The following is a 72,089-nucleotide window of genomic DNA, read 5'->3' as shown; positions in this document are numbered from 1 at the left end:
ATTTACGTTCACAGAGGGAGATAATTTTGGAATTGTAAAGTTGTCATGGAACACGCAACAAGTAAAAGCGAACATGAATATATTGTACGAAATCTGTTCTACGGAATTCTGTGCCATTCTACTTGAAACGCATTGGCCAGTTGTGGGAGTGGTGTCTGTGGTGTGTCCTGACGTCGACGTATACGTCGATCGAGTTTATCCCAGAGGTGTTCAATTGGGTTGAGATGTGGAGATCCCGACGGTCAGGGCAAGCCGTTCATGTTGGCATTATGGAGGTCTACCGTGACACGAGCTGTGTTCGGTGGGGCGTTGTCCTGTTGAAACAGCTCCGTCTGGCGATTGGAATGCGAGGTTAAAGAATTTGATTCATGTAGCGATTTGCTGTCAAATTTCCATTAACCACTACCAAGTCAGACTTCGTGGGTGCAGGATATAGTCCCCCACCACCATGACACTACCGCCACCGATATTGTCGAATTCACGTACACAATGGGGGGCAAAACGCTCATTCCGACGACGAAAAACATGTTGTCTCACCGGTAAAGACGAAATCGTGATTCATCGCTTGTCCACACTCGTCTCCAGTTTCTCACATTCCAAGGCTGTAAGGTATGGCACCAACCTGGGATACGTCCTGCAGTCACCGTAGACGTAGGTGGAACAGTCGAATGTAGCGATCCTGTGCAGAGGTGGTAACTCTTGGTCAGACGGTTTTTGGACGGTCTGTAGTGGAATTGAACTGTATGTATCGGTCCAAAAGGACCAAATGGTGCTGTGGTGGATGTTAAAGTGGCGTGCAACAGAAGACTGCGATTCCCCTCTTTGAATACGTAGTATGGCGATGTTCCGATCTGCAGCGCTGAGTCTCGGCATTTTTGAACTTGAAAAATGTTGACAATTGAATGACAATTTATGTTTGCCTTTTTATAGCCACTACCAGGAGTTACGAATGCAGTAACTTGCACGTGCATAATGCTTACTGTTTTCCTCCATGACATTTTAGAACAAGTGTGAAAACAATGCAGTTTAAGACATTGCAAATCGACAATGTCTGCGTTTTTACGCACCTTTTGTGGAATATCAGGCCACCAACATTTTCCAATAACATATATCTAATTTATATACCGGATTTTTTGTGTAGTCAGGTTCAATGAACAACATACTACCCGTGCGTTTCTGTTTTTGAAGAGAGTATGTCCAACTTGTAGACGTTTTGTTCTTATGATGACTACCCGAACACAAATAGCATGTGGTTGCCATGCAAATACATTTTAAAAACCCAATAAATGTTATAATCAATAAGTGTAGTGTTACCACAATATAGCTAATAGAATTGAAATAATGTGCCAAAAAAGGCACAAAGTCCAGGACGAAAGTAAGGGACGTTATTCTTTTACGAGACCTTTGATTGAATAGCAGGCGTTCACATTTTAGATGTGATGTTACGTGAGGTAATCTGGGTCAGTTTCACAATACTGTTTGTTTTCTGTGTTTATGTCAAAAGTTAAGTTTACAGAGGTAACACCAACATTATACGTTATACATGGAATATCATGCTATTTGTATTTAGATGATTTAGTTATTTTTTATCTGTCAAGATCCCTAATTACACTAATTTACGTTCACAGAGGGAGATAATTTTGGAATTGTAAAGTTGTCATGGAACACGCAACAAGTAAAAGCGAACATGAATATATTGTAGTCCTTTTCTATCCTTTTAATTAAAGTAGGCCTAATAAACTGATTTGTCTGATATAATTTAAATCTGGCTTAGGAGCGAAATAACTACATTGGAAATGTGTGAAATCTTTAACTGAACGTAGTTCGATGACTTTTGGCTTGTCTGACAGCATTGCTGAGGGTCATTTACTAGTATTTGTCTGGTGACCCTATCCTGTACAATGATTTTAATGTCTGAATGGTTTCAAGTATCTATATTTTGTAACTTAAAACAGGAAATGTACACTTACATAACATTTACTATTACATAATCGGTCCAATGCAAAATTCAACTGTTATTGTGGTGAAAATGTCTATTTTATATTGATCAGTACATTTCATTCAATAAAGGTTTTCTGCGAAAATATATTGAAAAGTGAATTTTGGACAATGTTCAAAATATGCTACTTTTTGACGACATTTTTATCCCACACGAGCATTGAAACTCATGTTGAATTCATTAGGGCGGGAGAACGAAAAAACATTACCAGTCACATTATGACTCGTAAAAATATCTACATGGAATATTTGTTAAGAAACCTAAAATGGTATTAGTTTGTGATATGTGACTATGGTCATAACCGGCACTCACTGCGAGGAAGTAGGCTGCCACGAGTGCCACACACATTTTATGTTGTGGCTTTTTAACAATATGGTCATACCAAGTGATATGATAAAGTGATAAAACAAACAAGACAATATTATATAAATGTGTATCCTAAAACTCTACAGCACAAAAGTCTTCATATCAACATATGCTGAAAACTGTAAAAAGTTTCATAGAGAAGTATGCCATCTTATCGCACACTCATCTCTGTCATAATCAATGCAGAAGTAGGGATGATGGATTTGATAATGAAGTCACTAAACGAAATTTACCCTCAACCATTATTGAGGCACATACTGACAACTTGGTAGAAGGCATGCACAGTTTCCCCTACTATTGGAGATACCTCCAAATGATGACAAACACTAAATGTAGGCACAAAAAAAACTTTATTATGACTTATAAGATTCCTCAAACAGGTTAAATGGGCATCAAGTTGAATTTTTTGGCATTTATAAGATGAATTCATAAATTTCTAAAAGTTCAACTTATTGCCTTGGAAAAATAAAAAAATATAAATTTCCAAAAAAATTAAATAGTAAAAGGCACCAGTGGAGCATGTACCTGATGAGACCTGCAAAGTGTCATGAAAAAATATTTAACGGTTTCTGAGTTGTGCTCCGGAAACGAAACGTTTCGAAAATCTAGGGACTGGTAACAGTACTTTTTACACGTAAAGACAGTTCTTATTACTGTCTTCAACCTAATAATATTGGTTCAACACTCGTTGATATATTATATATCAAAAGACATTTGGGTGAGATTCTCTTCCAATGTCTTCATTTGCACACACACTGATTTTTGTGAACTATATATTGTCAACGCCATTGGATATAAAAGATAAAATAACGGTGATAATTTTGTGAATAAATCACGGAAAATCAGTGATAACACCAGGTGTTTGAGATTAGGTTAAGCATGTTCTCTTCTGGTGTTTACATATGTGTAATGTTGACGTAGGTTCGTCACTAAACATAGTAATATAGTCACTGAATATGTCTTATCGTTGTTTCACCACCTATTTATACATAACGAAACACTTCCAAATTGTAAAAGGCTTTTCTTTCCACAGTTGAGTGTTGTGTTTGTATTATTTGGTGAGAAATAGATCACACATTTCGTAAATTCTTCACCATAAATAGACGTTTGTCCTGCAGAAGAAATAGAGTTTCCGAGGAGCATATGTGTAAAAACACTTTAGTGTGCATGAAACAGTTACTAATCTTTGGGCTACTCTCACCTGTGGCCAGGCTTTGGACTCTGAGAACACAAAGCGTGGTACCGTCTCCATAGAAATTGATCCATCGGTGGTAGGGCCATCCTCACTACTGAGCTTGCATGTTCCGTCATCAAGCTGAAAGTTGTAGGACCTGCACATGCTTCTTAGTAGACATTCTTTTGCACAGCTAGCAAGACCTGTTGTGGTAAAACTTTCAATAACGGCACCCTTTAGTTTCGAATTTTCTGTCACAGGTAGGCGACTTAAAGAAGAGCAGGTCTTCTCGTTGGCGCCAGCAAAGGCGATATATATACACAGAAGATATATTCTGTGAATCCTGGAATTGATAAGATGAAGCATTCTACCTTTGAAGATACACAAGTATTGTGTTCAGTTCGGCGTTTACCGTCAGAATATATACTTGACTGACAAAAGACCAAGAGAAATCCTGTTCCAACTGCATTAAGCGTGATTTTATGTATCCCTAGATGGCACTTGTTTTATTCACGTTAACACAGTTGTTATCGACTCTAAATGTACGCATAGCTGAATGTTAATTTACAGCATTATTGTATTTGCTGTGGTAGCCCGACGGTCGTATTACATGTAACCATGTTACATCTTTATTGCAAGGGACAATGAAGAACAAAGCGCGTGTTTATTTACGACAAAACATTGTTCTCTCTTGACGTCATTTCTGTTTATTCGAACATACGCTCACAACTTGATTATGTAAACTTGACAACGTTATATTTGAGTGAGAAGTGTCTAATGAGTTGATTTAGATTTAGCTGGGCAACGCAGATGAACGCAATGGGCGAGCGAGAGCATTCAATGAGTGACTGAGTTAAACTTTATAGTCACATCGGCAGTATTTCCGCCATATCGTGACTAACAAAAGTTAAACATAATAGATACATGTAAACAATAAAACCCTGTCAACAAAGGACTACAAAATAACTAGAAGATCACAGAATATTATTTAAAACTAGTATACAACCATAAAAAGATTTCACTGTACGTCACATTGGTTTTGGTTGGTTTGTTGTTTCACGCCGCATTCAGCAATATTCCAGCTAAACGCCGCGGTTTGTAAATAATCGAGTCTGGACCAGACAGTCCAGGGATTGATATGAGCATCGATCCACGCAATTGGGATCGATGACATGCATCAACCAAGTCAGCGAGCCTGACCAACCGACCCCGTTAGTCGCCTTTAACGACAAGCAGAGTCAACTTTTACGGCAAGCATGCGTTTCCGAAGACCTATTCTACCCCGGAGTCTTCACGGGTCTCCACGCAATTGGGATCGATGACATGCATCAACCAAGTCAGCGAGCCTGACCATCCGATCCCGTTAGTCGCCTCTTACGACAAGCAGTGTCACCTTTTGAGCAAGCATGGGTTGCTGAAGACCTATTCTACCCCGGATCTTCACGGGTAAAGTCCAGTTTTAACCCTTGCCGAACTAGGCTGCACCTATGGAGTTACATTTGGTTGATGCATGTCAATCACTGTGTTGTCTGGTACAGACTCGACTATTTACAGACTGTCGTCATATCACGCGAAGTTAAACAACAACAAAAAACAAAAATAAATGCATCAACCAAGTCAGTGTAAATGGATGGATATAAACAAGGCTTAAGATACGTCTCTTGGAGACAGAATGCTTATGCTCTTGTATTAATAAGTGTATTGCATCCCGAGACTATACTTCTAACTTTCTTTTTGGGAGAGTGTTCACTTGTATGATCATGTGTGGGGATACATCGTATCCATATTCTCCAGGACCCCATACTTGTCGAGTTTCACAGGATCGTTAAGTGCCTTTGACACTTGTTCAGTTTGATATTCTTTTCGGGAACGTAAACATAATTTATTATTACCACAGCGTTTGGGGGTGTTGCTGTTGACGTGGATGCTTCTTGGGTTGATGATGGAACCTTGTTTGTTTCATGTTGGTGAGTTAGAATTTCAGAACTTGTTTTGACGTGTCTCCTGACATTTGAAACAGCAAGTTAGCGTAGGATGTAGAAGTCAACTGGCATGGAGAAACAACCAACTTCAATTGAACTGTCTTGGGAAGAAACAAAAAGACGACAACCCAGACCAAGACTTTGTTTCAATGTTAAATTTTGGAGGATCTCGGGTTGCTTCGTTAAATTGTACAGACAGTTTCAACATTGGCCTTTCAAAATTTAAAAGTATATTTATATATGTTGTCATCTGACATTGTTTCAATATTAAAACGTAATCTGCTATTCTACTTTTGTAAAAACGTAAATTCAGCAACATTTTTTATGATACATGTTTTGTCGTTGGAATCAATTTATGAAACATGTTAGGTCGTTGGAATCAATTTATGAAACATGTTTGGTCGTTGGTATCAATTTATGAAACATGTTTTGTCGCTGGAATCAATAGCTTTAATAACTCTAGATTCTGGAGACTGAATCAAAGATTTCCTTCATATTAATGTGAAACAACACTGAGAAATTAACTGGGCATGACGCAGGTTTCAGCACGCTGGGGTCCACGGCTTTTTACTCCTGATTAGAAATACTCTAGATGCATCATCTCTCGTGTGAAATTGAATTAGAAGCAGCCCCAGCTGATTTTGTTTAGCGATTTGTAACCATGGATGAATCATTGGTTCCCCATTATCATCCCGACTACAACAGTCAAAGGCGTCCGATGTCCGTGATATTGCTAAAATTGGCTTAAAACCATACTCGCTCACTCTTACAGCGAAAATATTGCCGACTGTGGCGTGCAACATCAAACAGACGCGTCTGTAAGCGTGTTTTAAATATATTCTCGAATTCATGTTTACGTTGTACTATATCTGCATCATATTGTCAAGTGTTTGTGTAAGCCTCTACAACAGCAATTGTTTTATCCTTCTCTCGTGAATAGATCATCTGTTACCTCGTAACAATATGGGGGATGTCAAACATAGCACCAAAACTGCCGCTATTATTTCTTTGTTGTTTAACGCCGCACTCTAATATATTAAATTAAATCGAGCCTGCACCTGAGGCATGCCATCACATCACAATTACGTAAATCGATGAACAAGTAAAAGAGAAAAGTAACCCCCAAGGTACTGACAATTTCCTCTGATCAAGCAAATAGACTTGACAGTGAATCATTCATCAACACAGATGTTGATGTGACTATGCAACCCCCCCCCACCGTAGACTAAATGCGCGGGCCTGACCACCCGATCCCGTTAGTCGCCTCTTTCGACAAGCATAGTCGCCTGTCGCCTTTTACTGCAAACACGGGTTACTGGGGACCTAGTCTAACTCGGACCTTCACGGGTAAATTGCCGCTATTACCACACAGCATACGTCATTTGTAATCTAAAAACACAAACGAGATTGTATACGGGTTTAGTTACTTGTACTTATAAATGTGATGTCTAATATATCGTTTTTCCTTCATCTTAATATATGTATTCTTAATGTATAACTTCTCGTCACGTTTTTTGCTGAAATGTTGCCGATGTGATGTTGAATATTAACTCATTCTAACGTATTTCACAGTGTAGGTTTGATATAGCAACCTGAAAATACAGGGGGACGTTGTTTTCCATATTCGACTCATTTGTAGGGCTAAGATGCTGTAGAACACAATACAGAAATTACTGGAAAAAGCTTTTTTCCTTTGAACAAAAATTATTATGTCACTGTCCTTAAACACGGATTCCTGGGTAGAATAGGTCTTCAGCAACCAATGCTTGCCGTAAAAGGTGACTATGCTTGTCGTAAAAGGCGACTAACGGGATCGGGAGGTCAGTTGATGCATGCCATCGATCCCAATTGCGTTGATATGGCTGGAATATTGCAGCGTTAAACAACAAACCAACCAGCCAATTGCGTTGATATAGCTGGAATATTGCAGCGTTAAACAACAAACCAACCAACCAATTGCGTGGATCGATGCTAATGACATCAATCACTGGATTGTCTGGTCCAGACTCGATTATTTTGTTAATGATTTTAATGTATCATGTCAAGGTAAAAATATGCACACGTATTGAGAGACAGTTGCAACTTTGTCTGAATAAAATCAATGATTGGGCAAAGCAGAACGGATTTAAGTTTTCGGAGTCTAAAACTAATTTCATTCATTTCTGTCGAAAATATAAACCTCATAGGGACCCAGATTTACATTTATCCGGAACTCCAATTAAAGTTGTAAAAACAGCTAAAATTTTAGGAATAATATTTTATCATCACCTTACGTTTTGATCACATATTAAATATTTGAAAGCTAAATGTCTGAAGGCACTAGACTTATTAAGGGTTGATTCTAATTCCAAGTTGGGAGGAGACAAACGACCCTCCTTCACTTATAGATGACTTGTCCGTTCTAAGCTCGATTATGGCTCCAGCATCTATGGTGGAGCTTGTAAAAGAAACCTTAAATTACTCGATCTCATACATCACCAGAGTCCAAGGCTTTGCCTTGGATCTTTCAGAACTTCTCCAATTGACAGTCTGTATGTTGAGGCAGATGAGCCATCAGTTAAATAACGCCGTATTAAACTATCTCTACAGTACATCACAACATTATATTCTAATCAGTCTCACCCTGCATACAACTGTGTATTCAATCCTCTTTATGAGGACCTGTATAGTAAGAAGTCCTCTCTTATTCCGCCTCTCGGAATACGAATAAAACCTTTTATTTCTGCTGCCGATATTAAACTTGAAAATATATTTCCTTTCCGCCTGATTTCCTCTCCTTGGCAATTTTTAAGCCACAGGTGGATCTTAACCTTATCCAAACTAAAGAAATCTGACACTAATCAACTACAATATCAACACGAATATAATCAGTTAAGCACTTATGATGCTGTTGTCTGACACTAATCAATTACAATATCAACACGAATATAATCAGTTAAGCACTTATGATGCTGTTGCCAGCGCCACTGTCATTGGATCCAGAACTTTATCAACTCGATTACCGGATAAATCATCCATTTTTACTGCTGAAGCAAAGGCCTTTTTAACCGTTTTAGAATATATAAATAAACAATCTAAACATAAAGAATTCATTATGTTTTCAGACTCCTGTCTTCTGGCTATTAAAAATACTTCGTGTCAGCCAACGTCAAAATAAATAGACATATGAGAAACCTTATTTGTCCAAACACTGTAAACATACTTTCAGACAAATAAAAAAAGATGAAACTGGGCAAGACTGATCATCAAGGTTGAAATTAAAGTGTCAATTGTTCTGAAAGTGAAACACAACACTAGTCTCTTGAGAAAATGGCATCACAAGTTAGTATCTCGTGTATCCGCCAAGTGCATTGATGACTGCCGTGCACCGTCGAATGAATGAGGCGGTTGGTGAAGGCCATAGGCACTTGAGCCCACACTCTGAGGAACGCCTGATGCAGTTCAGCTGCAGTTGTCGGCCTTGGTAGGACGTCTTTGAATCTCGTCCCACGGGTACCCAATGGGATTTAAATCGGGACTCAGGGCAGGCCACTGCATGGTTCTGATGCCATTCTGCTGGAGGAAGTCTCTTGTTGCTCTCGCAGTGTGGGCACAGGCCTAGGCGTTATCAACCGATGTTGTCGAAGACCACAGGGCCGACCCTCTGTGCAAGACCAATTCCACGCCAAACCATGATGCTCGGACCACCCCACGAGTCTCTCTCGACCCGTGAAGATTCAGGGTTAGAATAGGTCTTCAGCAACTCATACTTGCCGTAAAAGGCGACTAGCAGGATCGGTTGGTCAGGCTCGCTGACTTGGTTGATACATGTCATCGATCCCAATTGCGTGGATCGATGCTCATGATGTCAATCACTGGATTGGCTGGTACAGACTCGATTATTTTACAGACCGCCGTCATATAGCTAGAATATTGCTGAGTGCGGCGTTAAACAACAAACAAACAATCGAGTCTCTCTCAACAATGCAAGCATACGAATAACGTTCCCCACGGCGTCGCCAGTCTCTCTCTCTCTCTCTCTCTGCTGTTGAGATACAGTAACGGCTCTCGTCTGAGAAGAGGACTTTTCTCCACTGCTGGTGGCGCCAATGCTGGTGCGGTACTGCCCACTGAAGACGGTCCCGGCGATGACGTGGTGTCAGAATGGGTCATCGGTGTGGCCTGTGACAGTGAAGGTGTCTGCTCGTCCCCATCTTTGAAGATGCTGTCGCACAATCAGACGATCCTGACGTCGGGTGGTGACCCTTGGTCTTCTACTACGTGGTCGGTCATCGGTAGTGTTGGTGGTCTGGTACTGCTGCTGGAGCCTGTATATGGTCCTTATGTGGACTTGGAATGCCTTGCCTACTTGCCGGGCGGTTTGTCCAGCTTACAATCGTCAAAGGGCTTGGTGTCGCTGATTTCTTGACAATCTTGACATATGGTAGCAATTAAATAACGAATGAATGTTATCCGATCTGGGTGGATTTTATAGAGCAAGAAATGGGGGGAACGCACGTGTATCGGGTTACCATGGCCGTTGCCGTGATGCGTTTGGGCGATTGGTTTAATTGTCATCTGCTCTGTTTTTTTATCATCAAATTTCATTTTTCCGGACAAGGTAATGTTAAATTTTAGAAACTTTGACAAAAATTACCTAGATATTTAAATATCTTTTCATACAATGTTACTTGGGGTGACGTTTCTTTTGCGGTTCAGTATATATTAAAAGGTGAGGATTCCCCATTCTGCATCCCTTGTGATGAACGAATCACGGTCATTGATTTTTCCATCACAGGGGATAAATATTTCAAAGTTTCAGCTTTGAAGGACCTTTTTACACAGGAAAATACTCATTTAATTAGGTTTTTTTTAATGAAATTGAAATAATTTATGAATTTGGATTGTTATGTTTTGTAAATACATAAATTCACTTTTACAATTGGTAGAATTAACCAGTAACTGAGATTGTTAGTGGCTTTATCCTCGGAGAGGGTTAATGTAGTGTAAAATTATTGTCCCCCTGAGAGGGTATCTAAGACCAAGTCTTTCAAAGTATGTATTGCTGCCACGTTTTTAATCGTAGTATATATGTTCATTTAAATTTGGCTAAATTTGTCAATGATCGCCAACAGCTGAGGGGATGATGTAAATCCGGCTTGGGTCCATGCAGGTAGCAAATGTAGTGTAAGTTCCCATGGACCCTGGCATGGTGATCTACCTTCAGATGATGGCGATCTGTAGCCCCTTTATACATTGTAATGTTTCACGACTATTTAGTTATATCTTTTTATGGTTGTATGTTAGTTTTAAATATTAAATCTGTGATATTCTAATAATTTTACTGTCCATCGCTGACAGGTTTTCATTTGGTTTAATTATATGTACAAATAATGTATAACTTCTGTGACGTAAAACATAAACACACTCACTCTTCACCCCGAAAGTAATACATACATAATACAGTTAAAACAATTAACGTCGCATATGGCATTATTTCTGCCATACAGCGACATGCATGATACATCAGTAGAATGATCAAGCACGGAATATTTTCAAAGACGGATTGCGGCGGCGCCGCCGGCCAAAATTGGAATGGTACTAATTAATTCTCATTTGCATGCTGCTGATTTAAAGTCTTAACGATGAATCTGGACGCCCCATACGACAATTATGTACCATGTACCAGTGACCCATGAATATTCCGGGGTAGAATAGGTCTTCAGCAACCCATGCTTGCCGTAAAAGGCGACTATGCTTGTCGTAAGAGGCGACACACGCGATCAGGTGGTCAGGCTCGCTGACTTGTATGTAATTGATCCCAATTGCATGGATCGATGCTCATGATATTAATCACTGGATTGACTGGTCCAGACTTAATTATTTACACAGACTGCCTTCATATAGCTGGAGTGAGTGAGTATGGTTTTACGCCGTTTTTAGCAATATCACGGCGGGGGTCACCAGAAATGGGCTTCACACATTGTACCCATGTCGGGAATCGAACACGGGTCTTCGGCGTGACGAGCGAACGCTTTAACCACTAGGCTACCCGATAGCTGGAATATTACTGCGGCGTTAACAAACAAACAAACATCTGTATATAATGAAATCCTGATAGCAGAAGTATTTCTGCTTCTACATTAATTCCACTCTATTTGTTAAAACAATTTTCCCTTTTTTTGGTTTGTAAAGAAACCAAAACGAACAATCAATATTTCCCTCCGGGGTAGAATTGATCTTCAGCAACCCATGCTTGCCGCTTGAGGCGACTAAATAAAGTTGGTGAGTTAGTTAAAATTTAACGTCGCATCGGCATTATTCCAGCCATATAGCGACGAGAAAAAGTTAATATATTTACAATTTAGTAATTTAGTTTTTTGTGCAAAGTTATATTTAAAAACATCTCATGAAACATATTTGGTCATACTATATGGGATCATAGGGACTTGCAGTGCCTCTGCTTCCTCCATGATGCCACTGGTTGTTGTGCACAATGCTAGCCAATATTAAAAAAAAATACTCAGCAAACTCCTGGACAGAGCCTTCAATAAAGTCAGTTGATAATAGCATCACACCAAATTTAAAACCAAGCATTTAATTATTCACATACAAATTTAAGATTTATTATACAGACCAATTTCTTTCAAATAGTTGATGATGATGATGAGATGCCCGCTTACAAGGGAAAAGAGATCCTTCAGATTTACGCTTTGATAATGTGAATCCCTTGCGATTGCAAAGTCCACACAGTCAAGCAATATATGCTTAAGGATCGGGCGGTCAGGCTCGCTGACTTGGTTTGATGCATGTCGTATCTCAATTGTGTAGCTCGATGCTCCTGATGTCAATCATTGGTTTGTCTGGTCTAGACTGGATTATTTACAGACTGCCGTCATACAGCTGGAATATTGCTGAGTGGCGTTAAACCAAAATATACCGCCAGAGACTCAGATGTCAGTCTTTAGTTCCACCAGCGTGATTGTTTGTCGTACATCACACGACGTTACAGCTACATGAATACAGCCTGCACAAAATAGTCTGGACTAGACAAAGAAGTCATGCATGTGAGCTACATGTATGTCCAGTGCCGTCGGGACACGATGAAACGCATCCCACCATGTCACCCAGCTTCATCCAATTCGACTCATCTTTACATTGCTTGCGACCAATTCTAACCCAGAATCCTCACGGGAGCAACTGCAACGTTGTGTTCCTTTTCCGCTTTGAACATGATGATTACAAGGTGAATACCTACAAAGTCGACAATTATTGATTCTTTGCTACTGTTTCTGTCTACTGCAGTTGTCATGACAGTCATTATTCAAGTTATACATAGCCTGCAAGGCCTATGCCACAATGACTTCAGAACCGATCAAATTGATATTCTGAGAGGATTCTGTGTTCATGTCCGACACAAACAGATTGTTCGCTAAACATGCTGATGACCTGAGACCCGTTACACAAAGTGCAAAGTCGATCGTAACTCTCATACTTTAACAGATTTACGACAATCTCTGGGCAAAGGTCGCTTAGTGTACGGGGCCCTGTAACATATGTTCTGAACACTAACTGAACAGCGTTCTGAGAATATTCCTGAGGAAGAATGGTTCAATTATACTATGCCCATAAGAGCTGACTAAACAGGATCGGGTGATCAGGCCAGTGACGGGCCCGTGAAGATCCGGGGTAAAATAGGTCTTCAGCAACCCATGCTCGTCGTAAAAGGCGACTATGCTTGCCATGAGAGGCGACTATGCTTGCCATGAGAGGCGACCAACGGGATCGGGTGGTCAGACTGCTTGACTTGGTTGATGCATGTCATCGTATCCAAATTAAGTGTTTCGGTGCTCATGATGTCAATCTCTGGATTGTCTGGTCCAGATTCGATTAAGCAAAGTAAAGCAAGGTCAGTGACATGGCTTATTGTGAACATGTTGTGGCTGTTCCCCGATGGCTTTTCGCTACTGATGCTGCCAGTTGCTTACTCATACCTAAGGTGAGGTGAGGTGAAGTGAAATGGGGTTTCGCGTCGAAGATTATTGCACTTATATCGCGACGTGCATGCACGTGTGTGTGTGTGTGTGTGGCTGTCCGGGCTCGATGCCACAGTTTAACATGAATACAGACTCCGAGCCAACCTCCACGAGGCTAATGTCAAGATGGCGCTGTCCGAGGACATTGTGAACAAATACAGATGCATTTGTGCAATTATGTCATAACTATGGCAAGAAGGTTAGCATGTTCAGGCATTATTTCTTGGAAGCATTTATCTGGATTACATTGTCTTATCCGGACCCATTGTGATGAATGGTGCATTCTCAAACCAATTTGCTTGAAATTGCAATTGCGAAATAGCAAGCGGTTTCCATTATCATTCTGTTTGTTTGCTGCTTGTTTGTTTAACGCCTGACTGAGCAATATTCAAACTGCATATATATGACGGACGTTTGTATATAATAATCGGGAGCAGACAATCCGTTGATTGCCATGAAGCGTAACTAGGTTGGTTTGGTTTGGTTTGGTGTGTTGTTTTACACCGCACTCAACAATTTTCCAGCTATATAACGGTGGTCTGTAAGTAATCGAGTCTGGACCAGAAAATCCAGTGATTGACAACATGGGCATCGATCTACGCATCAACAAAGTCAGCGAGCCTGACCACCCGATCCCGTTAGTCGCCTCTTACGTCAAGCATTGTCGCCTTTTACGGCAAGCATGGGTTGCTGAAGATCAATTCTGCCCCTGATCTTCAGGGGCCTCCACGCAACTGAGACACGATGACATGCATCAACCAAGTCAGTGAGCCTGACCACCCGATCCCGTTAGTCGCCTCTTACGACAAGCATAGTCGGCATTTACGTCAATCAAGGGTTCCTGAGGACCTATTCTACCCCGGATCCTTCACACGACAATCCAGTGATTGATTTATACTCACACGCAAAAGAAACGCAAGTGGTTTTAAGCAAATAGTTATCAATATTTTTGGTTGCATTTTGCAAGCCCCTAGGTAAAACGCAACATAATAAACGAATCGCCAACACGCACAATTTCAATGAATATGTGGGTATCATGCACCCATTTCTCGCGAAAATCGAAAATGCACGAACTGTCACGAACTGTAGTGGGTATAAAACTGGCCGATTCTTGGATCTACCACTCCTTGGTCAACAAGCCACGCCAAACTCAAATTCAGAGAAACCAGGCTATAGGACGTTTGGCAGCTGGAGAGTCTGTCCAATATGTTGCCCGTCATTTCAACATTAACATAACCACAATTTACTGTCTCCTGCATCGATACAATGCTACACAGACCACAGATGACCTTTCCTCGGAGCAGTCGTCCTAGGTTCACCACACCTCGACAAGATCGGCAGCTTACCCGTCAACACCTGCGAGATCCGTTCCTATTGAAAGTGCTCGACAGACCATAGGAACTCATAATCGACACATTAGCCGGGACACTGTGATCCGACGTCTCCGTTCCAACAACCTCAGATGTCGCCGACCAGCACGTCGTCCTGTTCTCCAACCACGGCATCGACAAGCACGACTTCAGTGGGCACAGGGTCATCGCAATTGGCGTCATCATGAGTGGAGGCGTGTCATCTTCTCTGATGACAGTCGCTTTTGTGTCTCCCATGCAAACAGAAGAGTCAGAATTTGGCGGCGTCGAGGTGATCGTTTCGCTGACAGAAACGTTGTGGAAAGGGATCCATGGGGTGGATCTAGCGTCATGATATGGGCAGGGATTGGACTTAATGCAAGACTTGGACTTTCTGAATGTTGGTCAAGGTCGGGGACACGGCGTCACTGCTCAGCGGTATATCGACCAAGTGATCAGACCCCACGTTGTTCCATTTTTTGCACAACACATTTTCCAGCAGGACAACGCTCGTCCCCATGTTGCCAGAGCTACCATGGCCTTTCTGCAACAACACAGCATCCGTGTTCTACAGTGGCCAGCGCTCAGCCCTGATCTGAACCCCATCGAACACTTGTGGGATGAGGTTCAAAGGCGTCTGCACAATGTGCGCCCAGTCCCTACAACTGCCGATGAACTACGCACAGCTGCTCTGGATGTGTGCAGGACGATCCCTAGGGCCTTCACAAATCGTGGGATCCACTCAATGTACAGGAGATGTGAGACGCTAATGGTGGTCACACCAGGTATTGACTGACATTTGGGGTATTGACCCGAAATTGTGTAGTGTAAGCCCTTAACATTTAAATAAAACAATTGTCATCTGCCTTTTAATCCATTTAACTGTCTTCAGTCATTTGTTTGTCAATCTTGCCCTATTAGTATTTCTTGTCTTTACTGTTGAAAATAAATAACATGTATACTGCATACTCGACTTGCGTTTCTTTTGCGTGTGAGTATATTATGTGCAACGACCCACGTCGTCGGATACTATGACACGCTATCAAGCACGTCACCGAACCTGAGCATCAAGTCGCCCCATTACAATCTGCATTGGTTGCTGAGGACCTTTATTGATAACTAACCCCCACGAGGCTAATGACTAGATAGCGCTGTCCGTGGACATTGTGAATCGTAACTGACAATGATTCCCAACGTTTAGTGTCCCCGTGACATTTCTAAAACAGGATGATGGTAACAATGACACCAAAACAAATTGGAACTTGGAGGTACGGATTATTCCGTTAAGGTATCCTTGGAGAGAAAATTGCCCACACGCTAAACAATGGTTGTGTTAGCGCGGAATAAATGACCTCAAAGAATTTCCACAAACACGCATTCTCCTCCGATAATGTAATGGAAGGTATGCATCTTTGGTATATACAATTCCCTTTAAGAGGCATTAATTTATGGTCTGGTGATCTTTACTAGTCCAGGTGGCTGCTTTCAGACTAATACGTGGTGACAGATTTGACATACACGTCAAATACGATTTTAGGTTACAGAGGTTACAGAACCATTTCTAACCCGGATTTCCCATGGGCACATTACGTTTGTTTGTTTGTTTGTTTGTTGTTTAACGCCGCACTCAGACATATTTCAGATATATGACAGTCTGTATAAATAATCGAGTCTGGACCAGACAATCCAGTAATTGACATCATGAGCATTGTCGGTGACAACACACTTCAAATCTGGGGGTCTCCCGCGGTCATCCACGGGACGACCAACTCGAACCTTTCCGAAGACCTCCGGAAACCTACGATCACTACATCCCTCCCTGTTTACTAAGCCCCGCTAACCCTGAAGGGGCTGCCTCTCACCTTAGACATATCCTGAAAGATACATTGCCGGGAATACGCCATTTTCCAATGGGTCTACCGGGATCTTCCCCATCTGGGAGGGCAACAAACTGCACGTCAGTTGCTAACTTACTGGGACCGCCATAGCCATGACGGTCAAGGGTTTCGGTGCTCTTCTCCGGCCGGCCTCAACACCCATACACCTGTTGGGCATTGTCCACGCTCTGCTGCAACAGCTCGTGGTACCCGATTCCGGCTATGCCTGCAACCAGGGCTCCTACCCCGCTTGCAAATCATTGCAGGGGTTGATCCGAGGGCATGCGTTCCCTCAATATGGAATGAACGTCTGCCGCATACTTGTCCCCGGTCATCCTATTCATCTACTGGCACTCTGGGCAAAAGTACTCCCCTATCGTCTGTGCACAACCACCAGTGGCTGAAGTGATGAAGTAAATCCTGCAGGGTATCATGCAGGAAGCAGAGGTACTGTAAGTCCCCATGATCCCAAGCGAGGTGGCCTAGATTTGGTTACTAGTGGCCTATAGCACGTGTTTTAAAACTATAAATAAACTGACGTCCAAAAGAAACTTTACCACAGTTTGAAATCACTCTTGCTCTAAAACAACAAAACATACATGCCTGAAGTAAAGTGTATTGAGACGATCAATATATCAACATAATCAACACTGAAAATGACAATCATACCGCGACCGAGAATGACGTCAGAGCCCCGCAAAGTTGGGTGTGGTACAAAACTCGAGCTTTCAGAATCATGGACAATAGGCAGAGTACATAAACAATCGCTCACGTTCAATAACAAGTCATTAGTAGCCGTGTGTGACCACCAAATGCTTCAATACACGCAAAATCTCTTAGACGCACAGAAAAAGTCAGTCGTCTGATAAGGTTACGTGGGATTTGACGCCATTCTTCTTGGAGGGACAAATTCTTCTTGGAGGGCCAAGATCAGTTCTTGCCAGTTGGCTGGAGAGTGTGGTCGGTGTCGAACACGACGATCCATCAAGCCCCAGAGGTGTTCTATGGGGGACATGTCAGGTGAGCGTGCAGGCCACGGCAGGACGTTGACGTTGTTGGCTGCGAGGAAGTTAGTGACAATTCTGGCTCTACGATCATTAGGATGTGTTGATTCCCTCGTCTGCTTAGTGGCAGCAGCCCAACAAAGTCCATGTGTACTCTTTCCATGGGTGCGCCTGCATGGAAACAAACCAACTCTGACCGTGCATGTTTCAGCGGTTTCTTTTTGGCCTCTTGTGAACACTTGTACCAGTAATACTTAACTTGAAGGCCCTCTGTGGTCATGGCCACTCCCATATGCACTGACGTGGGAATATCATGCAGGTACTTTAAGACCTCACTCTGTAGTGTTTTTGGTATCAGTACTTGTACTTGAAGATTCTCAGTTTTAGTGTTCTTCTTCACTAGCACCCCCCAGGAGTCTCGGAAGAACAGTTCATTGTTCAGGTAATACGATTTGGCTGCTGGACTCGCCAGAAAGAGTTCTTGGTCAGAGGGTACTTCCTTTTTGTCTACCCAGTTCGACAATATCTTCAAATTTGCATCTTCGTCTTGCGCCACCTGTATCTGCTCAGTGGAATACCCAAAGGCCTGAGCTTCCGGGAGATCATCTGGGTTTTCCTCTTCTGAGGTTGTGTAACACTATCTCAACCTCTGGGGAACTGGCATCTAGCAATATGGACCTAACACAGGGTTCACCAAGGGAGTTGCAGTGGGTCCTCTTCATCAGTTCCCTTAGCAAGTCGTCCGTGAAACAATGCCCAACCTCTTCTGTGTGTGAAACCAGGCTCTTGGTTGCCCTTGCCACCTTTGATCGTCTTGATAGCGTTCTGGCATAGTCCACCTCCTCATAGAACTGACCCCAATTTTCATGTGCTCTTGTGCAATACTTGCATCCTCCACATGGTAGATCTTCAAGAGCCACCCATCGTTGAAAGCTGTCACACAGTCATTGTCCCATGGGATCCTGTACAACCCGTCCGCATTTTAGTGCTTTGCCCCTTTGCGATGTTCTACAACCATGTCGTACTGTCCAAGTTCCTCCAGTCATCGGGCAATCTGTCCTTATGTCCAGAAGGTAATGGCGGTATTGCCTTGTGAAGCGGATCACCACCAGCAACTCCTTGCATGTTGTACAGTAACGTCGCTGTTCAGGGTTCAGCGCAAAACTGCCATAACTTATGACTCTCTCCTCTCCGTGCTGAACTTGAATAAATTCCGCCCCAACAGCCAGGTCAGAGGCGTCATTGTCATGCAGGAAGGGGTCTGTTTTGTTCGGTAACACGCGCACTCGTGTAGAGAACAGAGCCTGTTCGAGGGTTTCAAAGCTAATCTCCTGATCTGGTCCCCAGTTGAAGGGCTTCTTCCCGGCGATTGAATACAGTGGGGCCACTACCGTGGCATAATCCTTGATAAAGTTTCTGTGGTACTTCGCGAATCCCAGGAAGCTCTCTGTTTCCTTTGTCGTCTTAGGGGCTGGTCATTCTGCGACCACTCCCAGACTAACGTTGTTCACCTCCACTCCATCACGACTGACGGTTCTCCCTAGAAACTCTATTTTCTGCGAAAAGGGTTCGCACTTCTTTGGCTTCAGTTTCAGGCAGTATTCTTGGAATCGTCTCAAAACAGTCCATAGATTCTGGAAGTGCTGAGAGATGGTGATGCCATTTTCCACTGTGTCATCTAAGAATGCTAGGACTATGTCCCAACTCAACCCTCCAAGTAAAAGTGACATCACCCGGGCGTAAGTGGCTGGAGCGTTGCACAATCCGAAACCCATCCTTACATATTCGTAGAGGCCGTATTTCGTGACAAATGCCGTTTTCTTCCTGTCTTGCTCTTTAAACCTGACTTGCCAGTAGGCAGAGTTGGCATTCAATTTCGAAAACCAAGTGCTGTTTACTAAAGTGTCGAGGCACTCGTCGATCAAGGGCAGAGTTAAGACATCTTTCCAATCCCGGCATTAAGCACGCGAAAATCAATGCGCCCGTGCACTCCGCCACATTTCTTGAGCATTAACACTGGCGCCGAGGCCCACTCCAAACTTGAAGCCTGGATGACGCCTCCCTTCAGCATCTTCTTGAGATGTCCTTCCTCCTCTTCTGCGAAACCGAGAGGTGTGCGTCTCAACTGCTGTTTCACCTGCTTTGCATCCCCAGTGTCCATGGAATGTTTGATGGCTGAGAAGTCACCCAGGTCAAGCTCATCCCGGGCGAACACGTCATGGAATTCAATCAGAAGTTTGGCCAACTGGCGCTTGTCATCATCCTTCAAATGAACCTTGAAACGTTCAAATAAGTCTGTCAATGAGGTGGGCCCACTGGCATCCCCGTCTCTTCCAGTGGATCCGCTATCCCTGTGACTGCACTGATACGGACTCTTTGCCATTACACACTCTGATTGCAGTCTCATATTCCGTCACAATAACCTCAGCTTCAGTCGCTACACCCACTTGTTGACCCTGAAAGAATTTAACGTGTCTATCAGAGGTGTTGATGAGGCACACAACTGGCTCTGCTTACCCCTGGTGTGTGGTCCGTGGCATCAGCGCGTGTCCCAGGGCTCCCAGGACAGGCTCCACCATGTATTGTTCTATTTTTCGATACTATTGTCCTGTCACCCGTGTGACAGTCTGGGGCTTCAGCACAACAGCGGAGGTAAGAAAGACACGGCACACATTGCCCTCTCACGGTGTGATGATCATTGGGACATTCACACCCCCCCCCCCCCCCCCCCCCCCCCCCCATGGTGATGTTTTGATACTTGAAATTGATATTAGTGCAATTGTTCATCAGGAAGTCTGTTCCCAAGATTAGCGAGTCTTGGGCTACCTTGACTTCTTACCTATACGTCCTGCCGTGAATTCGCAGCCTGGCAGGCTCTGTTACCCATCCTCTCATCCTCAGGTCTCTCCCTGCATTGTTTACCATTACCTCCTGCACTAAGACTGGTTTGTCCGATAGCCCATCATAGAAAGTATCCGCAATAATGGTTACATCAGCCGCACTCTCCACTATTCCCACTGTGTTCACACCTTGAAAATCCACCTTGATCGTGTAGGAGGCACGCGCCTTGGTCAAGGGCATGGATTGTAATCATTGGAAGCCCTGTCAATCTCAATCTCAAAGTCAATCTCTCTGCCTTTGCTAAGTCTGGGTGAATCTCCTGGCTTCAATTGTACCGTCTCACTGTTTGAGTCTTGACTAGTTCTTGCCAGCTTGTTCTCTTTGTCCGGTGATTCGTGCACCAGAGACGTGGGCTTGTTTGCTGTTCGGGGTGACCATGGAAGTGGTCTTTCTCTGTCAAATGTCCTATGAGGCAGTGTGAGGCATTGTAATGAATTTGCTGGTTCCCACCGGCTTAAGTTACCTGTCTGATATGTCATGACCCAGCGGCGCCAGCTCTATTGTTGTGTATGGTGGCCATGGAGGTCCCTTCGTGTCTGGTCGACCAGCATGAGATGTGGGGGAGGGATTCTGGCCTGTCCGCCCTCCCCCTACATGTTTCAAGTCACGCCCCCCGGCGGCTCTACAAAGGACACCTTTCTCTCCTCGCTGGGGCTCTTGCGGGGACAATCTGCCTTGAAATGCCCCTCAACTCCACAGATAAAGCATCCCTTTGCCGCCCTCTACTGTCTACATTCTCTGCAAGCTTCGTGACCATGGTCTTGATTTCCTCCTTAGAGGTCCTGGTCTCTTTTATAGAGGTCCTGGTCTCCTTCATAAAGGTCCTGGTTTCCTCTGCAAACGTGGTGAGGCTACTGACTTTCTGTTCCAAAGCTTCTGGTCTCCCTGTTCTCTCTGTTCCAGAATTGCCAGAACTACCCGATGACCTGAGACTCAAGGCTTGAACCCCCTTCACCTGTGTTTCTGCTGGTGGTGATGTGTCTCGACGGGCCCTTCCATACACTGCCTGTGAGTTATGCTGGTATTGACGCAAGCTTGCAATGCCGACCTCCGGGGTCTCTGGTTTCATATGAGCGACAAACTGTCCAGCCTCCTTGTTTTCGCATCCTTGGCAGAGACGCATTATCGCCAGACGATCAATGATTTGGTTGGTTGGTTTGTTTGTTGTTTAACGCCGCACTCAGCAATATTCCAGCTATATGACGGCGGTCTGTAAATAATCAAGTCTGGACCAGACAATCCAGTGATTAATATCATGAGCATCGATTCATGCAATTTGGATCAATGACATGCATCAACCAAGTCAGCGAGAGTGACCACCCGATTCCGTTAGTCGCCTATTTCGACAAGCATAGTCACCTTTTCCGGCAAGCATGGGTTGCTGAAGATCTATTCTAGTCCGGATCTTCAAGGGTCTGAAAATACGTAATGTCCCAAATAAAAACTATCTGATGGGGACTCTCTGGTGCACTGGTAATTTCGTACCCTCTGTGAATCCATGAAATAAGGTGTAGGGTGCGAGATGTACTCTGAAGGTGTACAATTCATTGCATGGCAACACACCTTGACTTGAACTCCACTCGGTTGTCGTGGGTGCAGCCAGTATTCTCCGTCAGTGTACATGGAACTAAGCTGCCGTACCTCGGTACAGTTCGAGGCGGCTGAAACGACAAGTGAGTTGTTACTGTTCGCGTTACGTTTTACTTCAGAAAACAATGAAAACCAAATGAACATGACCTTCGATGTCTACTCATGTTATGTATTCATCTTCAGCTAGAGCCCAACCATTGAATATTCTGGAGGGGGTGCTGGGAGTTTCAGACAGAATATTTTGGACAATCTCCGCTTCAAGACATACAATCATTTTCTCGGACACAATTGTTTAAAACCGACAACACATTACGTCTGGTTTGTTTACAGGCCGCCAGCGCATGTTAACAGGATAATTGCCGTGAGGCGTCAGAAACCAAACAGACACTAACTTTCTTATGCAAATTGTGGGAGTGGCGTGTGCTGCAGGTTAAATAAATCAACAATTTAAAGTAAAATATTCTTAAAAGCCTGAAAGCAAGCACAAGAATATCAAATAATATGAACTGTTTATATTTAGGTTAGTTTCTGTTTGCTTCTGTTGTGAGAATGGAGATGTTATCTGGTAACCTGGAAGTTATCATTCTGGATCCAATGATAGTGGCACCAGCAACTGCGCCCCCGTCCTTGGACCCTTCCGCAAATATAGATTTGAAGTGAGTGAGTATGTTTTTTACGCCGCCTTTAGCAATGTTTCAGCAATATCATGGCGGGGGACACCAGTAATGAGCTTCACACATTGTATCCATGTGCTACCCGGGTCTTCTGCGTGACTAACGCTTAAACCACTAGGCTACCCCTTCGCCCTATATAGATTTGTAAGTGTCTTATGTGTTTCTATTCTTGTTGGTAAATTAGTTGGTTTGTTTCTGATTTCTTGAATTGAGTTTAAGTAAACTCCACCTGTGGCTTTATCATTTGCCAAGGAGGCGATGGCAAAAGTTGGATGGGAGCTATATGTGTTTAATATTAGCAGCATTCCTGGATTCCTATTCCAGGTGGTAGAATAAGAAGTTATTTCTTATTGTAAATATCACCTTAAAGAGGCTTAAATATGCTGTCAAAAGCTGGATTTGATTGAATAGCATATAATGTGATGTATAAGGACAATCTTAGATGGTCTATCCGAATCCACAACCAGACTATGAATAGGAAATGTTCTAAAACTACAAGACAAAAGCATCCTGTGATGGATTGTATCCAGTTTTCGCAAATTAATTTTACTTTCTCCACCACAGATGATGGAACCGTAGTTGATCAGTGACCTGTAGAAGTGCAAGAGGGGTGTCTGATCCCCTCCCCATTTTAAAATAGAAACGAATTTCAACGCACAAAGAACCTTCAGGTATTTGGCTTTGAGGTATTTAACATGCGGTAAAAACGTTAAGTTGTTATGAGACAAATAAGTCCCAAAGAAATTGGCCTACTTCACAACTTTCATAGGCGGGTCTTTCAAACCTCCGTTAAGTTAAATTCTGGGTCCTAATGCGTTTTATATTGTGATTGTTTGTTGTTTTAAGCCGCATTAAGCAATATCCCCACACAATTGGGATTGACGACACGAGTGAGTGAGTTAAGGTTTACAATCACATCGGCAATATTTCATGCATATGGTGAATAAATCAAGTTATATATTATTGATACACTGAATTATAAAAGCTGTCGACGAAGGACAGTAAAATAACTAGATTATCACAGATGTAGATTTAAAACTAGCATGTCACCATAAAATGTTCAACTATTCATAACAATACAAAGTAAAAATGGGTTCTAGAACACCAATAACCAAAGGTAGGTACATGGTACATGGGGACTTACGGTACTTCTGCTACCTACATGATACTCCAGCAGGATTTACACCATCCCTGATTGTTTGTAAATGTGAGCCAAAGCATTTAAAAACAACAAGTACTCTACGATAAAAATCCTGGAAAATGAAATATAGTTTGTGAATTAAGTGGGACTTACATACTCTCTCAGGGGCACAATTATTTTATGTTACTTCAACTCCCTTTGAAGGTACAGCCACTAACAATCACAGTCATATAATCATTCTACCAAATTAAAATCACATACTTTTAACAAAAGATGTTATCAAAATTTGTCTATTAGATCAATTTCTTTTTTCTTTTTTTGTTAAAAAAGAATTAAATGGGTACTTACCTGATAAAAAAAAATCCTTGATGGATGAAACCTGGAAACCAAAATCAGTTGTATATATCAAAACAGACAAAAATTACGAGATTGATAAACATTCCAGGTGAAGGAATACATACTGTGGCGTGACATGAATCAGGTGATCGTTTAATTTATGCACATAACTTGACACGCCTACACAGTCAGTAGCCAATCAACGGAGCAGGATCAAAACAATGTTCATTGGACCTGTCAATTAAGACAAGAGGCGAAAAGAACTGCAACAGTCACACTGTAACGAACCAGAAGAAAAATGTCCGGGAGAAGGCGTCTGTTTCAAATTTCATGGTCAGTTACCGCCAGATTCAAATATTACTTCCCTGATTACGGTAAAACACAGTTGGAAAAATACTAGTTAGAAATAAAACCTGAAGACATGAAAGTTGAACCGAGGCGAGCGGGGAAAAAAAGCAGGCGAGCGAGCCTGCACGTTTGCCGTTTCATTCATTCTCGACCTTAGGTTTCAAAAGGCAGTTTGGACAATGAATATGCATGAAAGTCGCTAAATGTCCTTGTATATGACGATACGCGTGAGCAGAAAGGAACTTCCCTCGACTGTAATATTGGGATTCCCCGTCATTCCGCAATAATAAACGTAGTGCGCCGCTGTGGGCGTGGCTTAATGATTTACATTCATTGGGAAATGAATGCAATAACACGTGACCAATTCAGCTAATCAGAATACATGAATTTCCATGAACACAACGAGAATTTAATTATTTAAGGATTGACTGTGTATTTTTCTCGGTTTATTGAGGTATGAATCGAAAAACCGATGTGCAAACTGTATGAATCCGCAAAGCGGATTCTTACAAAAGTTTGCACATCGGCTTTTCGATTCATACCTCAATGAACCGAAAAATATATACAGTCAATGCTTATAATTAAATTTGACAGCGTAAAACATGTTTTATCTACAATAGTTTAACCCAGAACAGTTGCATATATCAAAACAGACAAAAATGACGACATTGATAAACATTCCAGGTGTAGGAATACATACAGTGGATGACATGAATCAGGTGATCGTTAAATTTATGCACTTAACTTGACACGCCTACACAGTCAGAAGCCAATCAACGGAGAGTGGGATTAAAACAATGTTCATTGGACCTGTCAATTAAGGCAAGAGGCGAAAAGAACTGCAACAGTCAGACTGTAACGAACGGGAAGAAATATGTCCGAGAGAAGGCGGCTGTTTCAAATAACATGGTAATTTACTGCGTGATTCAAACATTACTTCCCTGATTACGGTAAAACACAGTTGGAGAAATACTTGTTAGAAACGAAACCCGAAGACATGTAAGTTGAACCGAGGCAAGCGGGAAAAAAAACAGGCGAGAGAGCCTGCACATTTGCTGTTTCATTCATTCTCGGCCTTTGGTTTCAAAGGGCAGTTTGGACAATGAATATGCATGAAAGTCGCTAAATGTCCTTGTATATGACGATACGCGTGAGCAGAAAGGGAATTCCCTCGACTGTAATATTGGGATTCCCCGTCATTCCGCAATAATAAACGTAGTGCGCCGCTGTGGGCGTGGCTTAATTTTTTACATTCACTGGGAAATGAATGCAATAACACGCGACCAATTCAGCTAATCAGAATGCAGGAATTTCCATGAACACAACGAAAATTTAATTATAACTGAATAACGGAGATGAAGCAGTAACATATAGTTACGTGACGTCATAACATTTAAGAGAACTATGACGTCACAATACCAAGGCGCCAATGGACAAATAACTTACGCCTCTACATTAACTTGGGCGCATATTTATGAATGAAATGTTGCTCTTTTTGAATCAATGAAGGTTCATGATCAAAATTTAACTGATAAAAACTTCTTAAAATCTGGATAGATGATTGCAAAAAAGATGAAGAAAATGCATGTGAAAAGTGGCGACAAAAAGATATGGGAACAGTTTCTTCAAACATAAGAAGCAAACAGATCACATCCTTCCTGCATCTGTTAATAAACACGATGTGATGAGGAATCAAGCATCCCAGTGAAAAATGTCAAAGACACAACACAACAAGTCACAGGTTGTTAAATGCGGGAAAACCTTTGCCAATGCAGTTGTAGTTTGGAATTCGGAACCAGTTCACAACAGCAACCCCTTTCACAAGAAGAGATACAAAGGCGCATCAGTAATGGATAGAAAGTTTGGGATAAACTAAAAGATATTAAAACATATGCCCGACAACGGGGTCCCAACGGACCAGGACGTGAGTGTAAAAACAAAATGTTTGGAAATAAGTGTGACATTTGTTTGTTCTTTAACGCCGCACTCAGCAATATTCCAGCTATATGACGACAGTCTGTGTAAATAATCGAGTATGTACCAGACAACCTAGTGATTGATATCATGAGCATCGATCCACGCAATTGGGATCGATGACATGCATATCAACCAAGTCAGCGGGCCTGACCACCCGATCCCGTTAGTTGCCTTTTACGACAAGCATAGTCGCCTTTTACGGCAAGCTTGGATTGCTGAAGACCTAATCTACCCCGGAATATTCAAACCAACCAACCATACATTTTAACCTTATAATTTTCATGGATGTATGTGGTCTTGTTATATGTTTGTTACATTTCTTTTTCAGCAGCACAGGCGGAGACACATGAGGATAAAGAAGCGAGAGTTTGCGATTCTTCAAACGAGGACAATTGAACCAATTTTAATGAATAAGTATCTCCTCAACCAGAATTTTCTATTGCCATAATTTTGGTGCGATGTTCACCTTATTTTGATTTAATGGAGGTAATGGAATACTATTTTCGCCTTTTCTAGATTCAATCCTTCTCTGAATGCGGTACAGTGATTTTGCTGGACAAAAAGTAATGGCAATAGAATTTCTTTTTGATAGGACATCTAATATGTAGGGTGACACAAATGAATATATGTTTTACTTCATTTTGTGGGACGAATTGTCTTATGACGTGTGCAACTTCTGGGTAAAATATAAATCTTTAGATCGCATTTGAATGATTTGGAAATATTTTGATACAGTTGATCATCCCGTGTTAAGTTCTTCTGACTCTACATTGGGGGACTGAAAAGGCTCCTCAGCCATCAGCCCAAGTTCCGATTTTCACTTAAGAAAAAGGTCATTATGATGCTATCATATTATATGATATGGATATTATATGGATATCCAGGAAATAGATCAAGATGCATGCATACACTATTTTGCTTGTTTCAGTCTTGCCCCCAATGCAGAACAATTCAAATGTTTCACATTTTAATGTGGGACTTAGTGAAGGGCTTATAGCCGTCTCTTAATATTTATGCATGACCTCGAGGTCAAAATCCAAAACGAGGCTATAACCCCGCAAGCTGTCAAACTATGATATCATGGCCGCCGAACACTGCTGTGTGCCACAGTACATGTCGGGTGCACGTTATGACAAATCGGTCAGTTTCCACAGAATGCCGATCTGCGGAAACTTTGGATAGTGGCTATTCAACGCGACGAAGGAACGATATTTACGGTAGGTAAACACTTTCATTCAGCTTTTTTCGTTTGAATCTAAGAAAAAATCACTTGCATCTGTCACCTGTCATACAGTCGTGTTGAGCATGATGCATGCCGTTGTCATATAGTCCTCATATAGTCAACATGTAGTAATGAAAGTAAATTACAATCAGAGGCAGGTATAATACTAATGAAGTGAAAACAATGGGCAAATCGGCATGTTACTATTTTCAGCTATTTCTTGTGCAACGAGTAGGAAACATCGCTCGTTCGTGACATTTGAGATACGTGTACGAGTCATTAGCGGTCTGCATCTAACTGTTGCCGTAGTTTTGTTTCTAAGGTGAATAGTGAGTGAGTGAGTGAGTATGGTTTTACGCCGCTTTTAGCAATATTCCAGCAGTATCACGGCGGGGGACACCAGAAATGGGCTTCACACATTGTACCCATGTCGGGAATCGAACCCGGGTCTTCTGCGTGACGAGCGAACGCTTAAACCACTAGGCTACCCGACCGCCCCCTTAGATGAATAGAGATAATTAAACTTTTGTATGCTTTACTGGTGATTAAATCAGCACAGACTTAATTTCTGCTTAAATGGATTAATGGCATATTCCGACCTGGTACTGACATTATTATCATCTGTCTTCAGGTAACAAAGAAAACAACTGTCTGCACTAACCACCTTTTGAATGAGGACTACAAGTACACTCCTGTCAGGAGAACTTTGAAGCAAGGGATAGTGCCATCTGTGTTTCCCTGGAGCTCTGCAAAAAAGCCAGGAATGGCCCACCATCAAGACAACCCCTCCGACCCATAGCAAGAATATAAAAAACCAAAGGTAATAGTTTCTCAATGTCAAGTGATTGAATCAGACACAAATCAGTACATAAAACATGTCAAATGCGTTAATACAATAACCATGTTTGAACATCCAAGTGTAGTAGTGTTTGCGTTGGATTATGGGGGTCAAAACAAGCAGGGTTTTATGTAATTCTCAGTAAGTTATGAAATAAACTAGCAACATCATTAAGCTTATACTAACAGGTCAGTTCATTTTACTTTTGTTATACACGGGCCAGAGATCATAAAATAGAGGGACAGCCCTGTCCATCATTTTATCACAAACCATCAGCGCTATTTTATGGTCTCTGACACTGGCAGACAAGATTTCATAAAACTTTTTGAGAATTGAATACTGTATCGTTACGGTAACCTCAGTTTGACAATGTTCATGTTTCAGTTTTGAGAACGAGAGCCTGTGTTTTTTAACCCTGAGTCTGAGACAGACTGACCTCTGCCTTCCTGACATCTAACAGCTCCAGTTGCGGATCCAGCAGCTTCAGCAGGAGAAAGATAATCTCAGCAGGCAGCTTACTATTGAGAGATTTGGTGTTGAATGTTTCTCCCATAATGATGCCATGATGCAGTACTAGACCTCATTCAGGGGCGGTCGGGTAGCCTAGTGGTTAATGCGTTCGCTTGTCACGCCAAAGACCCGGGTTCGATTCCCGACATGGGTACAATGTGTGAAATTCCCGACATGGGTACAATGTGTGAAGCCCATTTCTGGTGTCCCCCGCCGTGATATTGCTGGAATATTGCTAAAACCGGCGTAAAACTATACTCACTCACTCACTAGACCTCATTCAGAGATTATCACTCTTGTCTCCCCTTGGTACGTGCTATGTCTGTGGCAAAGATGTCTTGGTAACATCTTGTGGGATGGGCCTCACTCCACACAGCTTGTAATGAGCCACAAGATTAAAAAAGGCCCAGTGATGTGTCCACAGGCCAATTGCTCATGAACAGCTAGCAGAGCTGACACTCAAGAGTGTAGAATAATTTGAATATAAAGAGAAATAAACCAAATGATAGCATGTTTTACTTGTCTGCAACACAGCATGCTGTGGTGAGCTGGTTGGTTTGTTGTCCAACGCCGCACTCAGCAATATTCCAGCTAAATGACGGCGGTCTGTAAATAATCGAGTCTGGACCAGACAATCCAGTGATTGATATCATAAGCATCGATCCACGCAATTGGGATCGATGACATGCATCAACCAAGTCAGCGAGCCAGACCACCAGATCCCGTTTGTCGCCTCTTACGACAAGCATAGGCTACTTGTACGGCAAGCATGGGTTGCTGAAGATATATTCTATCCCGGAATCTTCATTGATCTGCTGTGGTGAGAGTACTAAAATGATTAAGTGGTAGTAATTATTTTAAAAATAGACGTAGCCTTGTAGTGTTAATTCCATTGACATCATTAATTGTAATGCTTGGAATTATTTTCAATAGCTGAAAATTCCAATCCAGCCGATATACTGTCTGGTTCTTAAATAGGAATTTGGTCATAAAAACGATTAATAGTCTTTTCACATATTCACCCTAGCTGCTATCTGCCTACGCTTATGTTAAATAACGTTGGGTAAATAAATATTAAGAGAGGTCTATTGTTTTTTTGTCTGCAAATTCTTGAGAAAACTATCTTTTAATGACACTGAAAGATTTGTGAAGAATTTGCACATTTCCCTGAAAGTTTTCTTTGGAAAATGAATAATTTGTAGAACCTATTTTTCTGGGCCCAGAGGTACCCTGCCAAGAGAGAGCATTGCATTGCCTTGCTGTTTATTGAATAGAATTCAATGTGAATTCAGCTTGCAGAATGTATTTCTTGTTACCTGATGTCCTTACTGGTACAACATTTTAGGCCGCCTCGGAGGTATTGAGGTATAATAAAACACTACAGCCAACGCGGTGGAGACCTCAAACGTCTCTTTCAAAGGCAAAGTCTGTTCCATAAACTGGATTGTACTATCTAGACACGATCATTTACAGGCCGCTGTCATTTACTTCAGCATTACCTTTATTGACATGTACATATGAACGTTTAGAGGGTAATTTAGGTACGCATCACTTCCCACCTGCAAGTAAACATTACGTTCGTTTGTCAATCCTTACTGGACGTTTCAACATACGCCCGACGAACGACCGAGCCGACAATATTACAACTACATATGACTGCGGTAAATAGTCTCGACCACACTCCTTCCTCATGCTTAACAGTAGTTTGCCTGATCCACAACCAACTATCTGTAGAATGGGTCTTCAGCAACCCATACTTGCCGTAAAAGGTGACTAGGCTTGTCGTAAATTGCGACTAACGGGATCGGGTGGTCAGGCTCGCTGACTTGGTTTGATGCCCGTCATCGATCCCAATAGCGTGGATCGATGCTCATATTATTCACTGGATTGTCTGGTCTAGGCTCAATTATTTACAGACCGCCGTCATATAGCTGGAATATTGCCGAGTGCGGCGTTAAACAACAAACCAGTCATACAGTTGGGTGGCCATGGGGCAGTAGAGTGGACTTTGTTTATTTGTTGTGTATCGCCCCAATCAGCAATACTTCAGCCATATGACGACGGTCTGTAAATAATCCAGACAATCCAGTGATTGACAACATGAGCATAGATCCATGCAAATGGGATTCGATGGCATCCATCAACCAAGTCAGCGAGCCTGGCCAACCGATCCAAGTATAGTTCCCTTAACGGCAAGCATGGGTTTCTGAAGACCTAGCTATAGTCAACCCCGGATCTTCACGGGTCGGTCAGCCTAGTGGTTAAAGCGTTGGCTCGTCACGCCGAAAACCAGGGTTCGGATCCCTCACATGTGTACCAACTGTCACGCCCATTTTCCGTTGTTCCCCGCCTTGATATTGCTGAAAGTGGCGTACGTAATACTAGACTCCCGCAAGCACGCACGCATACAGCGGTAATATTGCCGACTGTTGTGTGAAACATCAAACAAACCTGCGTCTGTAATTGGTTTATTTAAATATATTTCACGAATTTCGCGAATTCATGTTTACTTTGTACTGTATCTGCAACAGCATTTGTTAAATATTTATCTACGTGTTTCACTCATTTTCCAACACATGAACCATTAGCTACGTCGTAAAAGATGGAAGGCTGTCATTCATGACACCACAATGACATTGTTTGCTTCTTGTTGTTAAACACCCACTCAAATAAATGAAATAATCGAGTCTGCTCCTGGGTCATGCCATCACATCACAATTGCGTAAGTGATGAGCATGACGAATGAGTGGGTGAAAAATGAGAAAAGGGACTCCTAAAGGTAGTGACAATTTTACCCCATCAAGCAAATAATACTCTGACAGTGAATCATTCATCCATAAATGCGAATAAGACAATGTATCCCAGGAACAAATGTCCACGACAGAAATACCTGAACATGCTTTCCTTCTTGCCAAAAAGTATATGACTGCCACTCCCCACAAAGTAGTACCTGTGGCCCAGCAGGACGGGCTCTGATGGAATTAAATCTTGTGACTTGCATTATTGACAGAAGTGCTGCATTCTTACTTGAAAGAGGTAGTAACGTTCTGTATGTAATTGTTTGTTGTTTCACGCCGCACTCATCAATATTCAAGATATATGACGGCGGTCTCTAAATAATCGAGTCTGGAGCAAACAATCCAGTGATGAATATCATGAGCATCCATCAAGTCAGCGAGCCTGACCACCCAATCCCGTTAGTCGTCTTTTACGGCAAGCATGGGTTGCTGAAGACCTATTCCACCCCGGACCTTCAAGGAGTCCGTCTGAGAAATATTTGCATTTTTTCAATGTAACGGTTTTTTGTTCCCATGTCTGTACCTCACTGCATCACCATAGTAACTTGAAATAATTGTTGGATCACTGTTTTTTACTATTTGCTTGAAGCCAAACTTTATTCCTTACAAATCCGTCAATACATCCATTTATTGCAATTCCGTATGGCTTCAATTTGTCAGAGGAATCTACATGCAAAACATGCAATAATTCGGTTAATGTCGTCGCCTTCGAAGATGCTTTCTTTTTCGAGAGGAAAAGCCATCTGGATCTAAAATTTGTTTGTTTGTTGTTTACCGCCGCACTCAGCAATATTCCAGCTCTATATGACGGCGGTCAATAATCGAGTCTGGACCAGACAATCCAGTGATTAATGTGTCTTTTGGGATGTTAAATCCAGCCTGGATGCATTTCAAGTGCATCCATCGATATCTACATGTATGTAGCTTTCCTTCAGTTTCTGACCCGTGAAGATTCCGGGGTAGAATATAGGTCTTCAGGATCCTATGTACTTGCCGTAAAAGGCGACTATACCGGGATCGGGTGGTTAGGTTCGTTGACTTGCTGGATCGGGTGGTTAGGTTCGTTGACTTGCTTGATACATGCTCATGATGTCTAAAATGATGTCAATCACTGGATTGTCTGGTCAAGATTAATTTACAGACCGCCATCATATAGCTGGAATATTGCCGAGTGTTGCGTTTAACCATAAACCAACCAAACACTTCCGTAGATTCCAATTGTGTGGATCGTAATCACTGGATTGTCTGGTCCAGACCGCCTTCATATAGCTGGAATATTGCCGAGGGCGGCATTAAACAACAAACCAACCAACCAATTGCGTAGATCGATGCTCATGACGTCCTCCACTGGATTGTCCCGTCTGGACCCGTTTTTATACAGACCGCCGTCATGCAGCTGGAATATTGCTGAGTGCGGCGTTAAACAACAAAGAAACAACTTATGTTGTTCACCACCTTGTCCCTTCACGCCGAGAGTAATACACACATGACATCACGGGAATGTCCAATCGCGGAATATTTTCAAAAACAGAATGCGGTGGCGCCGGTCAAAATCGGAATGGTTTAATTCATTTATTCATTCTCATTTGCATGCTGCAGCTTATAAGTCTTAACGATGAATCTTGATACCTCAAATGCCCGCATACGACAGTGGCTTTACGTCACTTGACCATCACACGACGGGATAATAGCCGTGTTTTCCAGGAGAGCTGTAACACAAATAATATATCAGGAAACGCATGTCAGGAAAAGATAATGATATATATATAGATATAATTTAGGCAAAAACAAAAGTTGTTAAACGCATTTAGTGATAAAAATCCGTATCCGTTTTAAGTGGCTCTCAGTTTGTTGTTTAACGCCGCACTCCGCAATATGACGGCGGTCTGTAAATAATCGAGTCTGGACCAGACAATCCAGTGATTGATATCACGAGCATCAATCCACGCAATTGGAATCGACGACATGCATCAACCATGTCAGCGAGCCTGACCACCCGATCCCAAAAGTCAGACAAGCATAGTCGCCTCTTAAGGCAAACATGGGTTGCTGAAGACCTATTAATTATACCCCGGATCTTCACGGGTCCTTTCAGAAATGAATGAAATCATGTTAGTAGTATTCCTGCTTCCACATGAATCCACTCGTTTTGTTAAAACATATATATATTTCCCTTAATTTGTTTGCTGAAAAAGAAAATGAACAATCAATATTTCCCTCACTACCTGCATGTCCACTTGGGGTATAATAGGTCTTCAGCAACCAATGCAGTAACTTTAGAGGTTGCATGATTAGAAAACATATTCCGCCAATAATGAAACAAAAAAGAAAATGGACAATCAATATTTCCCTCACTACCTGCATGTCCACTTGGGGTATAATAGGTCTTCAGCAACCAATGCAGTTAAACTTTAGAGGTTGCATGATTAGAAAACATATTCCGCCAAAAATGAAACATAACAATATGAATATTTAGTTTATTTTTTTATGACGAGCTTCAATCCTTCTATCTATCGTGTAGTTGTCCGATTTTCGATCACGAACGTTGATACTACTTAATTTCGTTTATCCGACATACTCGTTAATCCGACATAATCATATGCAACCATCGATGTCGGATTAACGGGACTTGACTGTACGCAAGAGGCGACTAACGGGATCGGGTGGTCATGCTCGCTGACATAGTTAATGCATGTCATCGTATCTCAACTGTGTACATCGATGCTCATGTCATGAATGGATAGTGTGGTCCAGGCTCGACAATTTACAGGCCGCCGTCATATAACTGGAACATTGCTTAATAACAAAAAAACGGCCGAAACTCATGTCAATCTTTGGTTCGAGAAACTCACGTGATTGTTTGTTGTACATCAGGCGACGTTACAACTACAGTTAGTTTTTGTTGTTTAACGCCGCACTCAGCAATATTCCAGCTATATGACGGCGGTCCAGACCAGACAATCCAGTGATTGCCAACATGAGCATCGATCCACGCAATGGGGATCAATGATATGCATCAAGCAAGTCAGCGAGCCTGACCACCCGATCCCGTTAGTCGCCTTTATCGACAAGCATAGTCACCTTTTACGGCAAGCACGTTACAACTACATGACTACAGCCTGCACAAATTAGTCTGGTTGTTTGGTTTGTTGTTAACGCCGCACTCTTTCTTCTGCAAACGTGGTGAGACTACTGACTTTCTGTTCCAAAGCTTCCGGTCTCCCTGTTCCAGAATCGCCAGAACTACCCGATGACCTGGGACTCAAGCCTTGAACCACCTTCACCTGTGTTTCTGCTGGTGGTGATGTGTCCGGGGAGACCTGTCGTATCTCTCGACGGGCCCTTCCAAACACTGCCTGTGAGTTATGCTGGTTTTGACGCAAGCTTGCAATGGCGACCTCCAGGGTCTGGTTTCATATGAGCGTCAAACTGTCCAGCCTCCTTGTTTTCGCATCCTTGGCAGAGACGCATTATCACCTGACGATCGAGGATTTGGTTGGTTGGTTGGTTTGTTGTTTAACGCCGCACTCAGCAATATTCCAGCTATATGACGGCGGTCTGTACAAATCGAGTCTGGTCCAGACAATTCAGAGATTAATATCATGAGCATCGATCCGCTTTCAATTTTGAAATCGATGACATGCATCAACCAAGTCAGCGAACCTGACCACCCGATCCCATTAGTCGCCTTTTACAGCAAGCATGGGTTGCTGAAGACCTATTCTACCCTGGATCTTCACGGGTCTGGACAGGGAAATCACTGATGTGAGCAACGTCCCGTGCAGTCGGGATACAATGACACGCATTCAAGCATGTCACTAAACTAAGCCTCATTCACTTCGTCGCCTTTCATATTGTATGAGACCAATTCTATCCAGAATCCCCCTGGGATGAACTGTGTGGAAGACGTTGTCTTCCTATTCGACTGTGTGCTGATTCACCTTGTAATCATCCTGTTCACTGTCAACAGTTATTGATTCTAATGCTACTCTTTTGTCTACTGCAGTAGTCATGGCAGCCATTTATAAGTTATACATTGCCTGCAAGACCTATGTCACAATGTGAAATTCAGCCCCGTTTCCCAAAACGCTAAGTCGATCGTAACTCTCATACTTCCACAGATTTACAACAATCTCTGGGCAAAAGGTCGCTTTGTGAACGGGGCCCTGTAACATATGTTCTCAACGCTAACTGAACAATGTTCGGCTCCTTTCTGAGAATATTCATGGTGAAGAATGGTTCCTGACCCGTGAAGATCCGGGTAAGAATAGGTCTTCAGCAACCCATATTTGACGTAAATGGCGACTGACGGGATCGGGTGGTCAGGCTCGCTGACTTGGTTGATGCATGTCATCGATCCCAGTCGCGTAGATAGATGCTCATGATGTCAATCACTGGATTGTCTGGTCCGGACTCGATTATTTACAGACCGCCGTCATATAGGTTGAATATTGCTGAGTGCAGCGTTTAACAATAAAACCAACAAACCAACTATATGCCCTTAAGAGCTGACTAAATGGGATCGGATGATCAGGTCAGTGACTGATTGTTTTTAAACGTTAGGTCATTGTGAGATGAAATGGAGTTAAACGTCGCGTCCAAGCTTTTTTACACTTACATCGCGACGTGCATGCACGTGTGTGTGTGTGGCTGCATGTACTAGTCCGGACTGTTGCCGATTTATAGTGCTAGCCCACAGAGATACCATGCCGCAGTTTAACATGAATACTCCGAGCCGACCAGTCTCTGTTTTTTTAGCCCTTTATATACCGAGCGCCAGACAGGATAACAAGCAGTACCATATTTTAAGGTATTTTGGTATAACGCAGCCGGGGATCGAACCCCGGACCTTCCGCTCTCCGGGTGGAGACTCTTCCACTAGACCGCGAAGGCGGTTATTCATACCTAAGGCAAAAAACAAAAAACATTTTTCTTTTGACCCATGAAGATTCCGGGGTAGAATAGCTCTTCAGCAACCCATGCTTGCCGTAAAAGGTGACTATGCTTGTCGTATAAGGCGACTAATGGGATCGGGTGGTCAGGCTCGCTGAGGGCGGCGTTAAACAACCAACCAACCAATCTTTTTAACAGGGTGGTCAGGTCAGTGACGTGGCTGTTCGTTCTTTATGCTTTCAGTCACCGGTTTGTCACGGCTCGTTTGTCTTTTTAGGCTGCTGTGATATAGCTGTTATATTGCTTACTGAAGCAATATACGACGTGACCATTTCCATATATGTCACTTCTAATAATGGCGGGGGGCACGGGTGGCCCAGTCGTCTAAGGCGCCGCGATTCGCTGTGCAGAGTTGCGTCCCTTGGGCACGCCAGAAACCTATGATTGTGGGTTCGAATCCCGGTTCGCCCCGATTATGTTTCTAGGTTTGTCAGCACCATACCCGTGCTCGTGGGTTTCACCGAAGTGGTAAACGTCTGAGACCTGCATCACTTCAGGCTTTCCTCCCACATTAAGCTGACACGCATGGAATACTGTTAAAAGCGGCGTTAAAACCATCTCACAACTCACTCACTCACTCTAATAATGGCGTACTTACGATCTGAGTCAACCACTGAAAGGAGAGCAGGACCACTGATGTCGCATCCACCGCACCATCCCCCACACCGAACCTCGATCAACTGGTCATTTGATGACCTTGTCACATGTTTTTCCTTTCCATAATGACTCCATGTCACCTGAAAGAAGGATTGTGTTCAAGAAAAAAATCAACTAAAAAATATAACAAACTGGTTAAAACGTAATTGCAGTATCCAGTAAAGTTCTGGTTTGGTTTCTTGTTTAACGCCGCACTCAGCAATATTCCAGCAATATGACGGCGGTCAGTAAATAATCGCGTCTGGTCCAGACAATCCAGTGATCGGTGTCATGAGCATCGATACACGAATTTCGGATCGATGACATGCAACAACCAGGTCAGCGAGCCTGACCACCCGTTAGTCGCCTCTTACGGCAAGCATGGGTTGCTGAAGAGCTATTCTACCCCGGATCTTCACGGGTAGTGTCCAATATACAAGAAAACCTGTGTCAACTCAATACAGAGTCATTTGCACGCTTCCGGCTAAAGATGTGTTTCTGTCCGCACGTCAACAATTTCTTCAAACGATTTCTTCTGAACCACTAATTCGAAATTAACGAAATTTGACTGGAATCATCCCAAGGATTCACATTTGTACAAATGGTTGGGCCAAATAGGGGTAATTTGGCTATATTACTTTAAGCGACTTCTTCCCTGGAACTAAGAGATAGATATCAACCATATTTGGATTGTAGCATTGTCTGGTGGTGAGGATTCAAAATTGTACAAATGGTGGGGCGGGGCCAAATAGGGGTAATTTGGCTATATTGCTTTAAACAATTTCTCTGGAACAAAGAGATAGATATAAACCATACTTGGTTGGAAACATTCTCCAATGGTGGGGATTCACAATTGTTCAAAAAGGAGGGGCTGAGGGCCGGGCCAAAATGAGTTTATAATAAAACTTGGACACAGTTAATATCCCCACCGTAACCAAAAGTATAATTGTTGAGTAAGAGAGGAATGCAGATATGCCACCAGGACCAGCCCTTCTGTTTATCTGTCCGGCACTCACAAAGGAGTAAGACCCTTGACCATAACATGCAAACCGACATTATCCCCACCCTATAATAAACAGATGCATTGTCTTGATTTGTTTGTTACGAAAAGAATAATACATTCATGCCAATAGGATTCGCCCTAGGGGGGCCAGCCATGCTCTGGAAACTTAGATCCTGGATCATGTCATGGAAACGGTTAAATCTTCATGTCACGTTTGTATCTTGGTTGGTTGGTTTGTTGTTTAACGCCGCACTCAGCAATATTCCAGCTATATGACGGCGGTCCGTAAATAATCGAGTCTGGACCAGACAATCTAGTGATTAATATCATAAGCGTCGATCCGCGCAATTGAGATCGATGACATTCATTTATCAACCAAGTCAGCGAGCCTGACCACCCGATCCCGTTAGTCGCCTTTTACGACAAGAATATTCACGGGTCACATTTGTATTTAGAGAAGTACACGTTCATGCTGTCATGTTTGCAATCCACAGCATGAACATTTGTATCTGGAGAAGTACACGTTCATGCTGACAGAGTCAAAGTTACGAAATATTTGCAGTTTTATATACATGTTCAATGCAAATGTATATTTTGTCATGATTGCGTATATACCCAGGTGAGCTATATAGGGCCTATGTTTGCAGACCGCCGTCGCATAGCTGGGACATTGTTGAGCGCGGCGTTAAACAAAACAAAAATTCAGAACGTTAACTACCTCTTGTGAGAATGCACCAGTACTGTCAATAACGGAAAGCTACAAAATCTTACAGTCTTGTTCAGAGCTAAACCAGTGCCTCTGAGGTCCATCACAGCTCGTCCTGCTGGGCCACAGGTAGTTCCTGGTGGGGAGTAGCAGTCATAGACTTGACCCACTTTAACATTTAGAAGGTGTGTTTTGTTATAGAAGACACGATCTTCCTTCTCAATCTCCATAATCTGTTAAATAAATGTATTATATTACAGCGAATTCTAAACAAACTGGAAAATATACACAATTAAGTAACCATTAACTTATATTTTGTGCGGTTATGGCATGCCTCTTGGCAAGAAGGAGAAAGCTAGTTCAGGTAGTTTCTGCTGGATACTTTATTATGGATTACAGTGTTTGGTTGTTGTTAAACGCCGCACCCAGCAATATTGCAGCAATTTGACGGCAGTCTGTAAATAATCGAGTCTGGATCAGACAATCCAGTGACTAATATCATGATCATCGATCCACTCAAATTGGATATGATGACAAGATCAACCAAGTTAGCGAGCCTGTCCAACCGATCCCGTCAGTCGCCTCTTACGACAAGCATAGTCGCCTTTTTGAAACAATTATGGGTTGCTGAAGACTTATTCTACCCCAGATATTTACGGATTACCGTGTCTCTCATTCGCATCTATTGTGATGTATGATTTGGTAGGTTGGTTTGTTGTTTAACGCCGCTCTCGGCAATATTCCAGCTATATGAAGGCGGTTTTGTAAATAATCGAGTCTGATCCAACAAACCAACCAAACCAAATCCATTAGTTATTTTCTGGGTCATTTTTGTTTCATTTGCATATAATCCCATATGCCCCCTCAATATCAAACGGTCGGTCCCTAAGACTTGGCGTATGCTATCACAGAGAAGGTAGAGTGCGGCGTTAAACAAAAAAACAAATAATCAAGTAGCAAGCATGGGTTGCTGATGACCTAGTCGGGCCGGATCCTCACTTGTCGACACAGCCATGTATTGAAAGAGAGTGAGAACCCACAGTAAATTAGAACGCGATTGTGCTGAACTTTTCGAGATATTTTAGCCACACGTTTATTGTCAAGACTGCTGCAAATGATTATAGCGTGTCTTACGTCAATGTTCAAAGCAAACTTTGACAACACAAAATATCCTATACCCTTTACTGATGGAATCTCATTGTTCTTAACTTTTCGAGATATTTTAGCCACACGTTTATTGTCAAGACTGCTGCAAATGATTATAGCGTCTTACCTCAATGTTCAAACCAAACTTTGAAAACACAAAATATCCATAACCCTTTACTGATGGGGTCTCTCCGGTGCAGTAGTAATTTTGTACCCTTGGGGAATCCATGAAATAAGGTGTAGGGAGCGAGATGTACTCTGAAGGTGTACTATTCATTGCATGGCAGTACACCTTGACTCGAACTCCACTCAGTTGTCGTGGGTACAGCCAGTATTCTCCGTCAGTGTACGTGGAATTAAGTTGCCGTACCTCTGTACAGTTCGACACGGCTGAAACGACAAGTGAGTTGTTACTGTTTCGCATTACGCGAACTTCAGAAAACAATGAAAACCAAAAGAACATGTCCTCAATCGATGTCAAGTTGTCTGCCGATGTAGTTTATTCAGCTTCAGTTCGGGCCCAAGGGTTTAGTATTCTGGAGGGGTGCTGGGATTTTGGTTTGAGATCGAATAGGAGAGGAGGAGCGAAACATGGGTTTTAGACCCACAACACATTATTTGGATCAGTTTTCTTTACATGTCGCCGTCGGGTGGCAGGAGGACTGGCGTGCGACGTAAGGCAATATTAATGAAACACTTGCTTGTCGTAAGAGGCGACTAACAGAATCGGGTGGTCAGACTCGCTGACTTGGTAGATGTATGTCATTATATCCCAATTGCGTGAATCGATGCTCATGGTATTAATCACTGGATCCTCTGTCCAAACTCTATTATTTACAGACCGCCGTCATATTGCCGAGTGCGACGTCAAACAACAAACAAGCAAACAAACAAACTTGTTAATTAAATGTGGCGTGTGCTATCCGTAGGAGAGGGCATGCTCTGTATTCGCCGACTCCTGGTGTCATCACTGATTTTCAGTGAGTGAGTGAGTTCAAATTTAACGTCGCATCGGCATTATCTCAGCCATATTGCGACGAGACCAAGTTAATATATTTATAATTTAGTCATTTGTGCAAAGTTTTGTTTAAAATCAAGTTGTAAAACATATTTGAGCATACTACATTTAGAAACAATTCATGAAACATATTCGAGCATAACAATATTATATATATAGTTTCGAAATACGGGCTATAGGCCACCAGTACCCAAAGCTAGGCCACCTCGCTGGGGATCATGGGGACTTACAGTACCTATGCTTCTTGCATGATATACCCAGCAGGATTTACGTCATCACTTTAGCCACTGGTGGTTGTGCACAATGCTAGCCAATATTAAAAATTAGTCACCAATGAGAGGGCGTAAAAACACTGGTTGATGATAGTTCCATTTATTATGATAGGATTACGTGTCACACAGGGGGGCAATATTTTTACGGTACTTTAACCTCCTGGACAGAGCCTTCAATAATGTCTGTCAATAGTAGCATAACACCAAAGTTAAAAACAAGCATTTAATTATTCACATACATATTTAAAATTTATCATACAGACCAATTTCTTTCAAGTAATTTATGATGAGATGCTCGCTGACACGGGAAAAGAGATCTTTTAGATTTACTTTGATAATGTGAATCCCTTGCGATTGCAAAGTCCACACAGTCAAGCAATATATGCTTGACGGTGAACCTTTCATCACAAGGGATACACTTAATAGATTCGTCCTGAATTACAGTGATCTATTCATATAATTTTCACCGCCTTATGGAATCTGTTCCGCTGCATAATCGGGACTTGACAATTGGTTATCCTCTGGCATTGTTTGTTTGTTTGTTTGTTGTTTAACGCTGCAATATTCCGTCTATATCTCGTTGTTTTAGAACATCTAGCATGTCCACCTAAGGACAAAACAGGTTTTTTTCCTGCATTTTCGGGAACAGATTATTTTTATCTTGTCATATTGTGATACTTCTTATTCCCAGAGTTTACTATTTGTTTGTTTGTTTGTTGTTTAATGCCGCACTCCGCAATATTCCAACTATATGACGGCGGTCTGTAAAAATAATCGAGTCTGGACAAGACAATCCAGTGATTGACATCATGAGCATGAACACACGCAATTGGGATCGATAGCATGTATCAACCACGAAGTGGAAGGGGGATATAGGAATGGGTGCCGTCCGTCCATCACGTTTCGTTTCCGGAGAACACAAAAACCATGAGATATCTTAACCAAACGTCTATTGATGAACTGTCTTTTGATAGTTTGAGATGTTTAAAAATGTTTCCATGGCAACGACTATGACTTGGATGGAAAATGGCGGTAGTCCTCGTTTCCGGAGCAGATCTTGAAAACCGTACTATATTTCTTTACCAAACTTGGCACATAGATAGGTCCAGTAGTGAATTGGTGCCTTTTGATACTTTTGGATTTAAAAACACACTTTTTTTTAGTTTCCATGGCAACGACTTTGACTTAGATTAAAAATGGCGGTAGTCCTCGTTTCCAGAGCAGATATTGAAAACCGTACACTATTTCTTCATCAAACTTGGCACAAAAATAGGTCTAGTGGCAAACTGGCGCTTTTTTTTTTGATACTTTGAGATTTAATTTTTTTTTTAAAAATCGAGTTGGATTAACGCCGCTTTTAACAGTATTCCAGTTATACCATGGCGTGTTTTTCGAGTTAACCTGGCAACAACTTTGGCTTAGACTGAAAATGGAGGGAGTGCTCGTTTCCAGACCAGATCTTGAAAACCGTACAATATTTCTTCACCAAACTTGGCACATAAATAGGTCTAGTGGTAAACTGGTGCCTTTTGATAGTTTGGGTATTTTTGATGGAATAATTTTTCGAGTTTCCCCGGCAACGACTTTGACTTAGACTGAAAATGGCGGGTGTGCTCGTTTCCGGAGCAGATCTTGAAAACCGTACAATATTTCTTCACCAAACTTGTCACATGACTGGTGCATTTCCATAGTTTGGGATTTTAAACAAATATTTTTTGAGTTTCCATGGCAACGACTTTAACTTAAACTGAAAATGGTGGTAGTGCTCATTTCCGGAGCAGAGCTTGAAAACCGTACAATATTCCGTCATGGTTGAAAGAAATCAGTATCCAGGAACTTTAGCATGGGGCCTCACAATCCACAAGTCTCAAGGTAGCACCTGTGAGCAGATGATTGGGGACATGACAGTTACACAAGGAAGTAAATGTAAAAAGCCCAGCCTGTTTTGTCAACTTACGCATGCATGTCATCGTAGTCCATGTTCCATCCGGGTTACATGTCATATTTCCGCAAGGCACATAGCCAACTTTGCAATTCAGCGTCAATGACTGGTTTAGCGGAGTGAAGTGTCTGACCATTGAAGGAGCGGCATATTCAACAGTTGGTGGGTCCCTGCAGTCTGCAATATATGCATGGCAAAACATAACTTTCTGATATGAAATCTACACCTGAAATTAATTCACTTCTAAACTTTAAAATACATATTTAAAGTAATTTTAATGTATTTATTTGCCTGTATAACAATATCGTGTAATATGTATTACAGCAAACATAATATCTGTATTACATTAACTTGTTTGACAATAATTCGCTTATTCTTAAATTTGGAACCAAACGTTTAACGTAACTGCTGACTTCAAATGTTCTTTATGGAACCTCGAAATCACATCAAATCCGAAATATTCACGTCTTTACTGCAAGTAAAACTTACATAAATAATATATAAGGCCATCGATATTGTTTGTCCCTCTCATATCCAGCTTCTGATCGGGCGGGTGAAAAAAATATCAAAACTTAAAAAAATAACTGCTTTTAACTAACTTTTTTTTACACGACATTAAACACTTAGTGTGTTACTCTAAGAGTGTGGGTTTGAATCCCTCATAGGTCTCGACCCATAGAGCACAAGAATGAAAACTACTATAAAGAAATTGGAATCCAAAATATGGCAATATATTACATTGTGATATATTCTTCACACTGTTCCTGCATGTACGTCAAACTATATTACCAACAGGGCATACACGGGGACCGGGAAAGTATCCTTGTGTAGGGTTTGAACACGTTTTATTATTTGTTGGATTCAAAGGGCTTTGATAATCAATCAACAGACTAAATGTCAAATTTTTCTATTGCATTTGGCACTCAAATGCTGCTCAAACATTTAACATGTGAATGAAACATACAAAATATGAAATTTGAACCATATAATTCTCCCTTTTAAGGTTATTGTAGTATTTTGACGATGTACAGTTCACATGTTAAACCAAATTTGAAATGTGTAAATGAAAGAGAAAACATAAAGAAAAAAATGTTTTTGTTTTTTCTGAAGAATTTACCGAACAATTTTGGTATTTTAAATTCGTCTGCAACTGTTGGGTGTCATTTCTATTTGCAAAAGTTTACACGCTCAAGAATTAACATACCAAATATACATGTCGAAGTTGCAATGTCAAAGTGGTGCTGTTGAGTTATATATTAGTTCCAGCTTAACCGAATAGTCAGAGTTAACAAAACGCCTATGTGACAATGGTATTTCCGTAACTCTTAAAATAGAAACTCAAGGGATACATTATAACTTTGTTACTATCGATTTTGGGAAGCTACTATAATAACTTCTAATTAGAGATTGTCTTCAAACCAGTGATTCCACGTACACTGCATTTTGTTCATTAGTTGAATAAAGTTGACTGACTCTTCTCTAAATAATGGAGTCTGAACCAATTGCTGGGAATTGATTACTCGATATCCCCACGGGCAATATATATTCATGCGTAGATAATACCAAGATTAAATAACTCAGGTTTTCTTTCGTGATAATAAAATAACGCCCTGACAAAACTTTAAAGGGAACCGCCGTATAATTGTACTTACATGCAAGGACACACGCCAAGCCGCCATCCTTTGTTTCAGTACATATAGTGTGTTGTTGGGACAAGAGTGGTTTTCACAGGCATCCGCTATTCTCTGTTTAATATTAAAAAATGGAATATAGATTCAAGTGATTGGTTGTTTGGTTTGATGTTTTCACCGGATTGTCTGGTCCAGACTGGATTATTAACAGACCGCCATCATATAGCTGCAATATTGCTGAGTGCGGCGTAATACAACAAACCAACCAACCAACCAACCAACCAACCACTCACTCACCAAATTGCCTGGATCGATGCTCATGATGTCAATCACTGGAGTGTCTTGTCCAGACTCGATTACTTACAGACCGTAGTCCTATAGCTGGAGTATTTCTGAGTGTGGCGTTAAACAACAAAGAAACAAACAAACTATTTATTTGGCTAATCTCACCTGTGGTAGGGGCACGGGTGGCCGCCCAAGTCGTCTATGGCGCCGTGATTCGCTGTGCAGAGTCGCGTGCCTTGGGCACGCTAGGAACCTATGATTGTGGGTTCGAATCCCGGTTTGCCCCGATTATGATTCTAGATTTGTCAGTCTATACCCGTGCTCGTGGGTTTCACCTCAGTGGAAAACGTCTGGGACCTGCATCACTTCGGGCTTTCCTCCCACCTTAAGCTGACACGCCTTGATATAACTGAAATAATGTGGATTAAAAGCGGCGTCAAACCAAACTCACTCACTCAATCACTCACCTGTGGCCAGGCTTTGGCCTCTGAGAACACAAAGCGTGGTACCGTCTCCATAGAAATTGATCCATCGGTGGTAGGGCCATCCTCACTACTGAGCTCGCATGTTCCGTCATCAAGCTGAAAGTTGTAGGACCTGCACATGCTTCTTAGTAGACATTCTTTTGCACAGCTGGCAAGGCCTGAAGTAGTAATAGTTTCAATAACAGCACCTTTTAGTCTTGAATTTTCCACCACAGGTAATTGACCTAAAGAAGAGCAGGTTTTCTCGTTTGCGCCAACGAAGGCGACATAACTATATAGAAAGAATAACCTTGAAATGATCAGATGAAGCATTCTACTTCTTGAAAATACACATCTAGCTTCTTCAAATTGGTCTACCGTTGAAGAATTGCATCCGCGTTTAACCCCTAGATATTACTTGACTGACTGACAAGCCGAACATTAAGTCCATGCCTACTAAACAGTACCCCTGGGTATTGTATAATTAATGCCTATCCTTAATGGCCGTTCACAAAGTTGTTGCAGACAATAGTTTTTTTCGATTTTTGTATCGACCATTACAACTTAACTGTGCGTTTGAGTCGGGACTAACATGTTTAAAGAACAATGATCTACAACAAATATTTACTGGTTGTCATAGAAGTCAACATTACCTACGGATTAATGTTTCAAATGCCGGCGCAATCAGCAGTAGCCAGAGTGATGGTGTAGATCCTGCTTGCATGGGTACCATGTAGATAGCAGAAGTACCCTTAAGTCTCCATGGTACCTACCTTTGGTTATTGGCGATCTATAGCCCATTTTTACTCTGTATAGTTATGAATAGTTAAAAAAATTATAATGACATGCTAGTTTTAAATCTACATCTGTGATAATCTTGTAATGTTACTGTCTTACGGTTTTATAGTTCAGTTTAGTGAATCAATAATATATAACTTAATTTGTCACGATATTACTGAAATATTGCCGATGTGACTATAAACCCTAACTGACTCACCCCAATTTCAAATGCCGTATATTGAGAAACAGGCCGGGTTTCAGACAGACGCTGGATCGTTTGAGTGTGTTGTTGAACGCCGCACATGTGAGAGTGTTTATGTTTTTACGACCCGTGAAGATTCCGGGGTAGAATAGGTCTTCAGCAACCCATGCTTGCCGTAAAAGGCGACTAACGGGATCGGGTGGTCATGCTCGCTGACTTGGTTGATACATGTCATCGGTCCCAATTGCGTGGATCGATGCAAATGATATTAATCACTGGATTGTCTGGTCCAGACACGATTATTTACAGACCGCCGTCATATAGCTGGAATATTGATGAGTGCGGCGTTAAACAACAAACCAACCTAAGTTTATGGTTTGACGCTGCTTTAAGCAAGAAAACAAGCTTATCACTATCCCCCGCTGGGGTACATCCAAATTGTTTGTTCGTATAGTAGTGAATGATATGGAAGATAGCACTCTGACCCTTTAGATGTTTGGTTTGTTGTCTTACCGCACTCAGCAATATTCCACATATATGACGGCGGTCTGTAAATAATCGAGTCTGGACCAGACTATCCAGTGATTGCCATCATGAGCATCGATCCACGCAATTGGGATCGATGACATGCATCAAGTCAGTAAGCCTGACCACCCGATCCAGTTAGTCGCCTTTTACAACAAGTAGAGTCACCTTTTACGGCAAGCATGGGTTGCTGAAGACCTATTCTACCCCGGAATCTCCACGGGTCCCGCCGTCATATAGCTGAGTGCGGCGTTAAACAACCAACCAACTGTGATAAACAGTCTATATGAAAAATCCCCACTTCTCATACTTGTAAGTATACTTAGAGGTTCCATTAATGCTTCCCAGACCTCAAATTATGTCATAACACAGAACAGTTACCGCAACTGCTTCGCCATAACTACAAAATGGCGACCGAAGTTGAAGGTCGTTTAGCGGTACTTTTCAGTGAGTGAGTGAGTTAAGATTTAACGTCACATCGGCAGTATTTCAGCCATATCGTGACGAGAAGAACATTAATAATACACATAATTATACGAAATAAAAACCTGTCGACGAAGGACAGTAAAATAACTAGATTTATCACAGATGTCTAAAACTAGTAGTTAGCAATAAAAATATAACATCATACGAAACAATACAAGATAAAAATGAGCTATAGATCGCCAGCCACTGAAGAGAGATCACCATGCTAGGGTCCATGGGGACTTACAGTACCTTTGCTACCTGCATGGACCCCAGCCGGATTTACATCATCCCTTCAGCTGTTCGTGATTATTGACAAATTTAGCAAACATTAAAATAACACATATGCTACGATTAAAACCGTGGTATAAATAAATATACTTTGAAAGACGTGGTGTTACATACCCTCTTAGGGGGACAATAACTTTACTCAACTTCAACCCCCTTCGAGAATATAGCGGTACTTTTCATGAAAGAAAGAAAAATCGAAATCATGGCTCTCAGAAGAAAGCAAAACGCACATGATAAACTTTGACACACCCTATTGGGACTGTGTTGCTCATGTTTAACCTCGACACACCCAATTGGGTCTGTGTTGTTCATGTTTTTCTATACTTCATGAGGCATGTCAATTTATTTAAAGTACGTTGGTAACAACGGCATATATGCCGTCAAACAGCTGCAATGTTGCTGAAAGCGGCGTTAAACAACAAACAAACAAACACACATTTAGTGTTACTTAATATGTTCTTGCTGTTTGTTTGTATATTGTTTAACGCCGCACTTTGCAATATTACAGCTATAAGACGGCGGTCTGTAAATAATCGAGTCTGGACCAGACGATCCAGTGATTGATATGCGCATCGATCGCCGCAATTTGGATCCATGACATGCATCAACCAAGTCAACGAGCCTGACCACCAGCCTATCCCGTTCGTCACCTCTTACGACAAGCATATCTTGTAAAATTGAAATTTAATCATATTAACACTTAAATTTGTATTGATATTATAACATTCGAAAGGGTTAGATGAAGCTAAATGTCTTTGTTGTTACTTAATATGTCCTTGGTTGGTTGGTTTGTTGTTTAACGCCGCACTCAGCAATATTCCAGCTATATGACGGCGGATGTCCTTGGTGTTACCACAAGTCAGCAAGTAATAACTTTTAAGATAGTGTTATAAGGTAAATAATAACTCTTAAGATAGTGTTATAAGGTAAAAAACATGTCTTATGCCATTGTAATTACATCTTTTAACTCATATTTCCACTTGACCCGTGAAGATACCAGGTAGAATGGGTATTCAGCAACCCATACTTGCCGTAAAAGGTGACTCTGCTTGTCGTAAAAGGCGACTAACGGGATCGGGTGGTCAGGCTCGCTGAATTGGTTGATACATGTCATCGATCCCAATTGCGTGGATCGATGCTCATGATATCAATCACTGGATTGTCTGGTCCAGACTCGATTATTTACAGACCGCCGTCATATAGCTGGAACATTGCTGAGTGCGGCGTTAAACAACAAACCAACTGCGTGGATCGATGCTTATGATATTAATCACTGGATTGTCTGGTCCAGATCGCCGCCATATTATAGCTGGAATAATGCTGAGTGCGGCGTTAAACAACAAACCAACCAACATGCATTGTAGAGATACAAACGTCTGATAAAGCAGTATTACAGTACATCTATCTACATCTTCAACCCCAACGAAAATGAATACAGTAAATGTAACGTAAAAATATCATGGTTACAAAACTTAATAGAAGTGAAAACAAATCATAATGCGACAATTACGTCATTCAAGTTAATGATTGGTTTATTGAAAGCAAAAATATTACCACCCACAAGTCACTACTGAATATATCACCTGGAATGACAATTTGATTGGTTGGTTTGTTGTTGGTTGGAAAAAACAAAGAGAAACCACATAGCATCGCATCCTGGAAAAAATAACACATTTATTGCCAAATATTAATTTATCTGCATACTTGTTTAACGTGTTAAAATATAGTATCTTCATGATACAATAAGACATGATGAAAATGAACACGTTTACAAATGCATCAATTTTATTATTGAGTCACAGGGTCAGAGGCCACAGAGGTTACCTGCCGGTACTCGTCCCCCATTTGTTCTGTTTGACCAAAGTTGTCATTACGGGCATAACTTTCAAGCCCGAAAAAAGATAAAAATAACAACAACAAAAACTGCTTAGATATTATATGACGATATACCGAAGAAGTACGTAACGAGATGGAAACAAGGTGACAAACATCCCAGTAGATGTATATATCCTTTAGGCACAGGCAGCGTCATAACTACAAACAATTTATAACTTATTTGCTATCATACATATGCATACAGAAACTAATTGAATTTGTTCTATTATTTTTATTTTTATTTTGGAACATTGACTATGTTTGTAAATGGCGACTAACGGGATCGTGTGGTCAGGCTCGCTGACTTGGTTGATGCATGTCATCGATCCCGATTGCGTGGATCGATACCCATGATATTAATCACTGGATTGTCTTGTCCAGACTCGGTTATTTACAGACCGCCGTCATACATCTGGAATATTGCTGAGTGCGGCGTTAAACAACAAACCAACCAACCAACCAACCTTGCTTGTCAAAGTCAAAATTGCCGCCCCGAAGTTCACCTTGACAGGTACCCGTAAAGATTCGGCTTAGAATACGTCTTCAGCAACCCTTGCTTGCCTTAAAAGGCGACTATGCTTGTCGTAAAAGGCGACTAACGGGATCGGGTGTGCAGGCTCCCTGACTTGGTTGATGAACGTCATCGATCCCAATTTGTGTGGATCGATGCTCATGTCAATCACTGGATTGTCTGGTCCACACGCGATTATTTACAGACCGCCGTCATATATAACTGGAATATTGCTGAGTGCGGCATTAAACAACCAACCAACCAACCAACCTGATCCCGTGGGTCCCGCAATGAACATCGTAAAAGGATGAGGTAGTGTCAAAGGGGAGGTCACGACCTCTTCATCATCATCACCACCACCACATGACGCCATCCTGTGTTCTGGCTGACTGACACACGGCAGCAGCGGTGACGGTGGTGGTGGAGGAGAGTAGCTTCCCAGGGGAGAAGTGTTTTCCTGTCGGGGTTGCAGAGGTTTATGGAACCGTCTCATATGTCTCTCCATATTACCATGTCTAGTGAACTGGCCTTTTTTCTGTTATCTATTTTTTATTTTATTTATTCATTACTTTTTCTTTACTTTAACAACGAGCATGTGCACTGACATGACAGACAGACAACGTAGACGACAACAACAACCACATACATAGGAAATACGAAAAGACAAATGAGGAGGGAGTGTATTGCATGTCCCTTCAACAACGCTAAAACTTTTTTTCTCATTCCATCTTCAAGCTCTTCGAGTGAAGATGGGGCCACCATAAGATGTGGTCATCCATCATACTGTCCCAAACAGGTCCCAAACATGTTAGGGACCCACAGATACAGTCTATGGCCTCCCTGAAACAGACATGACACTTTACTTGACCACTGTTGCAGCTTATGTATCTCAGCATATTGTTCTGCCGACAGGCACTACATTAACGTTGTAAGGAAGTGAGTTGAGCTTCTCCATAAGGATCCTGGTCAACGTTGTCGTCGTCGTTGCAAACTATGGGCATACCTGAGGAGAAGACATTAAAATCCTCCGGTGATGCTGGTGACCAAAAAGCATCAAGCAGGGTGGGTTTGTCAAGATCCATGGAAGGGAGGGCTGTCAGCTTGAGCGCTTCATGATCATCACCGTCACTGGTCGTCATCATCACAGACGCATTAGGTGAATAGGTTGGCTCCCGAGGGGTTTGTTCCCACCACTGTTCCAACACGGACTGCGCTGAACCGACATCGGGGGAAGGATGGGTGTCCTGTCAATCCAACAAGAAAAGAACCCTTCAGTATACCCACGATCATTGTCATGCATTCGTGATACTCATCATCATCATCATACAAAGAATAGCATGGTACTTACAGCTGTTCTTGATGAGAGATCTTCAGAGACAATTTCTTCCGTGGTCGTCTTTTTGCAGGTGTTGCAAGTTTCAAAAAGGATGTCCCTTTTGTTTCGCTGTCTGATGCTGCTGTGGTGGTAGCTGGTGCTATGGGGTGTTGGCAGTTGCTATTGTTGTTGATGCTGCTGCTGCTGGGTTGCTTGTTTTTTTTCTTCTGGGTCTTCTTTATCGTCTTCTTCGGTGCTACTTTCTTGGGTTCAGTTAGTTTCCTCATCCTCGAACGTATCATGTCGCACATCACTTCGTCGGCCTTCGCACGTTACTTGGCGTGCATGTCGTCGGCCTTGATCTTCGCACACATCACGTCGTACACTTCACCACACAGTTCAGCAGTCATTTCACCGTTCCAATCTCCACTCCCTTTACCACCCATGTCGCTCTGTGTGTGGCATTCATCAGTTTCGACATGATGTTGTCAGGAGACAGATAACAAGCCATCCGTGCCTTTGCAGCTCACCCCTATTGTGGGAGAAGAAGTAATTGAGTTCTTCTCCGAAACGGCCCTTTTCAGGGCCACCCATCTCTCCCGAAAGAACGCTTTCATCCATGGCTTTGACGACCCTCAAACCCAAACAAAGAACACGCCTCCTCCTCCCTTTTCTTTGACCCCCCCCCCAAAAAAAATAATGTACATCAAGGATTTTACACGCGCTTCTTTCAATTTTGATTTTTCATATTGTACGAGCGCTTCTTGGGGTTCCCCCTCCCCGGAAACGGATGTCCCGTCCTCTTGGAGGTGCGCACGCCTCCCGGAAACGGATGTTCCGCCATCTTGGATTCGCACGCACCACCGTATGTGACGTCATCACGGATGTGCATGGAACCGGAAGTGACGTCATCGCGCATGCGCAGAACCTAAAGTGGTCCTGGAGTATCGTCCCCAACTACTATTCAGGAAACATCTGAACTTCTGCAAATGTAAGATACTGTTCTCGAGACATCAAATTCTCTGTAGAACTAGTGTCCAACATCAGTTCAACAGATTTACCTGCAATATTTACAAGCTATATACAAACCTTTCCCTGACTGCTTGAGAGAAATTATCTCTTCTTTGTCAGCGGAACTGGCTGGATTTGAGTGTTGATTCATGGGATGGCGGCTGTTCCCTTGATCTTTTCCCTCTCTCTGGGTCTTTTCCTCATGTCGGCTCACGACCCTTTGAACAGACAAACTCTAGTTTCCCTGACGATTTCCCTTCTTTTGCTGAGGTTGAGGTACTCTGGGTGGATAACGACAATCTCTGTACATATGTGATGGGTCACCACAGTTGTAACACACCCTCCTTGTTCCTGACTGTGAAGGTCTATTCTCTGCCACTGGCAAAGAATCAAGTTTCTTTAGAAACGTGTTTATTGTCTCCATGAGTCTTGATATATGTTCAACTTGATCATTCTGTCGATCTGGTTTTGCTGCTAAAACTCTGAGTTGTCTGGCTCTCGACTTGTCAGCAGGATGCAATCTTTCACATTCCAGGTAAGTCTCCATTTCAAATGCTGCTTGAATTGCCTCTTCAAAAGTATGAGGACGAGACTGTACAACGCTGAATCGTACCTGTCGATCGTGAATGGACTCAATGAAATGACTGCGTGCCAAGTGATCTTTACAATCTCGGGTCGTAGCAGGATATGCGAGATTAGCTAAGCGATGTGTGGCTTGCCCAAGATCCTGTATCGACTCGCCTTCTTTCTGTTGTCGGTTCCGTATTTCAATCATGTACAATTCGACTTTGTCATTTCCGCCAAAGTGACGTCCTAGCAATCTTGTAATTTCTGGGTATGTCATGGGGCCATGCTGTTCTCCATAAATCTGTAGTGCTCTACCCCGTAAAGTTGCTGCCTCATGTGCCTCATTCCAGTCATTCACATGGCACATGATCCAAAATGAGCCAAATAATTCTACAAAGGCATGCTTCCATCAAATGTATCCGGCGTCAGCAAAATTCCTCTTCTGTTCGGATAAATTTGCTCAAATGATGGAGGATGTTCTCTCTGCTGTTTGACATATTCAGGTAAGTGTCATCAAAACACAGCAGGAAATCTTGATCTCAGTGTATCGATATGACAATCCTCGGATCTCTGCTCCAATTTATCCATATCTTTGTTATTAAGAATGGGTGCTTGTACAGGGTAAGAAACTGTATTTGGGAAATCACCACCTGACAAGTCCAAATTTTCTCTCTCAGACATCCTTGAGTATCTGTCCTGTACATGCTCAGCTGAAATGATATCCTTGTCTCCTAATAAGTTAGGTCTCACTTCTAAAGAATTTCCGACTCCTGAAAAAGGAGGTCCCAGACCGGTGAGAAGTGGACAAAGAACTGTATTCTGCAAGCACAAAGTCTTGTTTACTGTGTGGGGAACTGTGTCTGGGATGAAAAGTAATCAAACCACTGTTTTCTGTGTCTTCTTGCATCCTTGATATGGTGGCTAAGTCAGATTCAACTGACGACATATTCAAAAGCCATAGCTAATAACAATAGAGAGAGATAAAAAAAAAAGATTAAAAACTGCACTCTGACCTCAGTACAATTCCGTATAAGTTCCCGTCAGTCCTATCGAAGAATAGTGTAAAAAGGGTTAACTTGAAGAAATCTGTACAAGTTGAATAGTTAGAGCTGTCAACACTTTAACTGGTCATTAGGTCTGTAAGAACACTTGGCTCTCAGGTTGAAGTCATACTTGTTACACTGGAATATTGCTGAGTGCGGCGTTAAACAAAAACACAACCAACCAACCTTGACAGGTCTATTTATAGGTGACGTTAGGTCACATGATACGCAACTGTGACGTCAGAAATTCCAAGATGGCGACTGTAAACATGACTGTCGTGACTCAAGTTGGAATTTATAGAGGATATTTAATGTGTTTTCTCAAAAAACACTTTTATCTGAAGTGGGGAGAGTCTAATATTTCACGACATGAGATATAAGTTGTATTTGAGAAAACACATTGAATTTTCTATTTATTATATACATGTTTTATTTTCATTACTTGCAATTTATATATTTTTTCGAAAACAGTGTCTGATAAATTACTAAGTTCTCCCTGTCGCCCCTTTACCACTGCCGTATAAAGGGGGTTTGCGAAAAGAATATATAGTTCGTGAATAAAACTAGCCCTAGGCCTGTTAATATTTGTTATGCGAAATATATTATTTCATATCGAGTATTAAGTTCCGTGGACGTTTTTGTTTGTCATAATTAAACATTTCTGTTTAAAATGAAAACAGAAATCATTTTCAAACAGCGATTATTTTATTGGCATAGGATTACATAAACAGTTAGTACCGTTACCATGTCGAACGATCAGCTGAGCGCTCTCCAGGCTTACAAAATCCGCCAAATTTGATCAAATTTTGTCACAGATAAGAATGAAAGTTGACATAAACACATTTATAGAACCCCGAACATTTTAACTGAAACATTGTTGCTTGCTGTCATGAATTAAATTAGGAAAGTTCAATTCTCGGAAAATTCAAGCGGGCGCTTCTCGCCTCGGCGGTACGACTCGCTGTCGCCAGTTGTGCGTAATGTCTGGCGAAGCATGTCCGGCGCAATAGTGATATTAACGTTGCCATAGATGTTATTTCCAGACATCAGACTCGTCAAAAAGTTCCTGTGGTCAGTTGAAGAGAAGTTTTGCACCTGCGGTTGAGACTGAGTACAGTCGGCATCTGAAGCAGTTCGACTGACCGTGCAGATGGGTCCGGCTCGGTGTGTGGGACAGATCGCAACCTGTTGACCCCATTTCCATTGATGTGTTGTCGGACAACATGTGCGAGATGTTTTTTTGTTGATTGGAATTAAGGTGACTGTACTGGTTGATGGAATTCACATTCTTGTGATCTGTTTAAATAGAGTATGCCGATATATAATTTATAATTATTTTTATGAATTAATTTATTAATTAAAAGTACATAGTCTCATATGACTGTAAGTAGGCCAACATTTCATGATTATGATATAATTCCTCAGTCTGCTGTTAGAAGATAGAATGTGATAGTTTATACTGATACAATAATGGAATAGTATGTGCATTTGAAAGAAATAGTCCATATTTGAAAAGAAATTGATTTTGTTTAATGATTATTAGTCAAACAAAGGTATATTGTTAGTTTCAGGTATATTGTGACAATATGTTCAAATGAGGTATTGCAGAAGAGTGGAAATTTGAAAATACTAAAATTTATCTGTAAATGTAAATAATTGCAATGAATGTAGGTGGTATTTTTATCGATGCAGTCCTCAGTGGGGATCTCAGTGGGGATACTATATGCTATATTATCTGGCAGTTAAATTTGATTAAAATTCATCATGTTTGCCTAATGATTCATGTTCACTTTGATCTGCAAAAAACAAATATTACCTGTTATTTGCATAATTTGGTTTGGGGGGAGGCCCTTGTCGTTCAGTTTCTGCACCACATGGTTTCTCACACTGCAATGAAATAATGGGCATATTTCATATACTGACTGATATAACTTTTTTATATCAGTCACTAGTGACTGATAAATTCCAGTTTGTCGTCATTGATAAATTCCAGTATGTCATTCATATGTATATAATAAACTGTTATACTTGATTCGGTAACTTGGAAAAACACTGCTTAAAGGTATGTCATCCTTATAACATACAACATGATGCTGGTGTGGAGAATTTGAATAGCAGATGTAATTTCTTCTTTAGAAATAGGGGAATCTAATATTTCCGTTGCAAAATTGGTTTCATCATTATCAAAAGAGATCAACTGCAATTATTTGTGGAATCATCACCGCAAAAAGATTTTGGAAGTAATTAAACCACTCATGCATTTCTATGTTACTTTTAGTTTCCTTCTTTTTGTTGATGCTTTTCAAGGTCGTCCAAAACTGTTTTGATGAACTGATACTTTCTAGTTTTTTCAGCTTCTATCCATGAAATTTTGTTTCTTTTTTCTGCAATTAGCTTTATACTTATTTTTCGAGTGAGTCTTTATCCTTTAATTTCCCGAAATGGTTTTAAAGAGTGCATCTTTCCTTCGTTAACTCACATTCCCAGTCAAACCACTGTTTACTTTCTCTGTTGGGAGATACTTCCCTTTTCATTCATTACGTTCCCTGCATATACAATAGCTTCTGTAAATAACGATACACTTTTACATCAATATTTGTAAAAACAGAATCAATAGCTTTATTTAAGAGGCCTTCGAAAGTGTCTGATTACAGACGTTCTTGGAAAATGACTGCTTTTCTGTTATCACACTTAAACATTGAATGACTATTGTAGGCGTTATTAAATGGTGGATTTCCACATGAATGAAGCGCTCGTAAAGACATTGTGATAGGCAGGCGCTGCCATTCGTGGCGTGACTCAATATCAAAATGTTGGCACAAGTCAAATATATCTATGGTGCTAATAATGTAATCGATAACACTTGCCCCAGCATTGCCAACAAATGTAAAATCACCTTTCCCGGAATCATTTCAACAGAGGCCATTCATAATGAGTACATTTAAAACAGCACATAAATTAATAATACATTTTCCAAAGTTATTAAGAACAGTATCGTTTGAATATCTACACCGATGAAACCTGTCTAAGAGAAAGTCCCAGTATGAAGTATCCTGGCCATGGAGATATTCAAGTATATCATCCTCTACATAATCTGGCTCTTTGCCGGTTCTTGCATTTGGTCACCCCGTAAAATGCACGAAACGTCACCAACATCACCTAGGATGACAAGTAGTTCGTCCTGAAATAGCAATATACTGTTTTTAGGACCAACATTACTGTCGTTCCATGTAGATCCTTCTGTGTGAATATACACACAGCAGACTATAACACGTGTTTTTGCAAGTCCAAACAGTAACCTGTCAAGTAATAGATATACACCATTTGCTGTGATCCATGAGTTTTTAACATAAGCTATAAGATTCCGTTTTACGAGAACACAAATTCCATCTGAATGTCTTCCAAAATTTGCCACAGTAAACTACGGTTATAACGAACACGCTTATAAAGAACTGACGGATATAACGAACTTACTTTTTGGGTCCCGACTATTTGATGTAGTTCTGCTGTATATATGCTTATAACGAACTACGGCTATAACGAACTAAAATTAGTAGTCCCTTTGAGTTCGTCATAACCGTAGTTTACTGTATCTTGTCTGCTGTCTTAATAAGTTGCTATATTCGCAGAACGTATCATGAAAATTGAGTTTCTGGGTCCATGTTTCTGTCAAACCAATTTTGTCAAATGTTTTTTAAAAATGATACACACTCACAGTCTTGATAACTTTGAGAGCAATCCTGAAACACGAGTTTCACAGCATTAATGATACTACAAGTAGGTTCAGACGACGCCCCCTGTATATCCGGGCCCTGACCACACCCATATCTCTTCTGTGTCGGTCTCCCACCCCTGCCTGCGTTACCTCTGTCGGCCTGACGTGGGTTGTTTCCGTCAGATGACTCGGGTCGAATCACCTCTGTATTTACACGTGAAGCTTACGTATCACGTACAGGACCTGACGACAGTTTACCACCTTTAGAGAAATAATGTTTGCTTGGGTCTTTCTCTTTGCATTGTTTTATTTCTTGTCTCTGGTTCATTGTCAGGTCGTTTGCTATACCGTAGCCTCTGGACTTAAGAGAACCTCTCAGGTTCAGAGTCTTTATTTTATCGTCCCAATGAACCATTTTTGGAATAACTGGGCGTGGTTTATCGGACGACATGCGTCCTATCCTGTGTGCCCTCTCGATATCCCTCCGAGTTAATAGTTCATTGTCATCAGGTCTGGCAGAGTTAAGAACATCCAATGTTTTACTTTTGCAAACAGAATAAGATTTGTTTGCACTGAGAGATACCATAGATAATAATGTTGTTCCTTCTGCTACGTCTCTCGCGATCCTCTATGCGTGAATCAATAGCATCAAAACCATCAAAGATCTCATCAACGATTTTCATTAACAGCATCAATATCTAACTTCATGATGTTATTCTTCTTTGTCCTTGAGTTGTTTTTCCAGATCCGTGACGCCACCACGTAACAACTGAATGTCGTTCCTCATTGAACTGTTCTTGGCTGCTGAAAACATCTGATCCGGGCCCTCCACATAATAATCGGAACACCCATGCTTACTGCGAAGGATTTTATCACTTATGGACCTTCCCTTCAAATTTTTTTTCACGATGTTTGTGGGAGGTGTTATCACAACAACCGTTTCCGACGCCATGGAACTCTCACTCTCACTGTTGTTGTAATTCCTGCTAATGTAAGTGTGAGTGAGTATGGTTTTATGCCTCTGTTAGCAATATTCCAGCAATATCACGGCAGCGGACACCAGAAATGGGCTTCACACATTGTGCCCACGTGGGGAATCGAACCCGGGTCTTCGTAAGGCGACTATGCTTGTCGTAAAAGGCGACTAACGGGATCGGGTGGTCAGGCTCGCTGACTTGGTTGAAGCATGTCATCGATCCCAATTGCGCGGATCGATGCTCATGATATATATCACTGGATTGTCTTGTCCAGACTCGATTATTTACAGACCGCCGTCATATAGCTGGAATATTGTTGAGTGCGGCGTTAAACAACAAACCAAACCAAACCAAATCTTCGGCGTGACGAGCGAACACTTTAACCACCAGGCTACCCAGCATCCTTAATTCTTGTAAACAAATGTTGATATTGCCATGTATGTTGGGGTTATTTACAGGTTTGTGGAATGTCTGGTTGTTGTCATTGTCCACTGGGTATTCTTGGTCCATACGCAGCCATTTACTTGCTGCCGTGATATTATCGCATGGTGTCATCACTGATTTTCTGCGATCCATTCCCATACATTTCACTGTTAGTTTGCCTTTTTCGCTCAATGTACGTTTTGACAGACAACCGGGACTGGTGATTATCTTGCGTTATATATACCCTGGTAGATCCAGGGTAGAGCTGGTCTTCAGCAACCCATGCTTGTAAGAGGCGACAAACCGGATGCGACATTAACAAACAAAAACTCCTAAAAAACCTCTGGCGTTGAAGTTTTACATAAAAGGAGAATCACTTACTTATGTATTGCCCTTCATATGTACACACTGTGAATACCGTGAACTCCGCTTAGAATTGGTCTTCAGCAACCCATGCTTGTCGCAAGAGGGGACTAAGGGGATCGAGTGGCCTGGCTCGCTGACTTGGTTGATGCATGTCATCGTTCCCAATTGCGTGGAGCGATGCTCATGTTCTCAATCACTGGATTTTCTGGCCCAGACTCGATTATATACAGACACCTGTCATATAGCTGGAATATGGTTCAACGACAAATACAGACACAACTAATGGAAAGATTTCCATTCAAACGTATGATTGTTAGAGCAACGGAATTGTGCATGGACTTTCCTGATAACATATATTGCTTTGTGAAACCTGAAATTTTATTCGTACAGGATACAATTACTTATTGCAACACCTATTTTGTGTTAAGTGCAAGATTGCCTTGACAAGATGCAGGTAAGAAAGTGTGCGCTAAAACACGTTAACCTAGAGTGAGTGTATACATGGGTTCCTACAAGAGGTATAGGTGACCTATCTCTGTAACAGGCTGTTGTCAATGGCGAATTTGCGTCTTAAGCTGCTTAAACGTAGGTTCGAATCACCCTTTCATTCGGAATGTTATGCTTCATCTTAGTAGCATCTAGATGTGCTGCCCTGCCACATCTTCACAAGTAGCCACAGATCATCCATACAAAGCGCTGCTCACTGCCTAAACGAGGCTTACAGTGCCGTGCTGTTGTTAGGGTAACTCTGTCCCGAGCAAGCAAGTTGTGAGAGGTGGTCCGTGACTAGTTGATAGCGCCCGAGACTGCGTGGGTCGTTGATCATAAAAGTAATTATGGCACACTACTGTGGCCGAAAAAGGGAGGAAAAATAGTTATTATTCTCCATAATCTAGGATAAAAAAGGGTACATTCAAATAAGATATATTCTAAGTAAGGATAAGAAATTTATGGATGAACAACTTCTTTATTACATTAAGAGCAACGTTTCGGTGTAGGTTCTAACACCGTTATCAAGCAAGTGATTTACAGAGTTACTTACTTACTTACTTTGGAGATTTAACGTGCGCTTTCCGACTGATGCGTATTTCGCACACGGGCCCGGCCAGGCCATTTAATGTGTTTCCGAAAGGGGCGAGGGTGGTCTGTGCAACCCAAGAGGGGGCTTTAGGGGTTGCTTATATAGAATTTGGGAATTTTGAGATATGGAATAGATGCCGATGGGGTTGGGGAGGAGAACTAAGGGAGCTGGGTATGGTGGATGCTTGTTTGTTTATGTGATTTTGATTTGGTAGGTTATTATGGTTTTAGATGCGTTTTATTAGTTCCGTTTTTATTAAGAATACGCCTAAGGCCTTGAAGTTTTCTAGTTTATTTTGTGGGTTTAGTATTGCTTCTAGAGTGAGAGCCTTGTTTAGATTGAGGGTGGTTTGTAATGCGGTTCGATGTGTTAGGTAGTGTGTGCAGTGGATGAGTGCGTGTTCTGGGGTTTCTGGTTGTTTGCAGTGTGGGCAGTTACCTGTAGTGTGTTTTTTAAATTTTTTTAGGTGGTTATTTAGGTTGGTGTGTCCTGTTTGGAGTTTAGTGATTACTCTGTCGATTTTTTTTGATGGATGGAGAATTTTTGGTTTGGTTAGTGGTTTGCTGAGCACTCTTTTGATTTTGCTATTTGAGTTTAGATATAGGTTATGCCATTTTTTTGTGATTTTTTGTTTGTTTACACTTTTAATTTCTGATTTTGAGATGGGTAAGTTTAAGCTTATTTCTGGGATTTTAAGGGATAGTTTAGCTGCTTTATCGGCGTTTTCATTACCGTATATTCCTACGTGGGCGGGTATCCACAAGAAGGTTATTTGTTTGCCTGCTTTTGTTAGGTCGTTGGAGCTTTTAAGTATTTGATTTATTAATTTAGGTCGGTTTTTGGTATTTTTGTTTTGTAGGGCTTGTAGTCCACTTAGGGAGTCAGTAAGTATTAGGATTTTTTGGTTGTTTTTGGATTCTTGATTGTGGAGGGCTGAGGCCATGCCCATTAGTTCGGCCGTGAATATTGATTGGTTATTTGGGAGTCGGAAGGATTGTGTGGTTTTAGTTGGTTGTGTGGTATGGACTCCGAAACCCGTGTGTTTGGAGGTCGGATCTGAGGATCCGTCCGTGTAAATGTGACACCAATTTGGCCAATTTTTGTGTATGTATGCTAGTGTGGTAGTTTTAGCTATGTTTGGGTCGGTTTGTTTATTTATTTGGCTAGCTAGTGTTGTGTCTATTTTGGGTATTTTAAGTTTAGGGGTGAAGATATTTGATTGTTTGCAGTTTTGTTTAAGATTTTTAATTTGGTGTTCATTTAGGTAGTTTGTTATTCTTTGGGATATTGGGGTAAGTAAGGGGTGTTTACGAGCTAGAGCTTGGTTTTTAGGGCTGATGTTTTGGTTTATTAAGTTTTGGATGAGAGGGTTTGATTGGGACGCGGCCCAGAAATTTAAGCTTAGCTGTTCCCTGCGTAGACTTAGTGGCATTTCTCCTGTTAAGGCCTGAAGTGAGGTGTAGGAGGTGCCATGTTGGGTGCGTGTAATGAGTTTGAGAGCCTGATATTGTATTGAGTCAAGTTTTTTGGATAGAGAGTTGTTTAGGGTGTTGTATATGGCGCAGCCGTAGTCTAGTTTTGATCTAATTAGGGATATGTACAGAGAGAGGAGAGTATCTTTGGAGGCTCCCCAGTTAGAGCCAGTTAGGCATCTTAGGGTGTTTAGGTCTTTACTGCATTTAGTTGTTAGGTTTTGGATGTGAGCATCCCAGATTTACAGAGTGCAGTAAGCAAGTATATATACACGTAAGAGGCAATGTTTATACAGTAGGGTAGATATTGTATACTGGAGTAGAGAAGCCTGTTGTGTACACACAAGGGCAGTGATGATAACCATCGGTGAAGTCAGTGATATGAAACAAAGGATGAAGCCAGTAATGTTAACAACGGGATTATGGCTGATTGCCTATCAAAGAAGATATATTCTGTCTCTCCGTAGGTGTAAACAGATTGAAGGTGTCGATAAATGCGGAAAGTATCATCTGCCACAAGGTTAAAGACCTTGTGTTCTTGTACAGTTGTGAAATACAACAGTATGAAAGTAAACGTAAAAAAAACATTTTATCTTAAGGCATTATTGCTACTGTTTTCTTCTTCGAATGAGATATTCCCGTTAACTAACCCCGTCGTAAAAGGCGACTAACGGGATCGGTTGGTCAGGCTCGCTGACTTGGTTGGTACATGTCATCAATCCCAATTGCGTGGATCGATGCTCATGACATAAGTCGCTGGATTGTCTGGTCCAGACTCGATTATTTACAGACCGCCGTCATAAAGCTGGAATATTGCTGAGTGCTGCGTAAAACAACAAACCAACCAATCAACCAACAAGCATAGTCGCCTTTTACGGCAAGCATGGGTTGCTGACGACCTATTCTACCCCTGAATAATCACGGGTCTCACAAGATGTTATGTAGACACATCGTTCAGGTGTTGATATAAATATGTTAGAGCACTGTTACGTTATATTGACATGTTGTTCAGGTGCTGATCACAAGATGGTATGTAGACACATCGTTCAGGTGTTGATCACAAGATGTTAGAGCACTGTTATTTAGACACATAGTTCAGGTAGGTTGGTTGGTTTGTCGTTTAACGTCGCTTTCAGCAATATTCCAGCTATATGATGGCGGTCTGTAAATAATCGAGTCTGGACCAGACAATCTAGTGATCATGAGACATCATGAGGCCTTGATCACAAGATGTTAGAGCGCTGTGATGTAGACACATTGTTCAGGTGCTGATCACAAGATTTTAGAACGCTGTGGGTGAGTGAGTGAGTGAGTTAATGCTTTACGTCACATCGGCAATATTTTAGCCATATCGTGACGGGAAGTTATACATTTTTAATACATATATGTAAATTAAATATAAACCGGTCATCGATGGACAGTAAGATCACAGATTTCTATTTCAAAACTAGCATACAACCATAAAAAGATATCACAATAAGTAACGGTACAATATAGAAATGGGCTATAGATCGCCAGCAGTGTTGAAGGTAGATCACCATGCCAGGGTTCATGGGGACTCACAGTACTTTTGCTAGCTGCATGGACATCAGTCGGATTTACATCATCTCTTCAGCTGTTGGCGATTAATGACAAATTTAGCCAGATTAAACGAACATATATACTACGACTAAAAAGGAGCAGAAATCTACAATACAATTAAAAAAAATCATTATTTGAGGTCTTACATACCCTCTCAGGGTGACAATAATTTTACACAACTTTAACTCCCCTTCGAGGATATAGCCACTAACAATCTCGGTTACTGATTAATTCTACCAATTATAAAAGTTATTTATTTATTTACAAAATATAACAATCAAAATTTATGAATTGATTCGATTTCCTTTAAAAAAAATCATAAATTAAATGACTATTTACCTGATAAAAAAGATCCTTGATACATGAAACTTTGAAATATTTATTCCTTGGGATGGAAAAATCAATGCAGTCGAGCAGGACATGCTTCACCGTGATTCTTTCATCACAAGGGACACAAAATGGAGGATCCTCACCTTTTAACAAATGTTCATAAGTATAGCGAGAATGACCAATACGACATCGGTTTGATACCTCTTCAAATCTGGACTGACAACCCAAGTAGGTATAACCAATATTTGCTTTTATTGCATGTAATTTCTTTATACCCACATGGGTGTCCCACTTCTTCTGCATTAGATCTCTGATATAAGATCCAATGACAGGTTTATAATCACTGTATGGTATAAGAATTTGTGTCACAGATTTGTCGAGGGCTGCTTTTGCAGCAGCAGCCATTGTATAACCAACAATTCCAACATGGCTTGGTAACCAACAAAAGACGATGTCGTATTAGCCAGTAGCAAGGTTATTATGTAGTTCTATGATGTCGAGTAAAATTGGATGCTGACAGTGCTGTGATGTAGACATATTGTTCAGGTGCTCATCACAAGATGTTGGAGCACTGTGATGTAGACACATTGTTCAGGTGCTGATCACATGATGTTGGAGCACTGTGATGTAGACACATTGTTCAGGTGCTGATCACAAGATGTTGGAGCACTGTAATGTAGACACATTGTTCAGGTGCTGATCACAAGATGTTGGAGCACGGTTATGTAGACACATTGTTCAGGTGCTGATCACAAGATGTTGGAGCACGGTTATGTAGACACATTGTTATGGTGTTGATCACAAGATGTTGGAGCACGGTTATGTAGACACATTGTTCAGGTGCTGATCACAAGATGTTGGAGCACGGTTATGTAGACACATTGTTATGGTGTTGATCACAAGATGTTAGAGTGAATGAGTGAGTGAGTTAATGCTTTACGTCACATCGGCAATATTTCAGCCATTTCGTGACGAGAAGTTATACATGAAATATACATATATTTAAACTTTATAAAAATCTGTCATCGAAGGACAGTTTGATAACTAGAATATCACAGATAAGATTTAAAACTAGTTGCGGAACATTTAAAAGCATTAAGTATTAAGTATTAATATAAAAATTGGCTAGAGATCGTCAGTAACTAATTGTAGATCACCATACCAGGGACCATGGGGACTTACAGTACCTTTCCTTCCTGCATGGACCCTGGCAGGATTTATATCAACCCTTCAGCCACAGGCGATAGTTTACCAGTCTTGCCAAGCCTTATACTAAAATGACAAAAATCCTACGTTTTAAAATTCTGGCATGCATAAAAATACTTTGAACGATGTGGGACTTACATACCCTCTTAGGACAATAATTTTACGCTACTTCAACCCCCCTCGAGGGTATAGCCACTAACAATCTGGGGGCACGGGTGGCCCAGTCGTCTAAGGCGCCGTGATTCGCTGTGCAGAGTTGCGTCCCCTGGACACGCCAGAAACCTATGATTGTGGGTTCGAATCCCGGTTCGCCCCGATTATGTTTCTAGGTTTGTCAGCACAATACCCGAGCTCGTGGGTTTCACCGAAGTGGTAAAACGTCTGAGACCTGCATCACTTCGGACTTTCCTCCCACATTAAGCTGACACGCTGCGATTTAACTGAAATAATGTTAAAAGCGGCGTTAAATCCAACTCACTCACTCACTAAGTTATAAATTAGCACTACCAATGTGTAAAATAATACATTAAACACATCAAAATTTATGAACAAGTTCGATTTCTTTTAAAAAACATAATATTAAACGAGAATAACCATCATTATAAAGGTCCTTAATTGTTTTAACACTGAAATATTTATCCCTTGTGATGGAAAAATCAATGCAGTCAAGCAGGACATGCTTGACCATGATTCTTTCATAACAAGGGACACAAAACGGAGGATCCTCACCTTTCAAGAAGTATTCATTTGTATATCTGCTATGGCCAATACGACATAGTCGTATAATGACCTCTTCAAATCTGGACTGACAGCCCAAGTAGGTGTAACCGATATTTGGTTTAATTTGATGTAATTTATTGATACCTACTTGGGTGTCCTACTTCTTCTGCATTAGATCTCTGATGTAAGATCCAATGATGTAGACACATTGTTATGGTGTTGATCACAAGATGCTGGAGCACTGTTATGTAGACACATTGTTAAGGTGCTGATCACAAGATGTTAGAGCGCTGTGGTGTAGACACATTGTAAGGTGCTGATCATATGATGTAAGAGCGCTGTGATGTAGACACATTGTTAAGGTGCTGATCACATGATGTTAGAGCGCTGTGATGTAGACACATTGTTCAGGTGCTGATCACAAGATGTTAGAGCGCTGTGGTGTAGACACATTGTTATGGTGTTGATCACAAGATGTTAGAGCACTGTCATGTAGACACATTGTTCAGGTGCTGATCACAAGATGTTAGAGCGCTGTAATGTAGACACATTGTTCAGGTGCTGATCACATGATGTTAGAGCGCTGTGGTGTAGACATATTGTTATGGTGTTGATCACAAGATGTTAGAGCACTGCCATGTAGACACATTGTTAAGGTGCTGATCACATGATGTTAGAGCGCTGTGATGTAGACACATTGTTAAGGTGCTGATCACTAGATGTTAGAGCGCTGTGATGTAGACACATTGTTATGGTGTTGATCACAAGATTGGTTGGTTGATTTGTTTTACGCCGCACTCTGCAATATTCCAGCTATATGACGGCGGTCTGTAAAATGATCGAGCTTGGACCAGACAATCCAGTGATTGACATCATGAGGATTGATCCACGCAATTGTGATCGATGACAAGCATCAACCAAGTCAGCGAGCCTGACCACTCGATCCCGTTAGTCGCCTTTTACGACAAGCATAGTCGCCTTTTACGGAAAGTATGGGTTGTTGAAGACCTATTCTACCCCGGAACCTTCACGGGTGTGATCACAAGATGTTAGAGCGCTGTGATGTAGACATATTGTTATGGTGTTGATCACAAGATGGTAGAGCACTGTTATATCGACACAATGTTCAGGTGTTGATCACAAGATGTTAGAGCACTGTTATATCGACACATTGTTCAGGTGTTGATCACAAGATGTTAGAGCACTGTTATATTGACACAATGTTCAGGTGCTGATCACAAGATGGTAGAGCACTGTCATATCGACACAATGTTCAGGTGCTGATCACAAGATGTTAGAGCACTGTTATATCGACACAATGTTCAGGTGTTGATCACAAGATGTTAGAGCACTGTTATGTAGACACATTGTTCAGGTTTGATCACAAGATGTAAGAGCACTGTTATATCGACACATTGTTCAGGTGCTGATCACAAGATGGTAGAGCACTGTTATATTGACACATTGTTCAGGTGTTGATCACAAGATGTAAGAGCACTGTCATATCGACACAATGTTCAGGTGCTGATCACAAGATGTTAGAGCACTGTTATATCGACACAATGTTCAGGTGTTGATCACAAGATGTTAGAGCACTGTTATGTAGACACATTGTTCAGGTTTGATCACAAGATGTAAGAGCACTGTTATATCGACACATTGTTCAGGTGCTGATCACAAGATGGTAGAGCACTGTTATATCGACACAATGTTCAGGTGTTGATCACAAGATGGTAGAGCACTGTTATATCGACACAATGTTCAGGTGTTGATCACAAGATGGTAGAGCACTGTTATATCGACACATTGTTCAGATGCTGATCACAAGATGGTAGAGCACTGTTATATCGACACATTGTTCAGGTGCTGATCACAAGATGGTAGAGCACCGTTATATTGACACATTGTTCAGGTGTTGATCACAAGATGTAAGAGCACTGTTATATCGACACATTGTTCAGGTGTTGATCACAAGATGTAAGAGCACTGTTATATTGACACATTGTTCAGGTGTTGATCACAAGATGTAAGAGCACTGTTAAATTTACACATTGTTCAGTTGTTGATCACAAGATGGTTTTAAGGCACTACTTTCTTCTGGAGCTGTAAATACAAATTGTCAATGCAAGAGAATAACCGGTCTGAATGATCCGCCGAAACAAATTCCATCTGGCGTAGAGGGCAAAAGAGATGTGAAAATTATATGAATAAGCCACCGAAAATCAGTGATACCAGGTATTCGCGAAAAGGTAAAACACGTGGGTACCAAAAGTGCAGGGTACCTTGCAGTAGGTGTCATCATGGTTATCAAAGTTGGTTGGTTGGTTTGTTATTTAACGCCGCACTCAGCAATATCCCAGCTATATGACGCCGGTCTGTAAATAATCGAGTCTGCACCAGACAATCCAGTGATTGATATCAAGAGCATCGATCCACGCAATCAACCATATACATCAACCAAGTCAGCGAGCCTGACCACCCGATCCCGTTAGTCGCCTTTTACGACAAGCATAGTCACCTTTAACGGCAAGCATGGGTTGCCGAAGGCCAATTCTACCCCAGAATCTTCACGGGTCGGTTATCAAAGACCACTTTATGACACACATCTGTAAATATAAGCGACAAACCTGACATAATCATATTAAAAGGGTACAGTACACGTACGTAACAAGTACATCATTGGTACATTATACAAAATTAACACATATAAATGCGTAAATTACAAACCAGCGAAGATCGGTAGAATAGGTCTTCAACAACCCATTCTTGCCGTAAAAGGCAACCATGCTTGTCGTAAAAGACGACTAACGGGATCGCATGGTCAGATTCCCTGACTTCGTTTATGCATGTCATCGTATCCAAATTGCGTGGAGCCGTCAAATAGCTGGAATATTGATGAGTGCGGCGTTAAACAACAAACAAACTTTTGCAGCCATTGTCGTTAAATAAATAGTTATATGTATACTTAAAGGCTACAAGATGCAAAGTTGCTATAACTACAATATTCAAAGTATGTGTGTCGGTACATATCGAGCAGAAAACACGGTAGAAATCTACAAAGACAATGTATTTCAAGATTAGAGGACAACAGATAGTTGGCGCGTTCTTAAAATTAGACTGTGACGTCTTATCTTTAGACATCATAAAAGTGGCGTGCGGTGTAGGAGGAGCCCTTTGCAAGGCGTGTTTAATTTTCCATAGGAGTGCCCACCTCAACTTAGGCACTGAAAACATGTAACTTCGTAAGCTGTCATAAGAGTGAAGTCATACTGTATAAACTAACTGCTTGAGCATGTAGGCGCCCTAAATTGTTAAAAGGCTGTTGTCCGTAAATATGATCAACCTATGCCGCTTTGCTCAATATATTTGCTGACTCCAAAGAGTTCGCTTTTAATTTAGTCGTGACAGAATGGAGATAAACATGCTGTGTTTTCATTGTAGAACTACGTCACCTTTAGATTTAAACGTGTTAAATTTAACGCTGCGTGTTCGGTTCCAAATTCGATTTAGCGCGGTTAAAATCTGGAGTAAACCTAGGTCTATATTTGATTGGTTGGTTGGTTTCTTGTTTAACGCCGCACTCAGCAATATTCCAACTATATGACGGCGGTCTGTAAATAATCGAGTATGGACCAGACAATCCAGTGATTAATATCAGGAGCATCGATCCACGCAATCGGGATCGATGACATGCATCAACCAAATCAGCGAGCCTGACCTCCCGATCCCGTTAGTCGCCTTTGACGACAAGCAGTCACCTTTTACGGCAAGCATTGGTTGCTGAAGACCTTTTCTACCCCGGAATCTTCACGGGTCTATATTTGAAACACAGTATCTTTATCTTCTAATTTAAACCACTGACTAAATCGAGTATTTTCCAAATTCATTGCAGAATTTGTCCTTGTTCAGTGTAAATTTTAAGGATAATGAAATACAGTTAATAATCTGACACGCAAGTATATAAGAATGACAGACTGACCATCCGTTTTTGATGTTTCTGATCAGGCGAAATGGCTGGCAATACCCCGAGCTACTTAAACTCAATATTTACTTGACAAAAATCCACTTAGACCAAGTAGCAAATTATTTTTCAATAGATCAATCAATGAGGCATTGGATATCTACCGTCGGAATCCAGCACTGTGAGGAGGACCAACCCAGGTGCACTGCAAACTCCACACACGCCACCACAGCGTATCTCCATTAGCTGATGATTCGATGACCGTGTGACAATCGGGTTCCAAATAGAAACTCCGTAAGCTTTGCGCCAAGTAATCTGAAATGAGTTCATTCATTAATTATTGGAATAATTGTGCGCTTGGTTTTTGGTTTGTTGTTTAACGCCGCACTCTATTCCAGCTATATGACGGCGTGCTCTTCGTGGTACAGTGGAACATGGATATAACGAACTACAAGGGACCGGAGAAATCAGTTCGTTATATTCGTTGTTCGTTATATACGTTTTCGCTCGGAAGCGTCCGCCATCTTGGCTAAAACAAAATACAAAACACATACACGTCTATACACATTTCCTCCCGCATCTACCGGTGATTCAGTTAAAAAGTACCAACATTTTAATGGTCGGAAGAAATTGTATCTGAAGTTATTATTTGATCAGAATTAAGATTAACATAATGCAAGTTTAACTAAGTTGAATCGTCACCAGTAATTGTGTTGATTTGCGTCTGATTGCGTACAGCCAATGGTCAGTGACACTTGACACTGAGTGAGATTTCTCAGTTCTCTATACACGTCACTAATTTGTGGTAGATGGGCTTGTCGGTGATCTGATATCAGTTCGCTGTAGAAAGTTCGTTATGAACGTAAATTTTATATGATAATATTTAGAAGATAAATCGGGGATGTTTTAACAGTTCGCTGTATCCGCTTGTTCGCTCTACCCGTGTTCGTTATATCCGTGTTCTGCTGTATTTATGGAATATTGCAAATGTGACGCACGATGATGATTTAGAATATATAAACATACATATTCCTGAACAGCAGATGATATTTCAGAAACAGTTTCTTCCTATTAATCTAAACTAAACATTGATATTGATTGGCAGAACAGTATTCAATATTTGTACGTGCAAATTGGTGAGGAAATTTGACAGAAAATGCAAACAAGATAGCGTTTCGTTGGACATCTAAGGTTGGACAGTCGATATTTCATGCAGGCAAATAACTATAACGAGGTAATTTTTGATTGGGTCGGTAGATATATAGGCAGAGATATGAAAATAACAATATGTGAATTTCAAGTTTCAGGTGACATCTCTTATAATAATAATCCAAATGAAACGCTGCGCTCTTGTGTAAATAACACACTCAACCAGTTTTGGTACAGACCTTACTGTCAATATATATTCAATCACTATTGAAATCTTTAAAACCAATTAAATTCGGTTCATTCCGTCAATTGCTAAATAAGGTCGGTTAACGATACATTCTTGTTTCTCATACTTGTCTTCAAATC

The 72,089-nt window shown here is 41.5% G+C and overlaps 2 protein-coding genes and 2 pseudogenes across 2 annotated transcripts in view; all 4 read right to left on the bottom strand.

Annotated features, from left to right (window-relative positions):
* LOC139461782 (uncharacterized) overlaps positions 1 to 3,914 on the bottom strand; it is a 15,862-nt gene extending 11,948 nt beyond the window's left edge. The window contains exon 1 of the mRNA XM_071243240.1: positions 3,567 to 3,914. Coding sequence (XP_071099341.1) covers positions 3,567 to 3,905 — 339 coding nt within the window. The 5' untranslated portion in view covers positions 3,906 to 3,914. The remainder of the gene's footprint in view (positions 1 to 3,566) is intronic.
* Positions 3,915 to 33,757: 29,843 nt separating this feature from the next.
* On the bottom strand, positions 33,758 to 46,490 carry LOC139461780 (uncharacterized; annotated as a pseudogene).
* Positions 46,491 to 51,525: 5,035 nt separating this feature from the next.
* LOC139462661 (uncharacterized) lies at positions 51,526 to 65,092 on the bottom strand (annotated as a pseudogene).
* A 3,550-nt stretch (positions 65,093 to 68,642) lies between these two features.
* Positions 68,643 to 72,089, bottom strand: part of LOC139462660 (uncharacterized) — a 22,935-nt gene continuing 19,488 nt past the window's right edge. The window contains exons 7-8 of the mRNA XM_071244490.1: positions 70,739 to 70,889; positions 68,643 to 68,716 (exon numbers count right to left, since the gene is read on the bottom strand). Coding sequence (XP_071100591.1) covers positions 68,658 to 68,716; positions 70,739 to 70,889 — 210 coding nt within the window. The 3' untranslated portion in view covers positions 68,643 to 68,657. The remainder of the gene's footprint in view (positions 68,717 to 70,738; positions 70,890 to 72,089) is intronic.

This window comes from Haliotis cracherodii, unplaced genomic scaffold, assembly GCF_022045235.1.
Source record: "Haliotis cracherodii isolate W230 unplaced genomic scaffold, xgHalCrac1.p SCAF_15, whole genome shotgun sequence".
NCBI lineage: Eukaryota > Metazoa > Mollusca > Gastropoda > Lepetellida > Haliotidae > Haliotis > Haliotis cracherodii.
This window is presented reverse-complemented; position numbering and strand designations above follow the sequence as displayed.